This window comes from Haemaphysalis longicornis, unplaced genomic scaffold, assembly GCF_048455015.1.
Source record: "Haemaphysalis longicornis isolate Haplotype H1 unplaced genomic scaffold, Haemaphysalis longicornis Haplotype H1 scaffold_2, whole genome shotgun sequence".
NCBI classification, from domain to species: domain Eukaryota; kingdom Metazoa; phylum Arthropoda; class Arachnida; order Ixodida; family Ixodidae; genus Haemaphysalis; species Haemaphysalis longicornis.
The window spans coordinates 44,936,171-45,008,259 of NW_027526295.1; the positions used below are offsets into that span (position 1 = coordinate 44,936,171).

Consider the following 72,089-nt stretch of genomic DNA (forward strand, 5'->3'; position numbering starts at 1 on the left):
AAGAAAAAAAGAATGAGCAGAACAGTGGTAAGACCTTATTGCGAAAAGAGAGTAAGCAGCATTTGACGGAAAGAATTATTGTCTGATACAGATGCGATGTTATCTGGAAGACCATTCCACAAACGTATGGCGCGAGGAAGGGCAGATGAGTTGAACGCATCAGTTGCCCCGTATAATCGCGTGAAACTGAAGTGATTATGCAACCTACGTGAAGTAATGGAAGGAACATCGAGGTGAAGTGGGAAGGGTCTGTTGGTGTACACATATTTGTGAAAGAGGCAAAGAAGGGAAATGTCGCGACGAGTGCTCAGGGGTTGAAGAGAAAGGTTGATCACCATCTTCCCGTGGGGGGAACCCTGAGGAGGATGCCAAGCTGCGGTGGGGTTGGTTGGTGTGTAAGTAGAGTTGAAGTAAGTAGTGTGGGTAGAGATGGTGTGTGGTGTTACAGTAAGGAGACGCGTGGGTAGTGTGAGAGGGATAGTGGAGGAAAGACGCGCATCGCAGTGGAGTAGCGCGGAGCGCGTGTGCACATCTGGTTTACACGGCTGTGAGGAGGAGAATGTAGGAGAGACGCGCGTGCACAGTGGAGCTGTGAATGGCACAACAACAAGGTAGGGAACAGGCTCAGCCATAAGCATCCTACGGGATGATGGTGTAATTTTATTGGAGGGGGGTGTTAGAGCGGAGGGGCATTAAAGAGAGAGAGAGACATTGTACGTGGTATGAGTTTGTCTTTATTTAGGTATTATCATGATCATGTTCAACGTAGGTGACGTCGATCTGTGGTTGGCGTTCCGCTTTGATTATGATCGCCTTATGGTCTGTGAAATGGATGAACCCTAAAGTTGCTGGAGATGAGGTCGATCATGTTCGCCGGATGGTTGTGGGCTGCTTGTAATCACGGCCCGCCGAGACTCGCCGACGCACGCCGCCGCCGATGACGATGAAACGTCGAAGGCGCGTGAAGCGTGCTCGCCTCGTGCCGGGCCAGGGAGACAGCGCAAAAAACTCTCTCGCTCCAGGCGCCGTTAAAGGGGAAGCGTGCTCATCACGTGCCGGCCCAGGAATACACCGGCAACACTATCGTTCCAGGAGCCATAAAGGGTAAGACACCACCGGGCGTTCAGCAAGCCGAGCATGTACAGCGGGAGTGTGGACGGCGCAACAACAACAAGAGAGGGACATAGCCCTGACCATGAGAAGCTTCGCATCTAATAAATCCGGCCAAATAGGTCATCCCTGTCCCCGGTGGGACTGGTCGTGTTTTGAGGCGGAACAAGAAGCCTGTAAGACTTCCCTAGGGGCAAAACTACAAACCGAGTTACCCATAAAACGTCAGGAGCTCAGTGTTACTGAACGAATGTCAGCAGAAGCTCAACGCTAGCTCGGCAAGCACGTCAGTTTTAGAGATATGACTAATGCCTCCCCCTGCCATAAAGTGGGGACATGTGCCGAAGCTGTAAAAGGTGGGAGAATGCAATCACTCAACGGACGCGTTGACTCCGAAAAGGCACAGCAGGGCGTAAATCAGCTGACACACGAGCACGGTCAGGCGGTATGCGGCGTTTCCATTGGGCGAAATATGACGTGGATACGTGCTTCGTAGGTGTGTTTGAATTGATTGAGTGTGACAGCCACATATTGCAAGTTCCATTGCGGTGTAGTTCATACACGTGGCGATGTCGCAAGCGACAGGGCGGCTATCGAAGTTGACCCAGGTCTAAATATTGTATACATCATAGACGGATAAACCGTCGTACTGGAAGGAAACAGAAGTTACCTCGGACACCCGCGCGATACATTCGGGGGCAATAGGGCTGGAGTCAAACTTTCTGTATATTTTTCGTTTCGCTCCCTGCCGCAAGTGATAAGCCAGAGTACACCCACCGAATTGCCTGTTTTCTTTACTTGATTCGACATTGAACGGCAGCGCAGATAACTTTGGTTTGAGATACCCTATTTTCGCGATTCTATGCACCCCCTTATTCGAGCCTTTCCTGCTTTACAAAAAACTAGAAACAAGTTTTTATGCAATCTAAGCACTCAATTTTCTGCCAGGAAACGTGCCTTGTAAGGCATTTAAACGTCCTTACTCTCCCTGCTGAGCCGGAGGTGTTGGAGCGTAGAAATATTCAGTTTAGAGCACTGCACGGGGCTGATTTTAAGCCCGAGCCCCGCCCGAGCCCGCTTTGCGAAGTTCGAGCCCGACCCGGGCCCGTAACACCTAGCCCGGGCCCGGCCCGGCCCGGGCCCGGTCATTTATTTTTAAGTGCAATGCACTTCTTAAGCGACCCTGAACCTGCGTCCACCGGTGATGTCCGCGTACGTGGAGATGGGCGCGCGCAGCCTGGCCGCTGACATGGCACATATCCACGTGGGGGATTGGCCAACAATCGGGCGTTAGAAGGGCTAATGCACCTGCTTAAAGGAGTATTGACACGAAATTTCAAAGCTGGACAACACAAATAGGTGTCTGTGAATAAATGCATCTTTCTTTCTTTGTAGTTGTGTGTGTGTGTGTGATCTCTCTTTCGCGAACTGTACCAAACCGCGCAAATTCAACTCGTGCATTCGCACTTCCACATTCTTCCCCTCGGGGAAATGCGGGGTATTTTTTTGCAAAGGGTGGGCCCACGCGCGTGTGACCAGGCCCGGTCTTTGACGCTGAAGAAAACTTGTTTATTATATTTGGTTCGGTGTCTTCGTAGCGGGTGATAAGACGGAGCATCTAGTCTGTACAAGCACATCATGAACTGAAACGCAAAGAATAACGGTTTAAAAGTGCGCGTAATCTAGCTTTCCCCGTCTGCAGTACATGCCACATCGGCGTAATAATAGCTCGTATTCTTGCATGAGAGGCGCCATCACCATTGATGGCCAGACTCTTTGCAACTTCACGTGGTTGTCTAGGCCACAAGTCGGTATTGCTGAATTTTTTTGATCCTCATTTGAGTCCACGAGTATGTACATGCGTTGAAATATTTCACCTGCAGTGCTTGTTAAGCGGTGGTGTTTCTCTAGCACGCGCGCTTGATTCCCAGCCACGGCAGCCGCATTTTGATTGGTGGCGAATTTCAGACACATGTGTACATTGGCACAGGCGCACAGCTCCAGGTTGTCTGAATTGTTCCTTCCTAGCTAGGGCATTCCTGGTAATCGTATCTCTAGTATGTTATACACCAAACTATAAAATCTTCATGCAGCACAGGAAATGTCTTTAAAATTGCAGTATAGTGACCATCGGATCTGGCAAAACACGTTTTTAAAACAATGCGTACAACTAACATCAAGAAGCGCGCAAAAATAAACTAAGAATGTTCATTTTAATGCTCTTCCCTACACTTCCGCCGGACCTATTAACGGCTGTTCCTATCAACTCAAGCACGAGCCCGTCCCGGGCCCACGGCGTCGAGGCTGAGCCCGGCCCGGGCCCGCAATATTGAGCCCGGGCCCGGCCCGGGTCCGCCCATAATCGACTTCGGGCGGCCCAGCCCAGCCCAGCCCACGGGCCGCGTCGGGCCCGGGCTTTTCGGCCTGCCCGGGCCCGTGCAGTGCTCTAATCCAGTTTCTCGTGCAGGGCCAAGCTGGAAGCGGGTCGAAGTTGACGTGGCGACCAAGTAATTTTGGGAGTGTTCAATTCGAAACCACTTGGACCGATTAGAATACGGCCTGCTGCTGTATACTCAGTCGCTCGAACGGTGTGACGGAATCGAGTGAAGTGAGTGGTAGAGTATCAGATGTAATAGCTGGGTTCACAGACTGAACATGTTTTTGTTAATGTTTGCAGAATAAAACAGTTACACCTCGTGCCGTCCTATAGAGATACCGCTGAGATAATACGGGGGGGGGGGCGGAGGGTACGGGGATTATAAACTAAAATGGTATGGAATTGGATTGACACTATTCTATCCACTCGAATTGTATTTCAAATTTTGTTTACAGTTCGTCAGTATAGCTAAGCATGCTTGATCTCTCGAAATACCCGCTGACGTACAACAGGGAAGTATGTTGAGTCCTTTATTATATTTGTTTCTAATAATGCCATTACTACAAATAACAAAAAATAGGTTTCATTACATATGCAGACGACACAAATATATTTTTCAGAGGTACAAACATACAGTTCTTAAAACGATTGTTAAAGACATATTCTAAATTACATATTTCCGGCTTTAAAATCATTTAGTGACACTAAAAATATGATACCGACCGCAATAAAAAGAAAAGTTTTCGTTTTATATACGAAGAGCCGTGCTTTTGAGCACACATTATTTTATGAAGTAGCGTGACGCGAGCAAATACTCAAAAAGTTTGTGTTACAAAAGGAAGCCATTCGCTATAGGCATCGTCGATTACCTAGCCCAAACGGATCCTTTGTACACATGTTTTATTACTATACCGATTACAAAAGGGTATGTCTATTATTTCACAATTCGATACCGGAAATCTATAAAATAATTTTTTTTTTCAAGTAGATGATGTGATATTTTACTACCAGAAGTATCATGATGTCCGCAACGTGTATAATCTTGATAAGATAACCTGCTGATGTATAAAGCTCTTACGCCATTACTGGATTAGCACCTAATGTTTTACCTGTGTAGTTTTGATTTGAATATATATTTTTGTGTTCATGCTACTCAGCTATTGCATTTTGTTTGTACAGTAGAATCTCGATAAACGTAAATCACTAAAACGGAATTGCCGCTTAAACGGAACAGTTGCCTGGAATTTGGTTGGTTTTGTATTCAGATAACGTGAAAAAACTCTCGGTAATCGGAACTAAAATTTCCGCATCACCGTGTAAACGTAACCATAAATGGAACTTCTTGTGAAATCCACTGGCATGAGAATCAGCTTTTTACGGTTCCGGTTGTTTCATTCTTGTTTTTTTTTTTTTCTCTTTCCATCCTTTTTTAGCCTTGTTGGCATCGTAAGCCTCGTCTCGTAAGTGCTTAGCCGTCTTAGCGCAACGAATGCAACATCGCAGTTCTTGTTCCAGTCGTTCGGTCTCGATTCTAGACGCCGAGGCTACAGGGCTCACCTCCGGTCGCCTCGTTCGTGCCATCGTTGTGCTATTCTTCCTTCATTACCACGTTGCCGTCTTCTAAATTCGGTGGCTCATAAGTTGAGGCCTCTGGCCTCCGTGAAGATGCAGTTGCAAGGACTCAAACAAATATGTTTGACGCATTTTGTAGTGCACAGCGACTCATTTTTGCCAAATGAACTTTGTGAATGCTGTGCCTACGCCTCTTGTAGTTTTCTTGCTTTCTAAAAACTATCAGCTACAGTCACATTCTAGTGGTTAGAGTTCCCTGAAATGCCCTTAGAAGTGTGTACGCACATAAATTTGCAACTTAGAACATCTCTCTCAGTAAACGAAACTCCTGTTAAACGGAACTAATTTTTCCGGTCCCTTGAAGTTCCCGTTATCGAGAGTCTACTGTGGTATTTTTGTTGCTGATTTATTTCTCTTGTGTTGTGCGGTGATTCGAGCACAAGATGATATACAATTTCATTTACTTGTTCTAATTTAGGATCAGAAACTATAGCCACGAAAGAGCGGATGTATTTGATTTTTTCATACACAACGAATGTACGGAAACGGGTATGCTTTTCATACTTTTAGATTTTATTTGCTTTCTATTTATCAGTACACTTTTGCCAGGTTTTCGTCAAGTGAGGCTGTTAATTATTTTTCCCTGTCCTACCTTATAGTTAGAGCGGAAAGAAATCCATTGAGCTGAATTGAATTGAATTAGACGTTTTGAATTTGAACATGGCTGTGTAGAAGCGAGTAAATGCGGTAGTAAACCCATATAGATCAGTGCGAAGCATACGCTACGAAAATTGATAGAATTCACTTGAGCCCCAGGCTATGAAACAATGGGAATGATGGATGGTGACTCGGATTAAGCGCAAAATCGTCTTTTCTAGATACTAAAAAAACTCAGGAACGCAACGAGGCAGAAAATGTAGATGCGTAAGGTTCTTGTGGCTCCAGCGATAGGGGCCGAATTGGTAATCTTTTAGTTATGAGCCGACAGTTGGAGTTTAGAACAACAAAAACCATAGAAAAACGAAATAATGGGAAACTGCAATCAGAAACATCAATATTTAAGAAAAAAACATACCCGAAGTGGTGAAAGCCAAAGGAGCAAAGACAGCAATAGCTGTGCAATTATTAAAAAAAAATTAGCCCCAATCCACGCTGTTAAGGTGGCTGGAAAGCAAAGCTGTAAGTGACAACTACGACGATTGTCCATAATATGTCACTTGAATTCACCCACGTGGCTCTAGAAAGAGTGAAACCAGAGATTTTGCCTGCCGTTACCTACACTTCGCAGGGGCGGCGTCCCAAACGCAGAAGCGTCGGCCACGGCCGGACTAGAGCGGCGGACGCCGTCACTGAAGCCCTACCGTGGGTCGGCAAAAAGAAAACGGCGAGTGTCGTCATACGAAGAGTGATACGGCTGAATTTGGCCATCTTTATGTGCTAGCTCGGGGCTACATCACCGCGCGACAGAAGCACGGACACCGAAACAATTCGACATGTAAGCGTAGTGATTCCCATTTATACCGATTGACACTGGTTAGTTTAGTAAGTGTGAGAATTGCGAGAAAGCTCAGGGAACTCTTATAATCGCTATTTATCAGAACCACCTACTCCTTTCGCTTTTTGTAATACTTGTGAAAAGAAACCCCAATTGGTATGCACCAATTTATAAAACAGAGTCCCATTCGTGGCAAGCAGTGCGCCTGCAGAAAGATTGCCTTTCTCTAGTGGCCAGATGTCTGTATGGGGTCTCAAAATTTTGTTGCCCCGCCTTTCAAACCAATCCGTGATGTGTCTTTGCAATACGACCACTTAATTCTGTCATGTCGGGGTTACCGAGGAGGTGTTGTGGAACCAGTTAATCACGCCATGCAAAGGAAGCGCGGAATGGACGCGAAGCTGTGCCTAAAGAGGTCCAAAACAACCATCGCTAAAGCACGCGACAAAACCGGGTCGTGCCCGTGCGCACGCCTGCGTGAGCGAGCGGGGAACACTGCGTAAATCTGCCGCGCCATCTACCCTGTGCTCCGTGGCTGAAAACCGCCCTTCCCTTCGCAGCCTAGCTGGGAGTTTCTTGTCGCACACGCTACAAATGAACCGTTGGCTGGTACAGGTAGAAAGCTTTGGTTGAAAAGTTTCAGATGACATCCACGCCGAGGACTTAGGACTAACGACCCGATAACGCTACTTTGACGTCGAGGGAGCATTTTCGGGAGGACTTGCTACATACATGCACATTTTGTGGTTTCCAAGCACTGAATTTTCATGAAGGGAGAAAAGGCAGCGGCACCGGTTATTATTCGCCGTGGCACAGGAAAGGCACGGCTATGTGGTGAAAGCTTGCGGCTGTGCTGTTTAATCACTTTAGACGAGAAGGCGGCAGTGTCAGTGTTTCAAAGTTTTAATGGCACTGTATTACCTCTATTCAGTTGAACAAACAAATGTCTATTGTGTCATAAACTAACTTTTATTTTTCTGAAGAAATAGGTACACGCATGGAAAGTGTGGGAAAAATTATGGGCACCGACACCAAGATTCCGTGAGATTTGAGTGCGAAGAGATGAAAAGCTCAGACAGCAGACTTAAAATTCTTGTGGGTAAGGTCATTTCTGCAATTTTTACGCCACCGGTATGAGATCAATCTGGGACTCCAGATATGAAGTCTAGACTTTTAACTGATGCCACACGTGAAGTCTGCAAGAAAGCAACATACGTTCTATCATTTCTAAGCACAAACCAAGCAGCCAAATGAATGAAAAACAATACGCAAAAACCTGTCGTCACACCTCTGCGAACATATGCAAGGAAGTGGCAACGGTTGAAATAAAGAGACGAAAACAACGGCATCACTAGCGCTATGGTTTATGTGTCACTTGACCTTTGGTTTGTTCTAGAGTCTGCAGATATTTACTGCGAGAAAATGTAGCGTACCCCTTGTTTGTCTACCCTGATTTTCAGACAATCTCGTCTGTACATGCGTACACTGAATCAAAACTACAGAATCCTATAATATCACTCCTCGGTTCATCGCGATTTACGGGCTCGACCGATATATTTGCCCCGGGGGATGATCAATGAATGTTAATCTAAAATTGGTTTCTATGCAGAGTTGGATCTACAGTGAATGTGGGAAACCATAGTTGCCGAAGTAGACATTAGTAGAAAACTTTATTTTTAATATTTCAAGACTCGGAAGGTAAATAAATAAAAGGAAGGTGTTCGCTGAAAGGGACACTGAAGAGAATTCGTGAAGCTCTTGTTTTTTATTGCACTGCGTATAATGGCTAACATAAACACACCTTTCATTGTTTATTCTGGCAATGAGGCGATATTTATTTTATAAAACCTTCAAGAATAAAAACTACCATGCGTGGTTGGCAGCGGCCGTATCGACTGACAGCAGTGACGTCAAAACAAAGCGCTACGTGATTAACCGATGTCCAAGGCTAGGATTAAAACCAGCTGCGGTTACGGTTCTGTGGAACAACATGCTTGGCATCCCGCGTTATCCTTGATTGAGGATTCTCGGTACATCAGTAATCGGCATGCCGCGCTTTAGAGACTTGTGGAATGTAAAATGCGTCGGATAAGCCTACTAGCGCGGCTTGGAATAGCAACAAGCTCTAGCCGCCACGCACGCAGTGAATGAACGCCCTCCACGTATCCGCAGACGCTCAATTGCGGGGTGGTTTTCCCTATCTTCGGAGCTTGCCTGGCTCGTGCCTGTATTGTAAGAGGCGTGTTCGCCCGAGGCCAGGGGTCTGCATTCGGAACTGTGCCCGCACGCAGTCGGTGTTTATGGCAACAACACCGCGACGAGAACTTGTCAGTGCGTCTTGGTAAGTCTGCACGCGTTCTGTGAGCTCACTCGTGGAGCAATGAACCTTACGACGCAAAAAATGGTGAATTCAGCGTAGAAAACATTGCCAAGAACAAATACATCAACTTGAAAAAACATGCACTATTGGGAATTCGAACTTGCGACTTGCAAAACAACATACCTAGTGCCTCAAGCCACTCGGCCACAAGATTTTTTTCCTTCATTGCTGATCTTCGAGAGTAACAAACGACACCAGGTACAATGGAAAAGAAACATCAACAGTAATGCCGAAATGCCCCCAAGGCCCGATGTTGTCTTTTAAAATTCCCTAAGCGCAGTAAGGGCTTCAATTTTTGACAACCGGTCTGGTGGAGAGTTTCTCGCTCTCTGAACTTCAACGAACTGGGAGACACCTTTCCGAAAATGGTGTCTCGTTGGTCGCGCGTGCAAATCACTATGAAGCCAAGCCATGCGGCGTCGCCAAATACTGCTCAGGCCCAACAGCATCACACTGTCAAATGGCACACCGTTCCCACTATCCATGCCCAAAAACGTATTCCGTGTGGGATGAGTGGCAAATTTTTCCGGAGTGTCCTTTGGAGGACATCCCAAAAGAACACCGCGGCCAAACAATGAAGAAAGATATGCTGCTCAGTTTTGGGTTGTTTACAAATGGGCCAGTTGGTACCCTATGGCGCTGAGAGCCCCCTTTCCTTCCTCCAGGTTGCGACTAAAAGTATACCACTTGGCAATTTAAAGATGACTTTTCCCCAGGTGACACTTCCAGCGATGTCAGGGGTGGAAATAAAATATATAATGTATAGCCAGTTTATATTTTTATTTATTCTTAGCATTTCATGCCGCTTAGATGAGTATTTATTGTATAGCGCTAGTCCAGTAAGCGCTCCCCAAATTCCCACAATATCTCATGCTGAGCGACTGTATTCGCTGTGCTAGTTAACCCAACGCAAGTGCTTCCCGCACCCTTTTTTCACGTTGCGCGGAAAAAGTTTCTGCTGATTTTAATTTATTAGTACCCATATTCGCTTACTATATTCGCGTACCCATATTCGCTTCGCTTATTCGCTTACAATTGGCCTTAGATTTTTCTGCTAGCGTAGATTAACTACTAGCTCGACGAAGCCTCGCATTTGCGCTTGTGTGGATCCACTTAGACTTCGAGCTTGAGAGGAAGGAAGGAAGGAAGGAATACGTTTTTTCGTCCATCGGGATCAGGTATTGGGGGTGGAGGAGGCCCACAGGGCTGCGGCGACCGCCAGGGCTCGGGAGATGCCCAGGACTTGGCCTGACTCCCCCGGGTCACGCAACATCTGCTCCCAGTGGTGGGGGGAGTGAACGGGTGGGTACTAGTCTGCGGGGCATTCGCAGAGGGAATGATAGTGAGTGTTGAGAGGGTACAAATTAACAAACTAAAGGCAGTTTGTTCTGGCATGAACGTGTCGTGGCTTAGATTAAACTGAGCGAACGAATTGCGGCGACCGGGCGGCCCCCTGCCGACTAAACGCTGGACCGACTGATTGTTTCGGAGGGTCAGGGAGCCGTTCTGCGGCGCAGTCAAGGCAAGCCATCTTGTGTTAACGTCATACGAAGCGCCATAGGAAATCGGCAAGGTACACACAGAAGACCACATCATTTTCTAATTGATTTTTCTTGTGAATAAAAATGCGTAAACGCAGCGAAAATGGCGAAACGACGCCTAGAGATTCCAGACTACAATTTCCGCTTGTAATCCCGGAATGTTGACAGATCACTTCAGTGTCCCTTAAGGCCATAGCATATATCCGGCAAAGCTGGTGACATGAATATTAAAATGTATCTAGTACGATAATTACAATGGTAATTATTGCAGTTTAAACTCAATGCATCAAATGGTACGATGTGAACTTGTGTCTTCCTGTAAAATAACATTCAGGAAAGGAGCTTTTTTCGGTGTCGCTCGAGCCTGTTCTCTGCTGTTGAAGCATTGCCCCACCCGTCGCGGTGGCTCAGTGGCTAAGGCGTTGTGCTCCCGACCCCAAGGACCGGGTTCAATCCCTGCCGCGGTGGCTGGTTTAATGAGGGAGACGAAAAGTGAAAACGCCCATGTGTCGAGACTTCGGCGGACGTTAAAGGTCTCCAGGTGGTAGAAATTAATCCGGATCCCTGCGCTACGGCGCGCCTCATAACCTAGGCGCAGCCACGGCGGCTTGAACACCACAATCATCGAAGCATTGCCGTAGGTTGACGTTTATTGAACATCTCGCCGACGTGCTCTGCCCGTTTAGGAATACATTCCATCTATTAAAGCAACTTAGAAAGCTCACATTACTTGAGCGACACATCTGAATGTATTCGCATACGGTATTAAGTGCTGCTTTTACGTTGCCCAATATGCTGCTGTCAAATGCGTCCAGTTCCATATTTTGTAAGAAACAGGGGGCGCCACTCGTGTACCCGATAGTTGCGGAGCTATACACTGGAACACAATCCGTGTCGTGACTATGCTTCAGCTCCTGAGTACGTCCCCAACGCCATATCTGCACTCTGAACGCGGCTCTTCTGAGGAGGTACTGACGAAGTAGTGCTGGCCTCTTCATTGCAGTCCAACTTCGATGGCCAGGACGTCCTTGCACAGCAGGCCTTCGCGGAGCATTCGCTGTTCCGACACGAGGACTGCGAAGGTGACCATCCCGAGGGCGGGTCTTGAGAACCAGTAGCGAGGCACTGCCAGCTCGGAGGACGAGAAGCTCTTCACCAGGTGCCTCTCGTTACCGGAACGGTCGAGCAGACGCAGGAAAAAGTCGAACTTCTTTGCGCACTTGGCCGAGTGAAGAAGCTCGAGGCCGAACTGCACCGCGTCGCCTCCTTCCTGGCCAGCCGGGACGCCCAGGCAGGCCACCAGGCGAAGCACACAGCGAACGCTGCCTTCGCGCTCGATGCCAAATGGCCGGCTGTATAGGCGAGGCTGGCTGTTCCGGCGGCTCTCCTCCTGCACCGGGATGCAGCACAAATAGATTAAGGAAACGGGCTATGCACTATCCTTGCTATAAGTAAGGAATGAATACAAAACGAAATGGTAAATGGTTGCCTTGGAGCACAACACGTACTCGCAGGTGTTTCAGGGCAAGTGAGAACTGGGGAGCGCAGTGGCGCTACTCGGTCGGAAGAAGGGAAAGCATCGAGAGTGCAGGAAACGTAGTGACCAGTGTTCTCACGTCATCAAAACAAAAAGTCGCCCGGAAATTGCCAAAAGTGCCCGGAAAGTCGCCACCTTTTACTCAACGTTGGAAAAGAAGCCAGAAAAGTCGCCATTGTGAACAAAACGATGCTAGCACTTTTGGTTCGATTCGGCTGCCTGCGCAGAAAAAAAGGCATCAAGTACGAGAGGTTGCGAAACTTCAGAACAAATATTATTCATTTGCTACGGGTCGGAAAAATAGCAGTAGTTTTTGTTTTCACGTAAGAAATGTTTCTTAATGTAAAGTATTCAAAGAGCATGAATGATCACACAATCACACAACTTGAGTTCGCTGCACAGTTTTTCAGCACTTTTAATGCCACCTTACTTTCCCGTGCCTCTTATAAATCGTCAAACATGATCACCCCACCTCCAACATCGAATTTCAAGCGCTCGTGAAATGCCAAAATATCCCACTTTGAACTGACGGCGGTACTTGAAGTCTTCGGCGTGATTCTTAAGGCAGGTGATCGGTATCTTAAAAAAAAACACAACGTGTTTCGCGTTGCGTCGGTAAGTAGCAGTGTACGTTGTTGCGTTCTGGGTCACACTAATGCCTTGGGCCCTATTCCCCAATTTGCCACATCGTTCCCATATCCATGTCCTGACGGGCTTCTAGTTTCACGTTGACTACTGAAAAACACTGCACGACCAAATAAAGCCGCTTTTCTCGAATGAAAGTTGTCAGAAGAGTCCGGAAATATATCAATAACCATCACCGCTCAAACGAGCCAGAAACTAGCCAAGTCGCCACACGAATATTTCAGTCTCCACGAGCCTATAAAAGTCGCCAGTTTGTAGGTGCCAAACTTGACAACCCTGGTAGTGACGGTGGAAAGAAGAAGAAGCACAAAAGCACAAAAAATACGACACAGCAAATACGAAAATCAACGCAATCCGCCAGGGGTGTGAGCCGCGAAGATCAAAGTTGGCCGTTTGGGTACACTGATAGCAACAAGCGATGCACGATGCGCCTCCTTCCTGTCCCCACGGAAAGAGTTAGTGTCAAATACCGAAATTCCCCAGCTGAAGGCATAGAGATTTTCACACTATCGGCCAGAGACACGCTGCAGACATGTAGAAAATAAAGAAGATTGTGCACTAGGAATTTCCTCCTGCCTCCAAGAGGGCCGTGCGCGGACACGTGTGTGGTTCTCTATATGGATATATTAGGGGCAAGTACGGAATCTAGCGGGTGATTCGGCTTCACCTCTGCTGAGCAAACACACAATGTCATGTTTCTAAGCAACTCGCAAGTCAGCCTACAGCAAGCCAATGACCATAGGGCCCTTCACGAATCATCCAAAGCAACGCGCCGACGTCTGTAAACATGAAGACGTCAGACCACCATCATGCCCTTGGTTGGGTAATTCTCAACAATTTTGGCAAGCGAGCTTTAGAGTTATTGTGGACACTTAAGCACTGTTTGCCTCTGCAATTTTACCTATTGCAGAGTGACTTCAGGTGAAATTCATACAGGTGGAAATAGTGTTACTAATATTTGCATTCTGAAAGTCGTGGGTCGTTCCGCGCACCACGTGCTCTCACCAAAGCGGCCCCCACCGGCTACGCAATCCCTGACGAACATTGTCACAGGGACCCACCGATCACGAGCCGCCCAATCTGTTGAAGCCCGGAAGTGGCAGATACTGTATTTGCATGATTCTAACGCGCAAGCACGCTTACGAAGGAACATTTGAAAAAAAAAATGGCTTGACACGGACTGTACCGCGCAGATTTTAATTCGATTTTTGGAGGAGTTCGTGTCAATGACAATGCTGCTAGCCGCTTCGAAGACGATGTCGGCCTTGAGGCAGGTTGTAACGTGCACAGAATATCGAAGGCTAATTTGATCAAAAAAGGTACGGGGTACAATCGTGCGAACACAGTACCTATGGTACATTAAAGCCTTCGCGAGATAGAAGCTATAACAGATAAATCTCCCAGAAGATCAAGTAATCGGGAGAAATAAAAAGTGCAACTGAACCTAAAGTTGATTACGTTGTTTAAACGCGGAAGCATTATAGCTTCCTTTTGTGATACTTGTCAAAATATCTTCAATTCTACATCATCTTTGTGCCTTAGTGTTCGCTTTCCTTTCATAGTTTTTGTTGTTACTACACCGCAGGCCAGGCCACTCGCCACTCCATACTAAGGCGCTATCAATTTCCGTTACGGAATCTCCCCGGAACCGCCACGACACACACTCCGTGTAGCAGTAACGCAATTTCAAAAAGTACTGAAAAGCAGTCCATACCGCCTCTGCATTCAGATTACGTCATCATTTTGTTAATTACGCACAGCACATTTGGTGAGACGGTAGAATAATCAATCATAAAAAATTAGACACCTTGGTAATGATACAAAGTACAACAGTTCCCCAACAGAGTCTCCGCATATGCGACCTGAATCGTTTACCTGTGAAAGAGCTTTCTTTATATTTCGTTTCAGATGCTGACATCTTGCTTGCTGAAATAAACAGGATTGCATTTTTGACTACTTACGGTACGGTGGGAATTCTAAAAAGGTCGTCAATACTAGCACCGCTCATATTTCGGCGGATAGATCCTCTCACCTTACGTCGGTTCCACGATCACCGCCCTTGCTGTCAACTTACCCCCATGAACAATTATTCCAACTAAAGGAAGATCTGCGTCGCGCCACACGCGCTCTCAGCCCATCGTGTGGAACAGATCTTCCCAGTGGGCTCCCTCACTGGGAGCAGGTCTTGCTCTGTAGACTTCCAGTTGGGGTGGCCCTCTCTCCTGCGGTAACCCGGGCATGGCCCTGGCGATACCATGACCCGTTTACCACGAACTGCCCCTTCTGTACGGTTCCTGCCGAAGACGCCGACACCAACCACCTGCTATGGACGTGCCCTTCCCTGAGTGCAGCAAGAGCCCGACACCTTCACGACACAGGCCTGCATCCTGGGAGACCCCCCCATCTCCAACGATGGCTGTGGGGGCCCCACCACCGCTGTCTTCTGGACTTCCTCCGGGAAATGGGTGTCAACTTCTACCTGTAGGACTTTATGCCAAAGGGCATCCTATCGCGATTAAAAAAAAGAAAAAACAGATTTTAGATTTCGCATTATTGGGGTTGATTGAGTAACCTGGGCTATAAGGCGCGCCGTAGTGGAGGGGTCCGGGAAAAATTTTGGGGGGATCTCCAACGTGCACTGAAATCTTGACACACGGGCGTTTGTGCTCATCTCCTCCCACGCCCCCCCCTGAAAAGCAGCGAACGCGGTCGCGATCAAGCAGGCGTCGTAGGGCTTCGCAGCACAACGGCTTAGCCACTAAGCCACCGCGGCGGGTCTTTACAATAACCCCTAGGAAAAATTTATGTGTTACACGTATGCCCTCTTGCGCTTGTGTTGTGCAGCGTACCTTAAGTCTCTGGTAGCCAGTGAGAGCCCATCGGTAGGGTGCGTCCCTGGAGCTGCGGATGAGCGGGAGTTCCTGGAAGGCGCACTGGTGCAGCGGAGTCCAAGGCTCGGCCTCGTCCAGCAGCCTCTGCCGTGACTCGGCGGCCCGCTGAGCTTCGTGCAGGGGCGCCAGGCGGTCGCCGAGCGCGGCGTCCAGTCGTGCGTCAAGAGACGCGTCCTGCGGTGGAGTTGTGGCAATGCAAAAATGGTTCCATAAACTTTGGAATGCAGCAAAGTAAAAATGAGGTCAGGCAAGGTTCCGAAACTGTGCGTTTATGATTAACAGTTTTAGGCGGGAACGTTTCTATTCATCAGGGGGGAAAGGTTTGATTGTATTGGTAATGCTTGGTAATGATTGAACGTTTTCGCATTGAATAAAAGCACAGACAGGAGGAAGGCCTCAGCTGTTCCCGTCTTTGCTTTGTCCTTCGTCCTGTATTGCGATTGTATTGATACTAAAATATTTCCACATCAAATGCTAGTCAAACATGAATGTGCACTGTCCGGAACCGAGGGTTCTAGAGCTGCGATATCCAATAAACGTGGCTTTTGGCAACGGCCCCGAATTGTCGCTTTCTCGTTTTTTGTCTCCACAAATTTGTTATTTTTGATGCGACGTAACCTTGTTATGTTTTCTGAGTTTCGAGTAAGTCGGGGGCTGTTTCACAGAGCGTGTACAATCCAGCGCATCAAGGGAAATTGAAACGTTGCTTCTTGAAAAAATAAAATAAATCCGAAACTTATTACTTGCATAATTTCTGAGAAGACGGTTTTTTTAGAGTTCATGCAATCTTGCGAATATATTCTCCACGCTTTGAATAAACGGTTTTTAGAGTGACTTCCCCAACTTCAGCCTTCTTAAGGTTTTACTATACCCAATGCTACGGCGGCGTGAGCTCTTTATCGCAAGAAATCTCGGCACGCAGGAGGGTTGATGCACCAGTAATGATATTCGGTTACAAACGCCACGATGTGGGTGGGCTAGAATTTCTGGCATTAGGAAGGCGGATTTCCCACAATGCTAGGCATTTATGGCACAGACGTATAAAGGAACTGAGTGTGCGAATACAGTTGAAACGTCCTCTTGAGTAGCGTATTGCATTCTCCATTTGCGAGAATTTCACTTGTTTTGATGAGTATGGGGTGAACACGACATCACAAGATCCAATGTCTGCTTCTTCATGCAATCTACTGCGTTGAAATCATTGTATAATATTTTGTGGTTTGTCCACTTGGAAAGTTACTGCCTTCCATAAATAAGTGGGACACATGGAGACCTCAAAGCAGAAAGAGCATGACAGAAGAGCCATTATGCACGAACAATTCATTCGCACGATGCACAACGGGGCCTATCAGATGGCAATTATGGGTTGGTTTGGGGTGTCCTCACGTGCATAACATAAATAGGCAATGTCGTTTCCAAGAGCTACTGTTAGCAGCCAAGGATGCAGCCGATGGAGTGACTTTTGCCACTATTACGTTACTCTAGCGCAAAAAGTGGACATTTTTAGATTATTTCCTGCGTTGTATTCAAGTAAAAACGCCTTTCTCGGCTGGCAGCTTTGAAGCTTATTGAGTAACAAGAGAACAGTTTATCAAATTGAACTCTTATTTTGCTTCAATGGCCCCTTTTCAGGCATTCGTGTACGGGCTCGTAAAGCGTGCACCCACCTGTTGCTCAGTGAGCGCCTGCAACGCGTCGTGGATGCGGGCCTCGAGGCTCTCGCGTTGCTGGTGCAACGAGTTGGCCAGTTCACTGGACAAGCGCTCGAACTGTGACCGCACGCGTGATTGCTCCAGGGCCAGCTGCTGCCTCGATTCGGCCGCCTTGCGGGACTCGGCGTCGGCACGCTCCAGGCGAGTCCGCAGATCTTCCTGCTCCTGCTCCAACTGCAAGTAGCAAAGTCGTACCGATTAAGGCAATGGAAACATTGTCACGTGGTTAATCCACGCCAGACCACAGATAATGATTATGCGGAATTGCCTCATCGCTGCACCAATCACCCAGAACGGGCGTGCGGCCCAAGCCACTGTCATCCTCATTAACGTCCCCTCCGGAAGAAGACGAGGACAGAACCTGTTCCTGTCACGTGCTCCTCGGGGAGATTATCTGTGAGACCGCAGTTTAAAGAATGAAACCCCTGTTCAGTTCTACTTTAGAGCTGTAGCATGGTGGCAATGTGATGGGTTCCGATCCTTTAACAAGGACACAGTTATACCTGGGGTTGAAGATGACCTTCGCTACTGTGTTCCCGACATATGCCTCCAGTCACCGAGAGTGGCTTCTTGGGTTAGCGTTGTTCCCGAAGCCACTATAATAACAGAGGAGCTGTTGTTACTGGCCGTAAGTTCGCCGTTGCAGAAGAAGATACAAAGAAAATTGCAAGCGTCACGGGGACCACCGAGCATCCCCGCATGCGCAGTGGCGTTAGTAAAATAAAATGGCAAAAATCTCTACGAGCGAGAAAATGATGAGCGCTAGTGAGCGCATGCCTGTTGGCGGCCGCCTAAACCCTGGCTCTCGCAGTGGCTCTAACAAAAAAAAACCCTTCAGCGCTGTCATCAAGCGCTACCGTGCATTTAAAAAGAACTCCAGCGCTAAAGCTAAAGATGAGCACACCTGCTTGGGAGAGGTCAAAGCGGCACCCCACTCTCTAGAAGTCTTTATGAAAAATTTTACACATGGCTAGGAGTGTGCCAGTCCTTCCTGAGACGACTTCAGATACCGCCACGGCTGCCCCTAGTCCATGACGAAAAGCTGGTGGAAGTCTACAATGCTGAGGATGACGGCATCCACCATTCGCCGCCAAAAAGACGACGATCTCATCGGTGCTGTGACGATGATTACTAGCACCGCAACTGTGCAACTAAAATATGGCACCGAAACTAAACTATGTATCCGGGAATGACCACCTATAACAGCTTCGCCATTCTAGTCTTGCGCGTGAGTGCAAGCTCCCCTGAATGTATTACAATGAAACTCAATATTAATTCCGCATGACAATAATATAACCAGTGCCTGCACAGCACGAGCCTAGTCTTTACATGTGGCGGAGAGATTTAGCGAGAGTGTTTTTTGTAAACATCCCACACAGTGCCTAATCACCTGCGTTGAGAATCGTTTTACTCTTTTGTTTATGTTTCGGATCGAGTTCCTGACCACACATCACGCTCTTATAAGGCCCTGAAAGTGGAGCATCCGCATGTTTCTACCACTGTTGAACCGTGCCTGGCTTTCCTGTTTGGTGGCTTAAGGTGTAACGGGTTCGTTATTGACACAGCCTGTTCTTCCACTTGCACACTTCGAAAACCGCGCAGAGGCAAGGACGCAAGAAACTACAAACTGGAGCGCTGACGCACAACCGAGAGACGATTTATTACACGGCATTATTTACATGTAAAACACACACACACAAGTACCCACAAGGGGGAACGTACATATTTCAGCTTAATACAAGACCTTGACGAAGTACGGCGTACATGACATGGAAAAATTAAATAAAAGACGCCGTTAGGACGCAGTTTTGAAGTAGTCGCGCGAAAAGTGCGTATGAACTAATACCGAATAAAACAGCTACATTGATTCCTAGACCATCTGAGCGGCCCTATTATTTTAAATATACTCAAACAAGGCAGTTTGAGTCCTCTGGCGTGACGGAGCTTACAACAAAACAAAATGGCCTCTATATTGATATGACAATTGTTGAGGCTTTGTATTATCGGCGGCAGGCGGCTTCGTGCTTTATTGTGTTCCCGATACTCATGCGAAATGTGCTCAGCGAGTTCAGGCGGCGCAAAGTTGTCACAGGATGGTTTCGTGTTTGGCTAATAAATTACCGGCATGAATTCGTGAAAATGCCCTTGGTACGCACCTGATGGTACTCTCTCTGCCGGGTGTGCGATTCCTTCCCGCAGTCTCTACCTTAGGTGAAAATATACATGCTTTGGGAAGGGATTCTGATTTTCAGCGACAGACCAGAGGCAGTTCAGCTCGTTAGAAAAGCTTCTTCCCTGGAGATGAGTTTTTTGGAAAAGAAGTTTCTTTATTAATTCAAACATGTTATCCTCTTGGAGCAGCCCTGACCGCTTTCTCGTTGCCTCAAATGCTAGAATGTACAAGAAGCCGATGAAATGTCACGCGATGTCCGGTTAAGTAGGCCACAGGAGGCAAGGTACAACCTAAAGAAAGCTGATCGCGATAGCGGTCGTGCAGCTCGCCTCAAGGCCCTCAACATTTCCAAACCGGCCCAAGGGGCAGGCGGATGACGAATATTGTTTAGATCGCCTTTTCAATCAATCAATCAATCAATCAATCAATCAATCAATCAATCAATCAATCAATCAATCAATCAATCAATCAATCAATCAATCAATCAATCAATCAATCAATCAATCAATCAATCAATCAATCAATCAATCAATCAATCTTGTTGGTTTCTGAAATTTACCCGCTGGGTTATATACAGAAACAGGTCCCCAATGTCAGATACTGTACTGGACCTCTGCATACACTTTTTTAAACAACATAAAAAATTTAAGAATTTCTCAGCGGACACAAATGACATTGCCCATTCGAAGCGGCACGATGACCCTTGTCGAGATGATGAAATAAAAATTCCCCAAAACAGTCGCAAAGCGTAGATGATTCGTCAGTAAATATTTCAGCCACCTAAGAGTAGGACGTACTGATATGGACAATAACAATCTGAAGGAAGAAGATCTTAGGCACACTCTTGGAAGCAATTCCAAATATAACGATTTTGATGCAGGGATTGAGAGTCCAGACTGGGGATTAAGACAGCATAGCTTCCAGCGGTTGGGAGGCATAGTAATTTTAGTAGACCTTATTGATTAAATTGAAAGCTTCGTTCCCAATTTCCCACAGTGAATCTCTTTGCGTAGTTCACTGCAATTGAAAGCGTTCAAGTTAGTGAAACTGTGTATAGCCTTCCCGATGGCATTAAATCAAGCACTACTCCGGAAAACTCTTTTACTGCTCAAATAATTTTGCATTTACATTTAATTAATGTAAAGCAGAGCAATGTCACTCTATCGGGCCAATCTTCAAAGTTAGGTACCATATGTTGTTTTTGCCTTTATATTGATAATTTCCATAAGTTACACGGGTTGTTTAGCAGTACATATTCACATATAAAAATGGGCGTAGCATCAATAAAGACGATGCATTAGTCTTATGTGTGTGGGCTTACATCTTATATTGTAGCACGTCACGTTCGCAGCTGGCTGTATTCTTCAAGACAATCGACCTGAAGCTCCTATTGATTCACTGGACAGGTGTCAGCCTTCAAGAGCCGTATCGTTAGGCAACTACTCGAAAGATGCTTGCTTACCACTCCAAGGAATTATCATGCTATCCTGTGTCTTAAGGCTGGTGCTAACAATAGCCTTGAGTCTTTGGGAGCTGTCTAGAGACTTGTGATAACGGTGTGCTTCCGCGAACTTCAACTTGAGCGATATCGCTTCCTAAGACCCGTGCTGACAAAAACAGACCTCACGGCAAAATTAGGGGTGAAGGAACAACTGGGATGGCCACCAGAGGTTTAAGAGCGCGCTTGAAACCTCCATTCGCATTGAGGAATCTACAGCACTTTAATGTCTCTCCGCATGTTGTTGCTCTCTGCAATGTTCGCGGACAGCCATTTTATACCCTAAGTAACAAAATATGAGTATTCTTTATTCCTTGATAACTTCGCCGGCGGCCTTAAATGTGTAAATGATTCTTGCAAATGGAGAAGCCCGATAGCGAGAAGGTACAAAAAAATACGCTCTGTCAGCTCGTGCCCAGCCATTACTACTTATTTTTTGGCGCAAAGCCAGCAAGTGCCATGCGCGCATGGGTGGCGTCGCGAGAACGACCACACCCCATATCTTTCTTGCGAGGTATTCACTAGGGTGACTACCTTCCAACTGGAAAATACGTGACACGATGATGGAGGAAAAGAGGGGTGAAACACTGACGTAGCACAAAAAGAAACTAGCAGCAATAATTTATATTATAACTTTCGGGGCAATTTTTTGCATTATGGACGGTCTCCGATACCGGATACACCCGCGCAAGTAAAAGTCTCCCCTTCCTCTCGTAATGCCAAAAGCGATAAACAGCGGCTGTGACTTCCCGTTCAATTCTTTGAATAAGCTGGCTTCTGACGTGCTCCTCTGCAGCCATCAGCCCCTATTTTGAGCACGCCCCCGCATGTTCATATAACCCTTGTCACGACACGGGCCATAATTATGGGGCCATTCGCTCACTGAGCTTCTTCCAGGACTTAAATTCAACACGCCACTCCCCGGTTATGGCAATGCACGCTCCGCTACATAAAGTTGGCACTTCCCTTTATCGCCCACAAAACTTAGTATTGTATTTGCTAACACCGTGAGTGACGTTGGTATTATGCAGAACATTTTGGAAGATTTTTGTATCTCTTTGGGGACGCGGAAAAATATCGCCCATTGCGGGACAATCTTGCTAGAACGTGACGGGTGTTAACCCTAGTTTTTCGCCCTTCTATTGCATGAACATTAGATGGGGAACGTCGGCAAAATTTTATCCTGCTCTGTTCATTTTCCCATCGCTCAGTCAGCAAAGTGAGTGATAGAAGTGAAAATACTGGCAGGTGGAGGGGGCGCGCGTAGAGGGCTACCTCCGAGAGCCCAACCTTCGCAACCCTGGAGACGCTGCCAAGGAGACGACAAGTTGAAGCTCGGTGCTCCAGCTGCCCCTGCTTCGACGGATGCTTGGACTCCCAACACCGCTGCACACGTTGTAGGGTATACTCTGCAGTCAGGGCAGGAGGCAAACTCACAAGGAATGGGAATGCCGGCAATAAAATGCCGGTACCGGTGGGCGACAAAAAAGTGATGGGCACCCAAAGGCGCTGCTAGAGAAAAAAATCCCTGCCCATCTCAACTAACGTAAAACCTGGGGTTGGGCGAAGCACGCAGTGTATAAATATATTCTTGGCGCTTTGCCTTTTTCGCCAACACAGATGAAACTGTTGGAGGGGGGGGGGGTGTAGAAGTATACAGCTTTGTAGTAAAACTCTCTTGTCTTTGAAGCACGAAGCTCTCTAGAGCGATGCGTAGGCGAGTGTACCGGGGTTTTTTAGTACGCGTTACGAAAGCGCTCCAGCGCGAGGAGTAAACGAGTGTCCCGGTGTTTTTTAGTACGCTTTACTTTATTGCGCGAGGCGTAAACGAGTGTCCCGGTGCTTTAGTATCGTGATTACATGAAACGACGACTACGACGACGACAGGAGACGCCAACAACCCCAGCCCCTAAGGGGCTTCGCCCCTAACGCACCACGCTGAAACTTTCTGTGTCACTGAGCACTTTCAAAGCAATCCAAGGTCAGGTCAACTATCCAGTTGAAAAGAAGTTGCCAGAGATAACACTAAGAGATCCTAAAACAGCAGCGTGGTTGAGAGAACGTAGTTGGATGGCATATGTGCCGTTTCATACAACGCGAAAGGAGTGGGCCAGAGCATATCATCTAATGCTGTTAGTTGCGACAGGTGGACCATCTGTTTAAGAAAATGATGTACCAAGGGATTGTAAACTGGCAAGGGAAAGATGAAAAATTTTATGGAGAGAGAGAGAGAGAGAGAGAGAGAGAGAGAGAGAAAGAGAAAGAGAGAGACCAACTAAGAACGTTTAGGGGCAAAGAATGGATTCAAGACGCAGAATGGAATCGACTGGAAATTTTTGGAGGGGGGCCTTCGTCCCGCCGCAGTGGGAAAAAATACGAAGACGGTGAAGGTGTGGTGGTGATCAATGATCATTAGCAGGGCATTTCTGTTTCGCCCGTCACATGCATGCAACTACAGACATCTAACTACCCACATGTTTATCAGAAATTTTACGCCAATGAACTACACAAATGTTCAACATGAAACTACGAATTATTTTATTTCTGAAAGGAAGCGACGATCTTTAGGTTCCTGGCGGTATTTCGCCAAGTTGCCCCCGGGCAACACCACACAGCCATCATCATCATCGTTGTTGTCATCATCATCATCATTCTGCGGAGGATATGCGCTACGAGGCAGGCATCGGTTTTTATCTCAAATCAGGGCATGAAAAACAGAGGCCACTATTGCGCGCACCGCTGTTAGTCATCGCCTGGGGTCCCATATTAACAACCGGCGGTGCTCGCATAAGAGTGAAGCCTGATAAAACCGACCAAGAACATAAATACTACGGATAGATGGTTTGGTTTCTCTACCCATAAAATAACTCGGTAATGTGTGATATGCCTTGTCCCTTAACACATGGCACGACTGTTGCTGATTTCACAGCGGTTGCGTGTCGCAAACGGGTGCATTTTGCGAACGGTGGCACCAGTATATTGGCAATTTCCGATTGATGAGGTTTCGAGCAAGACGCTTTTGTTCACTATATTTGTGGGCTCACTTTCTCATAATATCCGAGGGCGGATGTGCGCTTCACCTTTACCCTACCTCTCGTGGTTTTCTGGGAGAAAAACAGCTTCCTGAGAACGACCGCATTCCCTACCACCGCAGAGTGAAGCGATTGCTGCAAAGAGTATCGCATCGACGGATTCTCGAAAGTGAACGCGCGCATGCAAATTCCAGCACACAGATAAGGGCGGCCAATACACACAATAGTAGTAACAGGAGATGTGCGTGTGTCGTTTTTAGATTTTTTATAACGATAAGATTTTGGTGGCGCAGCATGGTCTCCTAAGGCGGAAAATGCAGATTTCATGAACGCGGCATGCAGTAGCAAATGCCTAGGAAATGTCGCCTCACAGCTGCACCTGTGCATGAGGCCTACGCTCTGTGGTGTGATGAACGCTCTGATGGCAAACACCACGCTAGGTTCCCCTAGTAGCCTGCCGCATGGAGGAGAATTCCGACCGAATAGCCGCACCGCCGACATATCTGCCACCAAAATTGGTTGCGCAGGGGGAGTCGGAACGGGGCTTAAACCTGCCAGCTTGTCGCTGCTCCCGTCACAATCCGTTTGTGATAAACGTGAAAATGGCTCCATTTTAAGGCGTGTTTCCGCACCTTTATTCTGTGCATTACCAGAACCACGGCGGGGCTGGAGCGGCGGCGTGCGCGCGTTTTTACGGCCTTCGCAAGGGGCCTAGTTCCTGCCTGCGGCCACAGCGAGGAGCCTGCGCTGCGAGCCCACTCTGCTGATGCGCGCGTCTCCCATTCCCGGGCAAGCTATGCGCCGCTGCTGCTGTTGTTTTCTTTTTCTTTTTCACTACAAGTCTGGCTACGCGCCTACACAAAAGAGGGGGAGCGGGGCGAGGTAGGGAGAAACCGGGGAAGACAACAACCCCATGCTCATTTCCGAATAATGACTTCCGATAATTATTTTAAGTGCGATGCACTTCTTAAGCGACCCTGAACCTGCGTCCACCGACGATGTCCGCTCAGCATACCCACGTGGGGGATTGGTCAGGAATCGGGCGTGAGAAGAGCTAATGCACCCGCTTAAAGGAGTACTGACACGAAATTTCACAGCTGAGATCCGCACTAGCAATCAAGTACAACGACAACACAAATAGGTGTCTGTGAATAAATGCATCTTTCTTTCTTTGTAGTTGTGTGTGTGTGTGTGTGTGATGATCTCTCTTTCGCGAACATTACCGAACCGCGCAAATTCAACTCGTGCATTCGCACTTTCCCATTCTTCCCCTCGGGGAAATGCGGGGAAATTTTGTGTCGCGCGCTACTTGCCAGCCATACGCGGCTTCGATGTATCTATACAATTTCTCTAAAGAAATTAATAAAATAATTGGAAAATAAGACAGGGCACGCAAGCGTCCCTATATATAACTAGCTTTGGTTTTTCTTGTTTTCTCGTTTTTTTTTGGACAGATTTAGGGGAAGACCCCAAGGCGGAGTAAGTTTATGGGAAGGAAAATTTGACATCCACCTCAATGCCGCAATCAAATTTTCCTTCCTTTATTTTCTTTTATTTACTTTTGTGGTCCTTCAGGTACCACCTCCCCCCGAAATAAAACACCGAATACTCAGCTGTTTTGGGCACCCGCCATTGAGTGTAACAAAATAATCGCAGCAAAATTTGCTAATCTGGCTCTATACTCGTAACTAAATCGTCTTTGCTAGTTTCAATGTTTCGGGTTGGTATGCAGATTTGGAGTGCATTGCTCATAAAAATACTGTAATTGCCATAGGTTACTTATTGAAACTAGCAGAGCGCCTGTTAAGATACCATGCCGGAGAAAAAGCATCGGTTGATTACAACATGTGAACTAGAGGGCACGAGGCAGACTGGAAATGAGTTTATTCAGGCAGTTTATTTATCAGCAAGGCTTGGGAGTGGGCTAGTTGGTGTTTTAGCATCTTGAAGTGCAGAGGTGCGCTGCCTGACACGAAAGGTAGGACAGGGTTAATACCACAAAAACAGACAAGGTGAGGCGCAAACTATCAACTGTTTATTATCTTGTGAAGGGGGGCGGTTATATATGACGGAAATGCAGAACATGCACGAAAAAATAACAATAAAACGCTACACGTGACATGATATCTATTCCCCATTTAGGAAACTTATTTCACGCGCCGAAAGACGGATTCAAGGGGCGCTAACACAATCTCCCTCCACTCCTGACAACATTGCATATGCTTCGTATATCTCGCGGGTAATCTTGTCTCTGGAGCGGAACAAAATGGTTGTCCCCTCAAAATCGGGCGAACATTTCTTCTCGCACTTCTTAACATGCGCGGCCAAATTTCCATATGCCGCCAGTTGCGCGCATGCATTCTTATGTTCCCGTAATCTGTCGTTGAGACAGCGGCCTGATTGCCCCGCGTACGACCTACCACAGGAGAGGGGGATCTTGTATACAATACCCTCTTCGAATGTTTCACAGGAAAGGTTTAGAATTTGGCACACGGCACAGGTGCCAGTTCGTTAACTGCGCAGAGGGTATTGTATACAAGATCCCCCTCTCCTGTGGTAGGTCGTACGCGGGGCAATCAGGCCGCTGTCTCAACGACAGATTACGGGAACATAAGAATGCATGCGCGCAACTGGCGGCATATGGAAATTTGGCCGCGCATGTTAAGAAGTGCGAGAAGAAATGTTCGCCCGATTTTGAGGGGACAACCATTTTGTTCCGCTCCAGAGACAAGATTACCCGCGAGATATACGAAGCATATGCAATGTTGTCAGGAGTGGAGGGAGATTGTGTTAGCGCCCCTTGAATCCGTCTTTCGGCGCGTGAAATAAGTTTCCTAAATGGGGAATAGATATCATGTCACGTGTAGCGTTTTATTGTTATTTTTTCGTGCATGTTCTGCATTTCCGTCATATATAACCGCCCCCCTTCACAAGATAATAAACAGTTGATAGTTTGCGCCTCACCTTGTCTGTTTTTGTGGTATTAACCCTGTCCTACGTTTCGTGTCAGGCAGCGCACCTCTGCACTTCAAGATGTTATTTATCAGATTCGAGATTTAACCCTGAACGCAAGGCAAGTTTGAGCAGCCCTGTAGCCGGAGAACATTCTTTCGTCTTGTCTAAATGTACCTGATTAGGGGAGCACTCTCCCTAGAAGACTTGTCAATTTCCCTCGCTCTGTGAAGTGAGAAAATGTCCTTGCGTGCTCAGGAACCCTAACGAAAGCGACAAAACACAGAGAGTTTTGTCATCGGAACTATGTAAAAGCCGTAGGAATTGGGGGGTGCACAAAGAGGCGGGTGCATCGTCATCCTCTGGCGCAGAGGCATTTCTGGTACAACGCAGCGCCAACTGCTTGAAGCTATGCTCCGTCAACTGTGTTAATTCTGAGCACCAATTCAGGTTAGTGACTGGAAGCAATACATGAAAATTACATGAATTTGATAGGTTGTCTCAAACTATGATCATTTGGTATGAGAGCGGTTTGATTATTCATGTGTATAATTTGTTGTATACGTGCTAAAGCGAATTGCCCTGCTTTGCCCTGCTCGTTCGACGAACAGAAGCAGTCGCTACGTGCGTTCACTCTTAGTTTTCGAATTCGAGTCCCCGAATGTTGCTACTGCATACTTTTGTACATTATAGGTCGTAATAAGGCCTTCTCTATTAAAAGAGGGTGACATTGGGTCGATGAACCTTCAGGTTAATCGATTAATTTTCTACGCTATCAGTTTTTTATATCAGTTAATTGGTTGAAGTCAATGCGAGCCAAGCGCCAACGACCATCTGGATCCCTTGGAAGGGTGCCATGTGCAGAAATCCCTTCTTTCTGGATCTAGCACTCATTGTAAAAAAGGCTGATGCGCGTCCCTCTGACCTCCATATAATTTTAATACGATTTACTTGCTGTCCTCATCGCGAACATGTGTTGGACAAACATTCGCGTGCTGTGCTGCTCAGCACAGCCGGGATTTCTCTCAACAATAAAAGAAACTCCCTGCTGGCGGATCGAATTGTCAACAAATTTCTTGGACTCCGCAACTGCATGGACGAGCTAGCATTGACCGCCTAATACGACCTGTATAAGGTAGCATCGACAATCCAATAGAAACAACCATGAAATGGTCCCTTTCTAAGCCATTCTTAAATGAACACGCCCGACTAATTGGTCAATTGATGTTGCTCGAACAATCGAATTAAAATTTTTAATCGACGCCCAGCCCTATTTATTACATTATAAAAATACAAGAATCCGCCTAATAGTGAGAATATTAGTAAGTAGAAACCAATTTTCGGTGGCGGCCAGGAAGACCTATCGGCAATCCCAGGGAGGGTCTGAAGACCCGATCGAATACTAAAATATCGTGGTTAATATTAATAGTAGTGTTATTGCCCAGTGGAATATAATCGTAATGCCTGCAAAAGACACTCACCTTTCTAGGGCGCACCCATAAATCTGCCCCTGACGGCGAATAACTGGTGAATACCATTGCCTGGCGTTGTCTGACCCTGACAAACATTTTGTCGAAGTCCGGAGTCCAGCATGCAAGTTTCACCGCAATTATATACCACAGCTACGAAATTCTGCTCCTATAAGGTCGCTTATAAATCACATAAGCACAAACGCTGCGAAAAAAGCCCGCGCGCGTGTAAAACAGCCTTCAAATGCAAGCGCGCAAGGACCAGGCAAGGGTAGGCTCCCGCCGCCCCCACAAGGAGAGCGTCGCAACTTCAAGTCGGGACTGGTCTGCATTGCTCTCGGCGCCGCTGAGAAGGCCGTATCAACAAAGCGCGCGCCGCCGCTCTAGCCCGGCCGTGTCAGAACGTAGCCCTTTAAACTGAAGTTCGCGTTTCGCACACAACTGGTCAGTGCGGCTATGAGACAAAACAAGATATAATCACTCGGTCTATTCTAACTCCATAAATTGTAACCAGTGGCTATTAAGGCTAGGCCTATTGGCTAGGCCTATTAAGTTTGTTTTCAGAGCGGCTTCGTCAAGTGCTAACTACGAGGAGCCTTGTTTTTCAATAATCTTTATGCGTTCACGTAACGGCTGTAACCGACCAGCATCGGGCACTGGGTTGTGTATTGCTACAAAAGCGTATTAACGTGTTCGAAATCAAAATTATAAGAATGGTATTTGTGGCAGCATCTGCTGTGTTGTATCCCGATGTATGCGCTAAATGTGGCTGGTGTGGCGAGTTAGAACGAATGCGGATGTAGAGGCGGGCAGATGTCTCCCTAAATAATTACGCCTTAATTCTCTATAATTACTGTGTATCAGGCCGTTTAATTTCGCCGTGGCACCGAATCCCGGAGAAGGAGCGGGACGATGAGCCGCTCCTCATTACTTTTGTTACGACAGTGAGCGTGAGGACGAAGCTAGTCGTACCACACAGTGATCACCACACTGGCTATAAATCTGCTGCCATAGTTAAACAGCAGATGGCTGAAGCACCCTTGTCTGTCCTGAAGAATAAAATCATAATCATGCTCTTCACCCTGCGACTCACAAGCACAGAATAAATTTCAAGTGCATCCTGCCACTAGAAAAAACATTCTTGCTTTTTGAAAGGCTCCAAAACTTCAGAAGCAACCCATAAACTTCGTTCGAAATACGAGGCAATGGCCTCGAGTTTGCGCTTCTGTTAAAACTTTTTAAGAAATTTTTCCTGCATACAGTTGCTATGATGTTGCTCTATATTCAAACCTGATCTAGACTACCAATTTTTAATTTAAATCAACGTTGGAAAACATTCCTTTCTTGCGATCAGTAAAAGCCATGGTCAGTACTGAAAATATTAGCACAAATATCACCCAAAAGTCATGCAATTTGCCAACCATGTAAACTGCGCCATGGGGGCTACATGGCTTCTGCAATAACCGTGTTAGATAGTTCGCCACAGCACGGGAGTGTAAGTGCCAAAGGCAGGCTTCAAGTGCCATCATTGCCTGGAGTTCGATAAGAACACAAAGGGAGATATCTTCGCATTCTCTGATTGTCTCAAAACGGAAGCACCTGACGTTAGATGCATACTCAAGCTTCAGACTGCTGCGCAGAAAACTTGGGCCCCACGCGATTCTTCATGTATTCGCTTTTTTTCTGTCACCTGCGTTAGTGCGCAAAATGAACACGACACTGTAAAACCGTTGGGAATGCCAAGCAAGGAATTATTGCTCAAAGCATCTGCGCGTGTTTTCATGTGGATTTATCTGTACATAGAGGTATCTATTCTGTGCTGTCCAGGGCAATTGCGGTAATTAATTGCGGCATAACATATTTTTCCTTCTACACTTCACGGTAGCAAGAGCAGTGGTGGTGTTAGGGAAGCATATCGGCATTGTCCGCATTTACGAACAGCTTCACTTGTATAATGCAGACAGCAAAGAGGCAAACTGTGCCCACAACAGTGCAGACGCTTCTACAATAACTAAAAGCCTCGTGCAGATAAACAGGGTAAGTGAACTTTTTTGATCTCCAAGAACGCTCTCGTTTCCTTACGTTGTTGCGTGCGGGACTCTGAAGGGGGGAGCCCTGCCCAAGGCCGAACAGAAGCGAGTGTTTAGACCGTCGGCTGAGTGGCCGGTCGTGAAACAGGAACACGTGTGCGCTCCCGCGGAATCGGGGGGGACAGCGGGTCGCAGCTTCAGAGGAGAGCGAAGGCCTGCGTCTCGGAACCGCGAGGCCAGGGCTGTGCCAGCGACTCGGGACCTCCGGAGGAGAGAGCAACGCTCGTCCAAACGCTCGTCCAAACGACGAAAGGCCTGGGGCCTCCTTCGTTAGGATGTAGGGCAAAATAAACGTCCTTTTCATCGTCACCGGTCCGCAGTATGGCCTACCTCGCAACAACGTGTCGTCTATATAAGGTAGACTTAATTTCTTTCTCAATAAGCGACCTACATTCGGATATATAGCAGTTTTCCAATTTTCGAAGAATACGGCCACTTGTTTTCTTACGTTAATGAAGAAAATGGGCGTTTCAAGCTACATTAATGTGCACGCGCATTTAAATTGAGCACCGGGAAAGTTCTGAGGCGACAATTAGAATAGCTAATGTCTTCAATGTTACCGAGAAGGATTTTTGCAATCAAATGTCAAGAGGCAGACCAAAGAGAGATAGGCCGGCTATCACTCGTGATCGCAAATTATCCCCCTAAGTGACGTCAGAATAACGAATCAGCATGGTCAGTTAAGATAAGAATCCCACTTGCTTCCTGTATTTATCACACTAGAACAGCTGTGACACACCGAATGCACGCTTGAGTGGTTCGCAATTACTTGTTTTCCAAATGGTTGAATATCAAAACTAACACAATCCTTCCTTATGGATTTGTATTTTCTCTTTTTGCACATTGAACGTCTTCACAAAATTTGAAATAAACTTTTTATATTTATGAAACTATTTCGATGTCCACCCTGATATTAACTTGTTGCCTTGGAGTAAACAAGAAATATTTCCTCAGTATTGCTTAAAATGATCATAACAACACTTTAAACAGGGATAGAGGCCACAACCAGCGAGACTTTGTGTATAATATGCAGCGTTAGATTGGAGCCCGAATCTTAAGAATCTGAATGTACAAAACGTGCAGATGAATTTGGGCTAGCCTTCAACGGATTTGAGTAACCTGCTCATAGACATTTCTGTTCACGGTATATTGTTACAAAATTTAATATCGATGAAAAATAAACAAGCCTGTATTGCCAAATTTTCATGAAAAAGGTGACGACCCAAGCACTTGCATCGTCAAGTTATTGTGTTTTCCTCTATGTTTTTTTTTAAGTTCAACCAATACTCTGCTCTAGGTCGCTCCCCTTTCTCTTCTACTCTAATCTTGCTGATAACTGTTGGTAGCGTAGAATAAAAAGCGCGCATCTACAATTAAATACCAAGAAGTGTCGGCGTAGCTACGTGTTTGGCGGAGCCATATCAGTAATAACACGAGAGAAAAAGCAAAAAGTGAAGAGATCGAAGTATGCTTTCACTCTTCGATCTCTTTCACTCAGTGAAAGAGATCGAAGTATGCTAGGCATACACCCAAACGCCTCGTTCCCGTTTTTGTGATCAGCTGGTAAGCCAAAGATTTTCATTATCACGAGTTTTAAACCTGTGGACATTCCTGAAGTAATAAAACATTATTTCTCATAATTGATGTATTACTAATGTGCGGGACGACGAGTGGATACTTTTGCAAAACAGATTTTATGGCCCCGATTATTCTGCATCGTGAATTTATTGAAAAAGAATCGCATTCTCGTAAATGAGGCCATCTTCATGATAATTACTTAGGTGACGCAGAGATTATCATAGTCATTGTATTCCACAGTGCATTTCGCTCTAACGCAAAAACAGGGCCTGTCTCGAAGATTTAAAACCACTCAGCTGGGGGATTGCTGAGTCCATTCCATGCCCCAAAGTTTTTTATTTCTTCTTTCTGTAGGATGTTTAATCTTCCGCTATTTCTTTTGGCCTCCCTTGCTCTCTATTGTGTTCAACGAATAGTCCACGAGGTGTCCGTCATTCCCATGGGATAAGATACCAAATTCCTATTCTAACCCTTAACTTGGACCAAAAGTCTTTGAACATAGTTTTTCTAATATATGGCGCAGTTTTCCTTTGCATAAGTGTTAACCAAAGAAATATTCTTGACGCGGCTCGGTGCGCATGTGTAAGATATCTTTAAAGGTACTCAGTCGACAACCAATGTTTGTGTACCATATATGAACCTTATTCATATGACTGGTTTTGTTTCTTTCATTAGTTTATATGAAATTCCTGCCTCATTCAATTATAACCCGTAACACTAAGAACATGTGTGTGAACTCCAAAACGGGGGTGTTGTGAACTTTCACGAGTGCGAATGTGTATCCTTTAATAGGTATGTGTACATCGCGTTTTCTTTTTTGTTTTGTATTTGGCAAAAGATTTGCCTCTTGCATTGGTACTCCTGAGTGAGCATCCAGTCTCCCATGACCCGCCAAAAAATGAGTTGCTTTTCTTCCAGCACAAAATGTAGTGAAATTTGCCGTGACATAAAGTTGAATTATGCATGTATGTATGTGTGTATGTCTGTATATATGTATGTATGTATGTATGTATGTATGTATGTATGTATGTATGTATGTATGTATGTATGTATGTATGTATGTATGTATGTATGTATGTATGTATGTATGTATGTATGTAGACAGAAATAAGGTTGGCAGTCAAGAAAACCTCGGAAAGCAAAGGGGAGGATGATGTAGGTCATGGAAACAGATAAAGAATTTGGAAAGAAAGAAAGTGGAGAAAAAATGCCCGCCAGGTGGGATCCGAACCCACGACATCAAGAATACCGGACTGGTGCGATAACCACTACGCTACCGGCGGGGCGATTTTCCCCTCCACTTTTTGGGGTATTTATGTCAATGTAATTTTTTCCTGTGCTTGGGGGTGCTAGCCAGCGCCACTCCGACTTCTCGGGGTGAGGCGTACCTTCTTTTTAACCCCGATCCGTGACTCGAGTGTCTACGACATGTCGAGAGTGGTCTACCAGCGTTCAACCCTCTTAAGCTCCCTATGACACCAAGACTGCCATAACAGAGGCCCTCGCTGTGCATGTAGCAAATCAGAATAGGAAATGAGGGGCTCGTTGTAATAAGCCCCTCATTAATAAGAAGGGGAAAATCGCCCCGCCGGTAGTGTAGTGGTTATCGCACCAGACCGGTATTCTGGACGTCGTGGGTTCGGACACCACCTCGCGGGCATTTTTTCTCCACTTTCCTTCTTTCCAAATTCTTTATCTGTTTCAATGACCTACCACATCTTCGCCTTTGCTTTCCGAGGTTTTCTTGACTGCCAACGCTTATTTCTGTCTTATTACAACGAGCCCCTTATTTCCTATTCTGATTCGCTACATGCATAGCGAGGGCCTCAGTTATGGAAGTCTTGGTGCCATAGGGAGCTTAAGAGGGTTCAACGCTGGTCGACCACTCTCGACACGTTGTAGACACTCGAGTCGCGGCCCGGGGGTTAAAAAGAAGGTCCCCTTCACCCCGAGAAGTCGGAGTGGCGCAGGCTATCACCCGAACCACAGGAAAAAAATTATTGACATAAATTCCCCAGAAAGTGGAGGGGAAAATTGCCCTGTCGGTAGCGTAGTGGTTATCGCACCAGACCGGTATACTGGAGGTCGTGCGTTCGGATCCCACCTGGCAGGCATTTTTTCTCCACTTTCTTTCTCTCCAAATTCTTTATCTGTTTCAATGACCTACCACCTCCCCCCTTTGCTTTCCGAGATTTTCTTGACTGCCAACCCTTATTTCTGTCTTATAACAACGAGCCCGTCATTTCCTATTTTGATTCGCTGTAGGTATGTATGTATGTGGGTACGTACGTACCGGATGCACGCATGCATGCTTGTATGTATGTATGTATGTATGTATGTATGTATGTATGTATGTATGTATGTATGTATGTATGTATGTATGTATGTATGTATGTATGTATGTATGTATGTATGTATGTATGTATGTATGTATGTATGTACGTGTGTGTATGTACGTATGTATGTATGTATGTATGTATCACCGAAAGCACACGTTGGTCGTATACCGGTCGTTTCAGTGAGAGAGGTAGCTTAGTTCTCATAATTTTCTTAGTGCTCTTAGCGCTAATAGTGCTCAACTTAGTGCTCATAATAAAGTATCGCAGTGGGAGTGCTGTCATTAAATGATTTGGACGCAGGCACTCGACGAACACGTCGCAAGCGCATTTTCGGAGTAGGAATGCCACAGGTGCCGTTTCTTTCATGCTAGCTGCAGGTACTGACGACGCACAACACCACGCCACTCTCTCGACTTATCTGACAGCATCTCAGCGCTGACACACCAGTCTAAGCTCCTGCGTCTTCAGCACTTCCCCCAAGGCATACCGAGTTAGCAAGAGTTGCTCAGATCTTGGGCTAATAGTACGGCGACGTATCTATTGAACTGAGCCCCTAATTTGCAAGCACCTTCGTGGAAGCTGTTCAAACTTCACGTGAAAGCAGCGAAAAAAATACCTCCCTGTTAACGCCGAAATTTTATATCACGACGATCCACACCATCTGTGATTTATTCGCTCTGAGAGGTAACAGGTTAATGGGACAAGATGGCCGCCCACTGGAAGGTCCCCACACCTAAACGCATCCGGGAAAGTGCAATATTTTATGACCAATCGGTCGCTAAAACAAGCATGAATCAGCAAAACATAAGACCTGATACTCAAGCACTATTACCGATTTTACTGGACAGGCTTAGAACATTCAGGGAAGTCGTCAGCTTGGGACTAAGTATTTACCTCTCTTTAAATCACGGTTTAACTATGCGCTTCAAAATTACGGTATGTGGATGCTGTTTGTTATGTGTCAATACAGTACATTTGGCTATAGCAATAAAAGTACATGTGGAAATAGCAGGTAGGAAGCACGTCTTATATATGGTATGTATATATTTCCAACCGAAGATAAATTTTTATAGCATTCTTCCAGCAAGGCAGTGTGCTGTTCCGCACTTCTTAACATGCAAACGGCGGATTAGGCTTTTTTTGATTGCAAGGTCGCGTGAAGCTTACACCTTAGCGCCTTCAGAAGGAGAAGAGCGAATTTCAGAATGTTTTGTTCTGTGGCTACATTACAAGGTACACCTCATGAAACAGCTTTCTATAGTGTTTACGGTAGTCAAGAACCTTTTTTTAACCTGAGAAGAAGACGAACACAATTAGCATTTCCATACTGACTCACGGTGTGCCTGCAGGCACGTCAATCTACTCTTCGGCGTGATTTAGTGTAGCATACGAAGACATTTTCAAGACGACTATCTTGCTTAGGCAACTTAGATGCCAAACTTTTGGTCTGTCTGTCTCTCCTTCCACACGCAAGTTCAAATTCAATCGCGAAGGAGAAGCTCATACAGGCGAAACTTTTCCAAATCGCCAAATCAGGAAACATGCTTCGTATTGTGAACATTGTTCCGCAAAAACAATAACAATAGGCCTATTTGTGCAAACCACATCCATACACAAATGTTATTTGCAGTATTCTTGTAATTACCAATACACCCACAGGTAGGATACTTTCCCCACTGCACAGAAATACGCCTTGAAACAATATTGTGGCACAAAAATACAAGGAGAGGATGTGAAGAGTTTCGACCTCGTGGCGGTGTTCCATGTTCTGTAGTAACGAAATGTTTCATCAGATGACGCGTGCTGTAGAAGGCATGAAAATTCAATTGACTTGAGCAGTCCTCCTCCGTGTTTATGCTTGGACGAGCAAGATGGTAAGGGGAAGAGCGCGAGACGTGGGCAAGTGAGAAAAGCAAGGCCTTCACATGCAAGGGCGTCTCTCGACAACATTTGAAGCAGTTAGTAGATCCGGGGCCTTTTTTGTCGTTTCCATTGATTTTGTGTTCGTTGAAAATCAATTTTCACTCAGGTGACTCAGGAACGCGCTCAGGTAACTTAGCCTATAAATGTTGTACTGCTGTGCATTAAAGCAGGTAATGTCTTGCCAAGTCTTCGACTATTTTGCATATTGTTGCATATAACGAATCGTGAAGAAACAGAGGAATCTATGTGAATGATTGTTACATATGGTAAATTGTTTTGGCAATGAAGTAAGCAATGTCCCAACTTTTAGGTCACGATGTTTCTCGGCAATATTACAGAAGTAGGGTAAACTTTCCAGAAACACGAAAACCTGCATTCAGTCATGCTGGAGTTATAACAGACAAGGACTGACATCCATAATCCCACATTTGTAGAAAACTTGTGCTTTCGTAATCTGTAATAAATACGAATGTGTACCTTATGTGTGCCCTATTTTCAGAGCGCAGACAAATATTTCAGTAAATATTTTGTTTTACGTAGGGTACCAACCTAAGTATTGCTTTATTTCATGAATTTTGTTGCTTGCTTGTTTGTCGCATTCCTGTTGCCTGTGTTGCAAAAGTTCATTTTATAGAAGTTCGGTCATGTACGGGAGCTGTGAAACGTCTATGCCACTGCGGAGTGCTGCCGCTCCGGCGCATTGTTTAGCGATTTCGTTTACTGTGGTATCCATAAAGCCAGTAAACTACTACTGTAATTGTTTGAGATCGTGATGATTGTTGTTTAATGGCACAGTGACGTTTTTCGAATCAGAATATTAGGATAATATTCCTTTTAGCTTTCCCTGGCTGGAGCGCTTTGATGACGCTGCAATTTCATGTAAAAATAAGCAAGTGTTGTATTTGTGTACGCAGCATTTTCAATGCGGCTAAAGCTTCGCGTGCTTCTAATGCAAAAAAAAGAAATTAGGGCTGTTATAACCGAGTTTCTAGTGGTCATATATTTATATCGAATTCCTAAAAAAAGCCTGTGACAACGAAGTTTCTTCAGCTATGGCATGTCAGGCTATGGCTACTTGCATGAAACTGCACTGTTGGTTCCTCGAAGGATCTAGGGCATTATGATGCGGCGCAGTGTAATGTTTCTTGTGCGGCGATGTTTCAGCTACACATTACTGAACCTAATGTGACTTATCAAGATCAGAGGAAGTCTACAGTGATGTGCTTCTCCAAAACCGACTCCGTTCTTAAAGAAAACATGCCGGATTTACACTCTATTACTCAAACGACAACTTAACCAATTTAGCACGTGTCTCGAATGATTTATTGATTTTCAAGCAGCAAGCTGCAAACTTTATACTTGAATCTTTGACTGGATTAAAGAATTTTTTTCAACCGTTCTCGCTTAGTTAGAGCTCGTGACGACCCATTCGATGTGTCCCCGGTAGATTAAGGTGTGCCACATGGATCGGTACTAGTACCACTTCTTTTTTCTTGTTTATATCAATGACCTTCTAGACGGTGTTCGATTCTTAAAAATTGAGCTACTTTCAGGCAACTGTGTAATTTACTATAAAATTAATAAACCCTCTGATATGGAAAATTTGCAAAACAACCTCAATAGTGGAACTAACTGGTGTAATAAATGGCTCATGTAACTTACCATTACAACGAACAATAGTAGGAGAACATGGCGGCAGCCTAATAACACATATGTGCATGCATACCTTCTTCACGATATCCCTTTCGTACGCTTTTACTCATTTAAATAACGTTGTCTACACAGGTAGGATAAACTTTCATGGAATACTCACATTGAATAAATAATCAAAAACGCTACACGCATGCTAGGTCATTTGCACAGCAATTTTTCTTCCGTACCTTCATCCTTATAATGAACACTGTACAAAACCCTCCTCCATTCCAAATTGCAATGCGCATGCTGTAATGGGATCCCAACCAAATCCCGTTCACCCGCTCTCTTGAATCAGCCTAAAACCGGGCCGCTCGTTACTTATTACCATCGTATTCGCGCCTTGCCAGTGTATCACACACGAAAAACACGCATAATCTTGCCGACCTTCCTACCACCGGAAATACTTTAGTATTGCTTGTTCACAATAAGCCTTCCTGAAAGGACACAGGTATCATTACTATTCGTTACGTTTCACAATTGACCATTGCTGCAACGTTGGCGTGCCGTATTGTCGCGCTGGCATGCATAATGAGTATTTTAGCCCCAAAAGCAGCGTAGAACGGAACCATTTCATTTCCACCACCGCTGCAATCATTGACGCCACTCAATTTAAAGCTGCCATACATAACTTTTTTGAACCACCCTTTTGTAATTTGTTGTCCTTGTCTGTTTGAATGCTGCTTTTTCAAAATAAATGCACGCTATGTATTTCACCACTCCTTCCCTGTTATGGTCTACGGGTCTTCAAATTATTTGGACAATAAATAAAGAGGTAAATAACTAACTAAATAAATAATTTATAAAATAAGAGCAACATCATGCGTTCATACGCCTTTATATGGTGTAGAACAGGTATCCGCGATGAAACTTTGTGTAAACAACTCAAGCGAAATTGCTACTCCTGAAAGTGAATATTCGGACTAAGTTCCTTAGGAGTGATTTTTTTACTCCCCCACAACAGCACTGGTGATTCGTGTGAACAATAACTGCATTGCTTTCTTTCTTATGCATCTTCATTAGGCGCTGGTTGCTTATTGCGACGTGAATATCGTTATATAGGGTTGAGAGCTTCGTTATAGTCGCTGCACCCTTTTATCTTTGAAAAAACTTTCCTCAAAGGAGATGCTTTCTCCCGACGCGATAAGCATGAAGGATAAACTGATTGAGCAGGTGAAGTACGTTTAGATTATTTTAATTACCGCGGCACCATTGATCTGATGTACACAACCTTGCGAGCGGTGTTGTAAAGAAGCCAGTGATTGCAGGCAAAATAAAGTATGTGACGTTATCACGTAAACATTGTTTACCTGATCGGGTGTAGGCACTTTTAGAGGGGTCCAAGTTGCCCTTGCAACACAAAATTTCTCGGCAAGAATTTGCACTCTAAGTACAGTTTATGTTAAGCTCACAAAACCAAGTACCCAGTGAAAGTACATTAGGTAGAACATCATGGACTCACTTAACTGAAGACACACAACGATTTGAAGATGATTTAAAAAGAGGCGATATAAAAGTACCACCAAACCAAAAAGTAGGGGCTCGAGCTTGTTTAATGATTTTAGCCCTGATTTTTTTATTTCAAGCAAAACAGTGTTTTTTGTTTGTTTTCCTAAATTTTAGGGTCACATAAGCACAGAAACAAAAAATAGAGCTAGAAGTAAAAGTATTAACCGATTTATTGATGAGGTGATTAATTAAAAGAACTGGCAATTAAAAAATTATTGTAAGCAAATACATCACTTTTTTACAATTTCCTAAGCGTTATGACTCCATGAACCTACATACAAAAAGTAAGCTTCCTAGTGCACGTATTTATAGATTCACAAGCTTGCGAATGAAACTAAGACCGCCATTTTTTTCAGCCTCGGTGTGATAATTTCGACTTTACCGGAGCTTTTTCTTTTTTTTGTAGCGTGTAGCGTCATCAAAAAGAAAGAACAGCAATATCTCTCGCCATATGCACTATTGAAGGGCAATTCCCCCCAAACTACCACTTTTTGTTTTGTTCTCTATGCGCTAGACGAACCTTTAAGTGACGGCTTCAATTGGCACCCCCAGGGCCGAAACGGTTAAGAGCATCAGAACTAAAGTATTGCGCACTAGAAGGGCAAACGCGGGAAAATTGAATTGAATTTAGCAAACCTTCATTTCACCCGTTAGGGGACAAGCGGAAGACGAGGAAACGACCATGAATGCCGAGAAGAGGAGAGAGACGCGGAGAAGGTATCTACGTCGCAGGGTTGGCACAAAACGTGTGCCTTTAGGGAAGATATGCAGCATAGAGAAAGTCGATACGTGGTCGAATTTTTGTTTTCCTAATTTTCGCAAGTGCTGTTTCGATAACAGGTTTAAAATTATGAATGGAGTCTCCGTGAAGCCAAAGAGAAAAGTCCAAATACCGATGTGTTTGGAGACGTCACTGTAGTAGTAAACTTCGTTTGGTAATGCAACTGAACAGAATTTCTCTGTGGACTGATTACAATCTGATCAGAGGGTTTTATCTGATGCATTGACACTTGCCATGGTATGGTAAAAATACCAGGCCATTTCGAAGTCCTGCAGGTAATTTCGAAGCTGTCTTACAAGAGCTATTGAGAATATTGGTTGAAGGAGAAGAAAAAATTGTTAAGAAGACAAGTGGTTGTCGCTAATGTGCACCATAAAACTACTAGAAACGGAGATGACAGAAGAAGTTTAGAGTAGATACCACAGCCGGCAGGTGCGAAACACAATGATTGCACACGCAGAAAAAAATTGGTATGAAGAAGAGTGATGTTCTGTAAAGCCAAATGCCGTCCTTATTGCCACAAGCCGTTATAGGAGCGCTGCAAATGTTCCCACACTTTACTAGGCTCAAATTGTCGCAACGCTAACTTATGCTTCTTCATTTGTTACGCGAAGCAGCGCACAAAATGACCGAAGTGCAGAACTATACCGTACCCGGCGCATTGCGTCTACTTTTTTTCGTCTGTTGTAGTAATGCGCGGTGTCGAAGGTTTTAGAAGGTTTATCCTTCCATACCTGCTGCATACCGGGTGTAGACCACGAAAGGGAAGGTTTAGAGGGGAAAAAACCCTCGGGTATGCGGAAGCATTCGCAGCATCTCTGTGATATCTAGGCTATACAAATTCTTTCGAAGCCCTCCAATACACCTTCCCTCCTGGCCCAAGCTTAACGCACAAATTTCAATTTGCATGTCTGTAACGCTAAACATAAAACCATAAACAGTAAATCTCTTCAAGAGTAAAGACATGGGTCAAATGTATGGAAACGCGCATGCGGAACGATCACTTTCGCACTTGTGTCCGAGAAAAGACAAGCAACAAGACGATAAGTAGCACCATGGATGTCTAGGAAAAACGACTTTAACGGCGGGGTGGAGGCCAGTGAAGGGCAGGAGAGAGTCTGACCTGAGCGACGCGATCGGTGCTCTTACGTAGCTGCAGCTTGAGCCCCTGCAATTCACCCCTGGCGGCCTCCAGCTGGGAGTGCATCTGCCGGGCCGCCTGCACGCTGTCCCTGCAGCATCCCGCCAGGAGGCGGATGTAGGAGCTGGGGGCGGCCATCTCGTCCAGCTGCTTCAGCTTGTTCTCCAGCGTCGTCCACACGGCCGACTCGCCCGGGCTGCGCAGCACCGGGATCCGCGACGGCTCGGGAGAAGAACGGCCGCGCTCCATGTCACAGCCTCCAGGTGCGATGCTGAGAAGACGGAGGAGTCAGCGGTTGGTGAATAGACCTTGATTAGAGGGAGTGCTTACTCACAACCAAATTGCCAGTGAACAAAATGGGCACTGTTTCTGATATATCTGACGCGTTTGCCCGAGCGAATATTTGCAATCGGAGCTTTAGTCATATAAATGTTTGATTGAATAATTGACTGAATATAAGGTTTAACGCCCCGCGCTACACAGCCGATGAGGCGCAACGTAGTGGAGGACTCCGGATATTTTTGACCATCTCGGGACCTTTAACATGCGCCCAGTCGCATAAATGTATTACTCTTGAGGGAGCGCTGGTGGTAGTAATTGGCTATGAGAAAAGAAGCGCCGTAAAGAATTGGCAGCCCAGCAAAAATCATACGAAAATCCTTGATGTAGAAACCAGTTGAGAGGTTTCGGGATCTATTTATGGGAGCATATTTATATGGTTTATTGCAAAACGCTCTTTATTTCCGAGGTCTGAATTGCACGTCCTAATAAAATGTACCGAGCTGACTTCTAAAGCGTCACGGTTGATATCAAGCTCGGGCAAAATATTGGAACTATGCAACTGTCACAGTATTTGTTTTAGGTGTCGCAGAAAATAGGTATTATAACGAACCGCATTGGTTGTACCTTTTATCCGTTTGCTGAAAGGAACAAATGTGCTTCTAGGACACAATGTTATCACAGCCAATAAAGACTTCCCTTGACGTACACGTGAAGAAATTACCAAGTTTCATTGCAGAAACATGTGAATTGCCGCCAGATACTCAGCGGTTGCGATTCTATTGTTCCTGCCTAAATGATTTCAATATTTTGTTTTCTTTGTATAATCGACATAAACTTTCCACCCTTGTCGTTATTAATAGCTATTGTCCGTATTAAGAATTTTGACGCAAAAAAACATACCTGGTGGTTTTTCTGGCAACGCTCCAACCACGGCACTCGTGTCCTCTCTTCCGAAGAAACTGTTCGCTCAGAAGACCTGGTATATTTCTCGAAACGTGTAACGATCACACCTTCTCAACGTCCAGGGTTCGAGTGATCAAGGACTGCCGGCTACAGCCTTTCGCGTAGAGCCATCGACTCCGACGCCTGTCTGCGACCCATCTCCGCACTCTCGTGCCGATAGATAGATAGTATAGTGTGCGCACACAAGCGCACGATAAGGAAGCTGAGTGAGCACGCTCTCAAACGTACGCTATCGCGACTCTTCTCTTCACCCTCCGTTCCGTGTCGAATGCCTGCGTGCTCCCTTCCCCGGCTGTTGTTCTCGGGAAAACGTGCCGCAGATTGTGCGCGCCACTGGGCTAAGGATTCAGGGTCGTCGAGGAGGCCTCTTGCGAGGGGAGTTTATGATACTCACAGCTTGCATGCGGCCGCAGCCTATGCGAGGTGTGTCTGCAGTGACACGGCGAGCTCCCTTACAGCTGCGCTTTCTACGACAGTCCTTTTCGCTTTTATTAAAGGCACACAGTGCCGAGAAATGCTTCAAAGCAATGCAAACGGATGGTATCAACATGTTTTTCCCAAAGCTATTTAAGCAGAGTGTCCCTTTAAAAGAGCGCCCGTGATATCCGTTGCACTTCTACGCCGGCAAAAAAGTCCCGTGATCTGTTTTAAAAAGTAACCGTTGTGACAAGCCCTCAAAAAATCTGCGCAGGAAAACAATGCGTCATGTATTTATTAGAAACTGTTTATTTATTGATCGCAAAAGATCTTTTCAATCAAAACTCGACATGAAGGCAAGATTTAAAAATGGACAATAGCGACACGGCTCACTAAAGGTAGGGTTTCCTCGAGAAAACTTAAAGGGATAGGCAGCTGAACAAGGTGGATAATGTAAAAATTATTATTTTCATTACGGTTTTGACACGAATGAGAACAGCTGCAAAGACGAGACGAAAGTGTCTCCGCTAGTTTTTTAATTTATTTACGGGCCGGTAGCACAGAAACATTTATCTTTAGGCGCCACTTAGTGGGCGTTCTTGTTAAAATAAAGCTGTTCCGACGGTGGGAAACCGTCAAGCTGCATGGGGAAGCACTCTTCGGGTGCCTCCATCACCACCCGTATTGCTTGAGCAACAAGAGGAGCCCAACAGCGCTGCTCCTACATGGATGGCTGGGTGTACGCCCGGCTTCACATTCGCCTCCTCGTCAAAGGAATCACATAATTCACGCGGTGCACTCGGTGCTCGTACTGAACTCACGGCGGAGCAAGCAGCTAATTCTTCGATGTTTGAATACACAGTGCTCGCACCCGCCTGTCCGAGGCCCAAGGAGCTAGACCAGCGCCACGTGTCCGCACAGGAGTGTCTGTAGCACTGCTTAACATTCGCATACAGCTCATTAAACTATTACTGAAAAGTGATTTTGTCGCAGCGTGTTGCAGCCACTTTGAAGAATGTAATTGCGCCCGCAGAATTAATTGACTTCATTCTGAAGAACAAGCCCTGCCACATGAAACGGTGTCCCATAAACGACTCCCGAAGAACGCAGGGTGAGTTTTGCGCCGCTATGTGCATGAAGCACCATATACCAACAAAATCCCTATTTTGCTAAGGACGGGATGCAACACCAATCTGGAAGTGCATCTGTGTGAGTGTGTGTGTGTGCGTGCGTGCGTGCGTGCGTGCGTGTGCGTGTGCGTGTACGTACGTGCGTGCGTGCGTGCGTGCGTATGTGTGCAGGGGGGTGCGCTTTTCACCCACCAAATAAAAAAAATACGAGAAAGGGAACACTGCTCTAAACAGCGATTACTTGATACCAGCCTAATCTTTAATATATGGTACTGTAGCGCTAAGCGTACGCCAAGCGCTCATGGCGGGAAATTTCTAAGCAGTGCGTCCACTATGGCTGCATAGCGTAGGCATTGCTTGCGAACCTCCGGCTTTGAACAATGTTAGCACTTTCGATTGGCCCTAGTGATTCACATAGAGGCGCCACAAGCATGCTTTTGTTCTTCAAGTACGTTCCCTGAGTGCGCCAGAAAGTTAAGCCACTTAATTTGCATTCCGAAGTGCTTTTCTCGTGTGTTAAGTTTTTTTTTTCAAGCAGAATTGTTATTGCGAGTCTTTTGCGACTTTCTGTGAGAAGTCTTATCATTCTAGCGAGTTGTTGCGATTGTCTCCGCACCCTGTACTATCGTTGCACCTACTTTGGCGTTACTTGGAATGACCATTTATAACATGTGTATCTGGCTCTTTTTTATTATCGTGTCTGCTCTAATCAAAAGGCTGACTAATGCAGCAAAGTAGCCTTTGTGCTGTCGTAGTGTATCCAAATTAGTTCGTGTTTTTTGGTAGTCATCGACGTTAAGTTCGGTGCTAACGTGAACATTTAACGGGTGGCATTTTCGACGTTCTGCGATTTCGCTCTGAGTTTTCAAAGATCATTATTTCATCAGCGCAGGTTAGACTTCCCATCGCCGGTATTCTAGTCCTCGCGTACGGGCCAAGGCATCCAACAACGTCTCGTTAACCCCACCCCCCCTCCACTGAATCATGGGAAGCATCCCAAGCCACCAGCTCCCTACAGTCAACCTAACTTGAGAGATAAGGCCAAGACTGGAGCAATCGCGACTGGAGCCCTCGACTTGAGGTTCCACTGTGGTTCTGCTCAACTTTACGTCCCTCGTAAGCCCTCTGTTTGCTTCAATAAATTTTGTTTGTTTGTTTTTGTTTGACTTTTTGATCGTAGGAAAGACCAAAGAAAAAAAAATATAGTGATAATGGAACCGACAGGTTCGGGAATCGCATACTAATGCTTTGCATACACTCAAGCGCTATTTTAGTACCGCTACTGCTGCTGCAACTACCATTACTACTACTACTACAACTACTATCATACTGCTACTACTACTATTACTGCTACTACCACTACCACTACTACAGTGGAACCCCGCTGATAAGTCCGCCAGACTTACGACGACCCGCTTCTTACGACGGATCACCGCGGTCCCGGTAAACATGCCATAGAAAAAATGCATTAAAAAACCAGATAATATGACGCTCGGGTGCACGCGGTCCGCTTCATGCGACGGATCCTGGAGCGGAAAAACGGCGCTTTTCCCATATTTTACACCGCTTCATCGCCTCGTCCCGGCGTTCCTAATTCTGAACCGCCGTTGGACACTGCTTGATGTGCAAAGACCCGCAGGCGGGTCGGGCCACTTACTGAGCAGACGCAAGCAAGAAGGCGGGTACTCGTGAGCGGGAGTTAAACTCTGACGGCCACCCACAGCAGAAGTACGCCACCTCGCGTACCGCGAGAAGACGAATTTCAAGGGGCTTGCGGACCGCGAATTTGAAGCTCCCGTCGAGCCGCCCGCGAAGGGGAAAACACAGACAACGCAACCCCACGGGGATGCCCGGATAGCCGCTTTCCTTTCCCGCTGGATCCAAGTTTCTTCCATTCACGACGCTGTTTCTCCCTATATCGCTGCTCTAGGTTTATCGGCGTTTATCAAAGCCGCGTTGTCACGCCGATTTTTTTCTTAGCTAGAGCGCCTCAATTCGCGCGCGTCCGCCACAAAGGTAGAGACACGTAACCGTGAGCACCACCATTTTGGGTCCGTCGCTGGCAGCGGAAGCAAGTCACTAGGCGTCCTCGATTTATTAGTATTTATTAGTCCTGGACAGTCCGCGGGCAGCACAAGGACTGCCTTCGGAACATAAGAAAATTGAATGCCGGTCCGTGTCCTGCGCAGTATGCGGACGATCAGGGAATGATAATCGAGGAAGCCCATTTAGCAAGACAGCGCTATAATTTTCGTCGCAATACGGTTTTATCACTGGTCGGTGGCTTTGGGTAGTTTCGGTTTCGAAAATTGGGGTGATCCTAGGGGCAGGGTACTACGGCGTCGCCCTTTCCTTCCCCTCAGCGTTTCTTTATTTCCAGACCGTCCACGCTTCCGCGCCTCCTCACGCATGCGCAAAAGCTCACCGGCGCCAATATTTTTTAAATGCAGAGCATTTCAGTAACTCACGATGTCACGATGTCCGTAGTCCGCACCGCACCCCTCCCTACTATATATAAAAAAAATACTATCCGGCGCCCGGTTTCGACCCCTCGACCCTGCGGGCGGAACGCAATGTACATGGTGCTCTACTCACTGCGCCACAAAGCCGACACAGAATGGGACGCTACGAACGCGTCTTATATCGTTGACTCATTCAAATTACTGCTGACGAGCGCTCTCTCGTCAGCAGTTGCCACAAGTGCAACATTATTAACGTAACGCAAACTACTTAACGTCGTGCGCCCCCGGAAATGCTCTGCATTTGATCGTTCCCCTCGCGAGGGGGATGTTTCACTGCATCTTCTCTCGGTCGCGAGACCCGTGGCGCCATCTGGCGGAGGCGCGGCACAACTCGTAGCACTTTCTTTGAAAAAGCGCCTCGAAAGCGCGGCAAATATAAAATAGGGATGACGCGCTTTCGAGGCAATCCGCCGACGCGGCTGCTTTGTGTACAGACTCGGCGGCGAGCGTCCCGGGATTCTGGTGCCGACCGAACCCCATTGTTTTGATATTTTCCTTTCTCTCGGCAGGCACGGCGGACCAGTTCGGTGCTTGCGTGAGCGAGCCGACGTATGAAGAGCTTCGCGGGTTGCCTAAACGCCTCCACGGTCTGAAAGTTTCCCTGCATTGTGAAATATATTTGAATGAATTCTAAGCACGGGGCCGCGGAAGAAAGAGCGTCACCAGTCCTGCACAGCTCTGTGATGAAGCAAAACAGGGCGAAACAGTTCCGCAAAGTTTCTCGTCTTCTCCAAATAGGACAGGTAAGCAAATTAGCTTTGTAAAAGTTATAGGAAATTCCAAGATGCCGGCCCATGGCACTCTTCTGTTTTCAAAATACTTCGTGCATGTAACGTGAAGTTAAGGAGAGATGTCAGTCGTGTTGGAGTTGAAACTAATGTGGAAATATATCTCAGCTCTGCAGGTGCGCGAAGTTTTAATAGAAGTTAACGCACCTTCGGCGTGCACACTGTTGCTCGTAAGGTGAATTTGTGGCGGTATTGCCGTTTTATGATTGCCTTAGTACTTGCTAGAATGTCAATTCAGGAATCTTATCAATGCATTTTTTATCTTGTTTCGTGCAGCAGGTTTGAGGCTTGGTTAGGGGCCCGAGTCGAAGACTGTTTCCAACTTTGTTCGACGTTTCCACTGGTGACTCTCCTCAACCCCACCATAGTCATTACTCCGCACCGGCTCACAAAGAAGGCAAGATCAACTACGCGCTTCTTGTTCACTGCGTACCTACTACCATGGCGATTGGTGGCGTAGGGTGCTGCGCCCTAACCAAATTTTCATCCGCCATCTTGCTACAAAACGGATATTTGCGGTGAAACTGCTACCAAGCGTTGCTTCAGGGCTCCAAAAATCTCACCTGTACTCGGTTACAACTGAAGAACGGCACCACCTCATGTAGTGTATCACTCCGCCAAAGCGCCGGACCCGTGACGTCAGTGCGCGCGCGTTTTGAAAGGGGTTTGCTATGAATGCGTGATATCGCCTGCCTTGTCTCACGCAGTTTGTTTGTCGTCACTGGAGTCGTTTATAAGCATATTAAGTCCGAAAAATCACGGGAACGGCTCACGCCATGTTCAAAATACTCCCAGCAACGCCCTACATGCGCCGCGCGGAGAAACATCGCGGGCTGACAGATCCGCGGCCTTTACGGATGATGCGAGCTAATCAACAGAGTGCAGTCCTGGTCTGGCAACCATGGTAGCCCCGCAAAAAAATGGCGGGAAAACTTGCGGGTACGCCGGCCGAAATGCTACCGAAACATCCGGCTACGGTGATAAGGCACAGCGGCAACTTTGGGTACAGGACTGAGAAATTGAACCTCAGAAAGGAAAATTTCCACGATAATTCCCAAGGCAGTGCTTTGCTTTTTGAGGCCAGAGCAGGTTGCCTGCAAACTAAGAGTTTTGTGGGGAAATATTCACAAAATGATGGGGTTGGCGTGGTCTGCGGAAAAGAAACAGAAACTATGCGGCACATAGTGTTAGAAAGTGAGGGTAGCTATCCAAATCTACATGAAGGGAATATTGGGCTTCCAGAAGCCCTAGGATTTAAGGGTATCAGTGAGGAAGTTAACTTCAAAGCTGTTGAGGGGACGAAAAGATGATTAGTTTGCTGGTGGACGAAAAGCGGTGAGGGGAGTATTGCCTAGGACAGTTACCACCTGTAACAGGGAAAAAGTATTTCGGGCCTAATAAGCTTTAGTGCCTGCCCTAAGCAGCGCTAGTATTAAACCAAAAGTGTAAAACATGGTTATATAGTCCTTTTTGGTAAGATGACATGTCATCACCCCGCTTCAAAGGGGAAACCAATAGAAATAATAATCATCATCATCATCATCGGTGCCGTTCTTAAGTTGTCACCGAGTATAATACCGCGGTGTTCAATGCCATTCGATTTTCACAGGGAGCGGTGGAAGGCCAACCCGAAATGCATGCGCTGTTTGCAGCCGCCATTGCATGCGTTTAGATCATTAAAAAAAAACAAAGTAGCATTGCCGGCTTTGCTGTACAATCTAACCTGCGGGCCCGCGCCTTGTCATCTTATCGCGAGTGGGTTTGCGGATCCATAGTTTTGATGTTAGCATCGTCATGCGGTATCGGACAGGATGAGATAAGAGGCGCTCCTCAGACACGAGCTAGAGGGTAGGTTGGGGCAACCTAGCCTATATCTGCAAGTAATGAGCTTGGTACTTCCGGCTTACAATACAGGAACGCTATTTTGCGCTTCTTCTGGCCCCCCTTTCCCACCCCCACCTTCTCTCCCCCCGGTAAGTGGTTGCGCATTTTTTATTGAAACTAGATAAAATCCAGAAATGAGAGGTCAATGATGCGGGTATTGTCTAACACTTTTTTCTCCCTGCGTTTTGTTGTTGTGAACATGATTTCGCGGTAGTTTATTCAGGTTAATGGTCGAATGAACTCTTTCTTTCAGGGTTTCTGTTAACTGGCCCCAGAAGGCAGGCCTTCAAGCATACCTGCGTATGCTTATTTTTTAAAATACAGGTTCCCACTTATTGTCTCTCAACTGAAACGATTTTTTTGAACGTATAAGGAATATTCCTGTTTCGAGGCGAGCCGAAGAAATAAGTCTACATTGAGCGCAACTTTCAAGTTGTTTTCTTCTCCCACCGAGGAGTGCGCGAAACAAATCTGTGTAGTGACTAGAACTTTCGAAATTCTTCTTTCGTAATCAATTACTGTGTACCTAGATGTGTATGTAGCACGTTTTTTCGGATTGTGCAATATTGTATGCCTAACTTCGCATATGTCATATTTTCGCTTAGAGTCCAATAGTGTATACATGAAATGTATGCGCATTATATGACTGTAGAACATGTGTTCTGGTGACGTCGGATCAAAGACGTCCTCATATTAACTTTGAATAAAAGAAAAGCAAACAGAATTTTTCGTTTCATCATCATCATCATCACCAGCCTATCTACGCCCACTGCAGGGCAAAGGCCTCTCCCATTATTCTCCAATTACCTCGGTCCTGTGCCAACTGTGACCAATTTCTCCCCGTAAACTTCTTGATCTCATCTGCCCATCTAACTTTCTGCCGCCCCCTGCAACGCTTGCCTTCTCTAAGGATCCACTCTGTTACCCTTACTGACCAGCGGTTATTTTGCCTTCGCATTACATGCCCTGTTCACGTCCATTTCTTCTTCTTAATTTCTACTAATATGTCTTTAACACCAGTTTGCTCCCTGACCCACTCCGCTCTCTTCTTTTCCCTTAATGTTACACCTATCATTTTCCGCTCCATTGCCCGCTGAGTCGTTCTCAATTTAAGTTGAACCCTTTAGTGAGCCTCCAAGTTTATGCCCCGTAGGTGAGTACCGGTAAGATGCAGCTGTCATAAACTTTCTTCTTCATCGACAATGGTAGGCTGCTATTCATTATCTGAGAACGTCTGCCATATGCACCCCACCCCATTCTGATCCTTCTAATTATCTCTGCCTCATGGTTGGGATCTCGGGTCACAACTTGGACTAAGTAGATATACTCGCCTACCACTTCCACTGCCTCGCCACCTATCTCAAACTGGTGTGCTATCCCGAGGTTATTGATCATTACTTTAGTTTTCTGCATATTAATTTTCAGGCCCACGGTTCTACTCTGTTCGCCCAGTGCAGAAAGCATGCTTTGCAAGTCGTGCCCCGAGTTACTTAGCAAGGCAACGTCATCAGCAAATCTGAGGTTACTGAGGTATTCTTCATTAATCCTTACTCCCACCTGTTCCCAATCCAACCTTCTGAATACTTCTTGTAAGCATGCTGTGAATAACATTGGAGAGATTGTGTTTCCTTGTCTGACACCCTTGTCGTGTAGCGCTCCAATTATTACCGCGACAAAGACAACAATTCGACACCAGAAAGCACACTATTACCTGCATGCTTTCTTCGTTCAATTATTCAACACGTTACTGCGCACGCATACCAAACAACGGGCGGCGTATATTCCGAGGCATCGGCTGCCGCTCTTCCATCTTTCGCGCCTGGTGACATTCCCGAGCGGCCTATGAGGCAGCCACTGGCGGAAGGCGCGAAAATTGGGCGATGTGAGCGGCCCGGCTACGGCGGGAAAATGACGTCAGCAGCGCCCCCGACGTCACCAACCTCCTGTCTCCCGTCGCCACTCGTTGCCATAACGATAAATGCAACGTCTTTCAGATGCCACGTACCACTAAGGGAGGATTTGGCGTGAATTGCGCGGGAACACGGTTGATGCTACAGAGGCCGCCCCGTGGTTTTATCGCCAAGTTTGAATCATCTTACGTACGCGTTGCCGGGTCTTGTGGGAAACGAGAACCGTTATGTGTTCAACACAATAACCCAATAACGACGGCACGGGACCGTTCAAAGGGTGCCTTCATCATGTACCGCAATTCCGTTTTTTGTTGATTTTCCTCTTTTACTCTCGCTAGTTTCGCTTGGCCTTGGCAGTTTCACACTCGCCTTTTCCCCTGCGAATTTACTCGACCACGTCGGCCTTATCTCCCGCCCGCAAGGCGCGGGGCTGGAGGGCTATAATAGCGCCGGAAGGCATGGCAGCAGTGTAGGGCGCTACGCTTGGCTGCTCTGCTAGCTGGACGTTGGATGGGGAGGGGGGCACAACATAGGCGTTGTTTTAAATGCAGAGCATTTCTTTAACTCACGATGTCACCCGTTCTAGGCGTCCGTAGTAGTCCGCATCGCTCGCCTCGACATGACCGGCTCAGACGTTTCGCTATCGGCGCGATCAATATTCGATAGCGCGCCCAGGCACGTTTCAAGGACACTCTCTCCCCTCTCTCGGACTCAACGTGTGCCCAGGCTGCCAACTGTACTGCTGACGAGCGCTCTCTCGCCAGCAGTTGCCACAAGTGCAACAACATTAACGTAACGCAAACTACTTAACGTCGTGCGCCCTCGGAAATGCTCTGCATTTGATCGTGCCCCTCGCGAGGGGGATGTTTGATTGATTGATTGTAGGGTTTAACGCGCCGACGCAACGCAGGCGTTGAGGCGCGCCGTAGGGGAGGGCTCCGGATTAATTTTGACCACCTGGGGATCTTTAACGTGCGCCGAAATCTCGCACACACGAGCGTTTTTGCTTTTCGGCTTTATCAGAAAAGCGGCCGCCGCGGCCGGGAATCGAACCCGCGACCTTGTGCTCAGCAGCGCAACGCCTTAGCCACTGAGCCACCGCGGCGGGTGAGGGGGATGTTTCACTGCGTCGCCATGCGAACAGTTTGCCACGCTTTAGTTTCGAGTTCGCCGCATCTTTCGCCGCCGCTCGGTTCTTCGTTCGTGCACCGGCTGCGGTTGTCAGAGAAGGCGTTTTTTTTTACTTGGAATTTCAGCAAATGGTTCGAAAATCACACGAGAACGCGCTAAATATACAGTCAAACCCGGCTATAACGAACCCGGATAGAGCGAATTATGCTATATATCGAACAAAAATAATTAGGTTACGGAAATACATGGGAAACATATTCCTTATAACGAAGTTCATATCCGATATATCGAACTCTGGGCGCCTAGAATGGCCGCCGAAATGCATGATCTCAGAGCGGCGATTGAGATGTGGATTGGCCGCGACCACGGAGCAAGAGCGGCGACTGAGACATTGCGCCTCGCATGGAGCGACGTGACGCCTAATACTTTCCGTAACTGTTTCCGATGCGCAGGACTCGCGACGGAACCCGCCCAGTTAGCGACTCTGGACCAAGACAGCAGCTTCGGTGAACGGTGGGAAGAGCTCGCCAACGTTCCCGATGATGTCGCGAGTGAAATCCGTCCGACGCGTATAATGAAGCGCTTTCGGCAGTCGATGTTCTCCGCCAATGCTTCTTAGATTTTTGAGGACGCGGACTTGAACTGGTGCAAACAATGTTTAGTGTAGAGAATGCTACGCTAGTTGAAGCCGCCAAAACGAAAGTGAAAACAAAAATCACCGGCTTTTTTTTTTTGCAACGTGGGCAGTTATGGTGGAATGTAGCTTTGGTACTTGCAATAGATGGATTATACTGTGTTCGTTTCTGCCTATGAGGATGGCGGAGTTGGGGAGGCGGCGGGGGGCGCCAGCGGATTGCGAACTCGTAACAATAAGCTCGTATTAGGCGGGTTCGGCTATATCGAACTATTGGATATATCGAACTAATCGCGGTGCATATTGAAGTTCGCTATAAACGGGTTTGACTGTAGTACTTTAAACAAGTTATTAGCCAACCTCTCGCGTGAGACCTTCTACTAGGCCGGCTTGTACCCACACCCCGGTCGTACGACACTCCGGTCATACGGCACTTTCTTGCCGTCCCTTTAAAGTCGTATTATCGGGGTTCCACTGTACTACCATTACCACCCCTACTACTACTACTACTACTGCTACTGCTACTACAACTACTAGTGCTACTATTACTACCACTACTACTACTACCACTACCGCTAATACTGCTTGTACTGCTACTACTAGTGCTGCTGCTACTTCTACTACTACTACTACTACTACTACTACTACTACTACTACTACAACTACTACTACTACTACGGCTGCAGCTGCTGCTGCTTCTGCCACTTGTGCAAGATTTCCAGTTCGTGAAATGAAGTCTGGAGTCTTCTTCTACAGCGCGCCTCGTAGTCCTAGTGTAGGTCCTTTCGGTGACACTAAAATTTGAATTAGAATGTTAACAGGTCGACTTAACATACGATGTGCACAACCCAGTATCTTTTATCAAATGATAAAAGAAAATCTGCGTGGCAGCAGATAGGCGCCAAAGAGGGTAAAGGCGTGGCCGTAGAGTGGAGCGCGTTTCCACGATTGTTCCCTGTTTAACGCAAGAACTGCAGTACCACGCGCTACTGTGTGACTGCAAGAAAGTGGGATAAACCTGGCGTTGTGTAAAGTAAACTCATGGAAGCACCCATATTCACTGCCAAAAACATGTTCTACGCATTTTTCAGCCTTTTAAAGGGTGTATAGATACCGTCCATACCGGGTCTTCCACACCGCTAATTGGCTGTACATAAAGAAAAACCGTAACGATGTGTTTTTTCGTTTCCCCGAAGTCCGGTGGGGATGAGGAACGTAATTGCCGGGGTTCAGTTTGATTTGACGGACGGCTCAGTGTATTAACGACTCGTGCGTTGCGCGAGGGAAGTGTGGGCACGAGGAAATAGCATCGTTTTGGCCACGTTCTACACCATCAGGCAGCACTGCAAAACGCCAATTAAAGACTTCTCCGCCAGGCGCTTCGTTCAGCGCACTACAAGGGTTGTAGTAATTTCTGTTTAGAGAACACACAGGAACACCACGCCATTGGTATTGATTAGACTCTTTAACGCGTAACCTTGGAAACCGGCAAAGCGGTGGTTACCGGCCTTCGCGTAATAGGCCTACGGAGATGTGCCCGGACGATTGGCCCTGGACCGATGGGTCCTTGAAGGCGTCCTGTTACGTTTCGTATTTCTCGGCTCACTTGGCACTGCTTCCCTTGGTGCCAGTTTTCTGGTGTTCTTGATTGCGCCGATATTTTCTGCTTACCTGAATCCTTCCCACTGTCCTTGTTCGTCCCACATGGAGTCTCCCGACGCTTGATAGGCTCCTGTAAGAAAAAAAACCCTGATTTTTGAAGACGACTTCTGTGCTCGGACATCTAGAGTAAGGAAAGAAGTTCAGTCATAGCGCTGAAAACACGTTTTGCACAAGCGCTGTTTTCTCCTCATCACAGTATCCACGAATCTACTTTCCTTTATTTTTTCCAAATTCTTTATCTGTGTCAATTACCTACCACATCCACCCCTTTTCTTTCCGAGGTTTTCTTGACTGCCAACCCTTATTTCTGCCTTTCAACGAGCCCCTCATTTCCTATTCTGATTCGCTATATATATATATATATATATATATATATATATATATATATATATATATATATATATATATATATATATATATATATATATACACGGTCGAGGAGCGAAAGTCTTCAATGGTCCAGAATAAATATCAAAAATAGAGCCCGACGCAAGCCAAAAAACGGACACAAAAAAGGTAGGACTGGTCGAAACGTAAAACCAGTCGCCCGGGTAAAAGAAATTATGCATCATCAATTAGAGAAACAAGAGTAAATGGAAGATATACACATTAGGGGGCATGCACTGGCCTCCCTCTTTTTTGGGAGAAAAGGTGGCCCACAATGAGCCCTGCTTAGGAGTAATTATTGACACGTTGTGCAACAAAATGAGAAGAAGTGAAAAGGGACACCTAAGAAGGAGATACATTGCAACCCTTTTTTTGACAATTAACAAAAGAATGCGGAGAACGAAGCGATATATGAAAAAGAAATAGAGGTGACGGAAAGAAATTAAGAACGGGTGAACGGACGTCAGCAGTGCGTGTGCTTGTGTGTGTGTACGTGCGCGTGCGTGCGTGTGCGTGTGCGTGTGCGTGTTCGTGTGCGTGTGCGCGTGTGTGTGTGCGTGCGCTAAAAGGGCTAAAACCTTGCTGAATTTACTTACTTACCATTGTTCACTTACGTATCTGACATGGTACTCTGTATCGGAGTATGGTAAGAACTGCAAAATCATTTTTTCGGATGTCCGAGATAGCTAGGGAGCATGAAATACTGGCATAAAGTTTTTGTGCACACATTGTGGTGGCAGAAAAAGTATCTATACATCCGTGCAGCTGCAGAGGAAGAATTAAAGGGCGAAAGGCCCGTCTATACAAGCATGGATGCAACGACGAGGAGAAAAAAAAGGAAAAGATTCTTCTGAATGCACTGTAGTAGCATATACGTTTACATATGCGAGGCTGACGTCGCGCTTTTCATCACGAAATACACAAACAAATTTGCCCGCCACCACCCGCTTTCCTCGTTACAAAACATCACGCTGTTTGTGCTAGTATTACCACTCAGTGTCGTGGGGTTGCGTGCTGATGATGTTCTCGCAAATAATATTGTGTGTGCAAATAGTATCAGAAATATTTACTCACGGGTTTAAGGAACTATGCTAGTAGCCGATTTCGCAAGAAGTGTTTCCGTCCTGCGTGCACCGTCACGGCTTGTAGCTGTTCGCACGCGGTAGATGAGCACACAGTGATGCCACGCTTTTGTTGTGGCTGAAAATTTTATCACATTGATAAGATTTGAAAACATTTAAAACGCCTCAAAACAATTGTTTTGTATATTCTCCCCCATAAAGCAGGCTTGAACGACGTCGCACGATGGAACGACCGCGGTGTATACGCCAGTAGGAAAAGCCCGTTGCATTTGCGTCAATTCACTTGCGCGTTTGCCATCTGTTTGCTCAGGAAGTACCGTGTGCACAGGTGTACGTTCTGCTAGAAAAACAGCTAGCACTACATACACGGGCAAATGAGGCACCGAGAGTAAGGTTTTTTTACCCCATGATTTGCTCTCGGCTCACTTCAGCTGTGTGCAGCCGTCCATCTATAAACAAATAACGGAAAATATGGTTGTACAGCTGAGAGGAGTGTGGCGAAGGGCATGTCCCTAACGAGATTGAAGGAGCCGTCTTCACCAACAAAAAGTTGAATATTCAAAATAGTGGCATAGGTTCACCCCGCATTGTTATTTGAACGACGAAACATCTTTCTGCAGTACCTTCCCGTAAAATGTTTTTTGCATCTGTACAGAGTGTCCCAACTATGATGCACTAATATTTAAAAAAAAAAGAGAAATGGCATTACTTGGAGAAAAACTAGTGCGTAGTATTCCCAGCCAAGAGAGCAAGCGGCCAATAAATTTCGCTAATTAAGTCTCATTAGACCATTGTAATCGCGCATCCAACTTGAGAAGTACTGCCCCAACCATTAAAGTGTCAATGAGGCACTTGTAGGAACCGACGAGGACATCTAACTCCGGTGTTTTAAGCGCCATACTAAATGTGTACTCATTTTTCCGCTCTGATGAAGAAACCCCGCAAAATATGAAAAAACCACGTGACGGCGCTCCCACCAACTACCATACAGCAGCATCCTAAAATAAGCTGATTGAAAAAAACTTCTGTGCCTGTCACATTCCCGAAGAAGCAGTGCATCACCTTGATAAGAGCCTGGAAGGAGCAGTAACGGGAGGTTTCGCGGGGCGCACGTAGCAGGTAAAGCATAAATTCTGTGGTGATTTCCACTGTCTTTCCATTATTTCATTGTGGCTGTTCGAGGGTTCGGCTTTATGATGCATGGCGCTGTCACGTGGTGGTTTCATATTTCGCGGGGTTTCTTTATTAATTTCAAAGAAATAAGTGCGCAGTTAGCCTGTCGCTGAAAATACCGCAGTCACATGTTCCTCGTGGGCACCTACAAGTGCCTCATTGGCACCTTAACGTTTGGTATAGTATTCCTCTGGCTGGATAAATCAATACAATTACCTAATTAAATCTCATTAACGCAAAATTACTGTCCGCTACTCCACTGTATTCGAAACATTACGCACTAGGTTTTCTTGAAGTTTGGGGCATGATAATCGCGACACACTTATGTATGCTACATCTACTATACGTAGCTCACATGCTGTATGAAATTATCTCTCTATACATAAAGAACATATTTGAAGAGCGGGCCAGCCGAAACGGAAAGCGTGCTATCACGTGGGAGTTATTGAAGACCGTCACAAGTGAACTCATCTTCTCACTAGTGTAATGTCAAAACAAGTGCAGGTTATTGCATCCCTTTCATCTGTAGAATGCCCTAATTTGCAGCAATGTATTGTACTTATTACTAAAGACAAGAACCTTGGTCCGAGAAATAGGCCGAGGGTTGCTCAAGTGAACCTAGCTCTTTACTTACACGGGAAAAGTAAGTCAGTTGAATGAGTTGCCGCTTCACTGAAGCGAGCTTAGCTGACTGCCAAGAGTTGCTTCGCAATGGTCTCCGCCACGAGTCCCGATGCCTGGCTGCTTCTTCTGCTTCCCGCTTGTTGCAAATCTTCCCGGCGAAGTGCCCATGCCACAACCCGACTGCTTTCCTGTCGGGCATTGTAGGCCACCTGTTGCTATGTGCCCGGAATATCAGCTGCACAGCACAGCTGCAATAGCTGACAGCTGCCGTCGGTCCTGACGTGTTTTGCTCTGAAGTGCATCCACGTGCTGAATTGGGGCTATGGACCGTTCGTCGAATGTCAATTTGTAATAGGTCATTTCGTAATGGGAAGGTTTGCAGCAACACAATTGGTCGCGTTGGGAAGTTCGTCACAAGGCTATTCATCGCTTGTATATCCAGTAGTTCAGTAAACATCTTTTATTTACGCTTTAGAACTTTGCTGAAAGCTGTACCGAGTATTAAAAAGGGAAAACCCAACTTGTATGTGTAAAATATGAAGTTCAGACGCCGCCTAAAAAAAATTCAATCCACCCTGAACAGTGCACAGAAGCCGGCAGGTTCGCCGGGCCAACTGCATCACTCAAGACTGAAAGTTATTCATTCAGCCTACACCTCCCAGAATGAACTTTCAAGAATTACAAGACCAACTTGACCAGCGTAATGCTCTAAATAACTCTTCTAAGCGTTTTACCTTCCAGAACAAACCAAACGACTGAGCAAAGCACCTATTCGATATGTCGAAGAAGGGATGCCTGCAAAGCAAAGATCGTGGACTCAAAGTTTAGAGTTGTTAAAGTCATAAATAACCACAGCCGTGCTCGGGACCCAGCCAAGGTTAATAGTCTGAAAAATCTTGTTCGTGTGTTTTCCCATAAGGGAAATCTGCATTATATACTCATCGCCTACCGCCGTTTTGTTCACATTTTAAAGCAAAGCTTTTCACCTGTACCCCCCAAGGGTTCTTTCGCGATCGTTGTTGTCAACAAAGAAAAAATCTTACCGGCACCGCCAGGAATGGAACCTGGGACTCAAAGATTAACAAATCCAGAGCCCGTTGTCTTACCGATTTAGCTACGAGCGCAAGCGATGACAGGGCAGACAAGTGGTGCACTCACCAAGCACATCTAGGGGTTTTAACCATGCATTCTCGCTCAATACCACGAGATAGCGATTAAAGGAAGCTCACGCAAACCCATGGCATCTCACTTCTAGTACGGCAGTGTGCTTTAAGCCTGTGGTTTCCAGTGTTCCCGTAAAAAAATCTCAGCTCCCTGTCGTCCGCCTTCATGCCAAACGACAACCCAAGGAACACATTCAAATACTCCTTGATGGCCAGGCCACCACTGCAAGCCCCAGCATCAAGATCCTGGGCCAACACCTTCAGGTCACCACCAAGAGCGCCTCAAACACAGCATCAATAAAATCATACACATGATCAGGCGACTTGCCACAAAGGAGCGAAGCCTCAAGAAATACGATACGTTTCGATTACTTCAAGCTTTTGTCCTCTATAGAATCACTTACGTCAACCCCCTGTCTTCTTGTCGGCAAGGACGACATAAAAATGCGTTATATAATGATTAGAAAGATAGTTGAAAGCAAGCCATTGGTCCTCCCATGAGTGCGTCCACAAACAGGCTGCTTAGCGCGGGGCTCTACAACACGGTGGAAGAGCTGATAGAGGGCTATCTTTCTGTCCAGAAGCTCCGAATGAGCAGAACTGAAGCGGGTCGCCGCATCCTTGACGCGATTGGGTGGGCAGCACAAAATGTCACACCTTCCTGCACTTTTGGCGGCAAGAACTAAAGATGCTTCCTTTGCTTAGAAATATGAACCCCTCACAAAACGAGGGTCGCCGACAAGCAGAGGCTCAAGCGCTCAACACCACCCTCGGTAGGGATCATGCAGTTGTCTATACAGACGCCTCGCAACATTGAGGGCAGCAGTACACCATAATCGTGTCTACCTCCCGAACCAACCTTCTTGCTTGTGCCTCACTCAAAACCAAAGACATGACGGCAGCAGAAGAGGAAGCCATCGCCTTGGCGCTCACTCGACCAGGGGTTCGTAACGTAGTCACCGATTCCCAAGAAGCCTACCGAAAGTACCAGTCTGGCTTGGTGTCCCGACCTGCGCTGCGGGTGCTAAAAAAACACTCCCGAAATGGTTCTATTAAGCTCTTCTGGACACCCGCTCACGCTTCCATGGAGGGCAACGAATACGCCCACCAACAAGCCTGGACGTTTTACACCCCCGTGCTATGGAGCTGCACGAGGACAGTCACCCACTCGTCTCGTTCTAGGACCTAACCCAACATTATCTCCTTCTGAGACAGACCCTACCTTCGCCTTACCCTGGTCTTTCCATACGACAACAAACTACCCTACGGCAAATACAATCCGGCTGCTTCCCACACCCGACACGTCTTCAGTTAATGCACCCGAATCAGTATGACGCTTAATGTAAATTTTGCTCAGAAGTTGGAACACTCTGCCACATAATTGGGGTGTGCGACTTTAGCCCTGAGCACCATCCTCGCTTTCCGTCAACTACCGAACAAGAGCAATGAGCGATGACGCTGTCCAGCCGTTCTCTGCTTATCCAGCTTCAGCTGGTGGGCAGAGCACAGTCGGTGCTGACTTGAATATGCGCTACAGGGAAGAAGGAACCACTCCCTGGGCCGCACTCTGGGCCGTTCAGAAATATGAATAAAAGTATTTCCTCTTCCTCCTCCTGGCTCCCTGCTCCGCCTCCGTCTCTGCCGCCGACCACGTCGCCTCCGTCCGCGACGGCAGAGATGGAGAAGTGAGATCGTCTAACACCTGGTTTGAGTTTTAATTTTATAAAAAAATGTTTCCTCTCATGTGCTACTCCAATACAACTCAACCAACCACCGTTCATGCATCATGCATTATTTAACCTTACCAAGAATATCTCTATGAAGTAATAGACGGTGTGATTAAGTGCATTTCACTTCTCGCTGATTTAGTAGTCGCAGAGCCAAGGGAGTGAATTTAAGTGACGTCGCATGGGTAATCGTTGTGGGTGCCGTTTATAGCTTTGATTTCCAACCACATTCGCAGAGAGGATTGGCGATAATTTTTTTTCGCTTGCAGTTCACATCTTAAAAAGGTAAATTGCATATTTTTCACAATTAAGCCTGAAGAATTTGCCTTTTATCACAGGTTGCTTGTTTCCTCAATGAAAGAAACAGGTACCCTTCTACCTAACGACGACGATTGTTGAACGCGAAGCGTTCTCGTGACGGATCATCTTCGTATTTGCACGGTGGGGTGCAGCGTTTTTTTTTTTCTAATTTTTCACGACCGTGCAACCCTCTCCAAATGTAAACCGCTTCGACCATGTCGAAATGGAGCAAATGAATAGCAGCGGCTTCGTCACGCGGGAGACGCAGGTTCGATTCCTGCCCCGGGAAGTGTCTTTTTTCCCTCCACCCATTTTCGCGTTGCGGTTATAAGAACACAAAAGCTGAACTTTAATTGCGAGGCTAGTCGGCATGGGTGCCTGTGTTATGTTTTTGCCGTAGTTTGTGGTTTCGCGCCGTAGTACAAGGAAAGAAATAGGGCAGTTCGGTTTTTTTAACACATTCCTTGATGCCATAATTCGTTATCTCCACAAATTTTCCTACTCCGAGTTACCCTAGTACAAGTTCCCTTTCGGCGAGCAGTCCTGCAGCCGCCGAATCGCGACTGAAGTGAAGTTTATAGGTACGAATATCTCACTTTACATTTTTCAGCTATCGCTGAGGGGATTCTATCAGCGGGATACTCCATATAAGAGGACCTGAGCCACGAAACATACTTCACCGCAACTCAGGTAGCAGCTCGAAGTGTGGAGTGCTTGTATACAAGTGGTGAACCTCCTTCGCAGTGGGTGCTGTGTTCGGCTACCCGGTTACTCTTACAAGCGCTCAGTATGCTTTCAAACTGCCGTAGTCAACCCGTGTGTGCGGTGAATTGAAAACACACATGTGTAGGGGGAAAATGACATGCAACCAAATTATTACAATAAAGCGGTTGTCAACGTCACCGATGCGGCGGTGCACCAACAATCAACTGTCGGAATGCTACCTTCTAAAGACGAGAAAAAGAAAGCCATTGTGATGTAGGTTGTTGTGTGGATGAGGAGGTCAAGTATAACTGACGGTGAAGAAGCGAGGCGCGTGACGTCAGACAAGGACAGACTCTATTAACGAGACGGAATTAGAAAAATACAAAATTTAACTAGGAGCTAATCTAGTCAAATGACTAGATGTCCGACAAGGAATCCTTAACTCAAAAGAGTTCCCGCTCACGTCTGGCAGTACTTGGAGGAGAGGAGCGTAGCTGTACATTTGATTGGTGTGACGGCTGCAGGCGCCGTCTCCTTGACGCTGGCGCTGGCCGCCGCAAAGTCGGGTCCCCTGCGCTAGGCTCGGGGAGCTGCCGCGGTGCCCTTGTCGGTGCCGGTTCTGCGACTGATAAGCGATTCGGCCCGGGTGCTCCGTATCCAGTCTGGGCTCAGCTGCCTCGATGTCCGCGGGGAAGATGCGGCTCGTAACGGAGGTTCCCCGAACGCTCTCGTCCAGCAGTTCGCTCCTCGAACCTCGTTCCTCCAGCCCTCGTGCCACAATCCCCCGGCTTTCTTCTCCTCTTTCTCTCCCGCGCCCTTCTTGGGCCTCCGCACACACCTCGTCTTCTTCGCTTTGATCTGCCGACCCCTGTCCGGTGAGCAGGGCCTCCTCACAGCCGTATTTTTCATGGGGTGAAAAGTCCACGTGACTGTTTCTTCGGGCTCTCGAAGGAAGTGAGACAACGACGAAATGAACTGGTGCTCCGCCCGCTCTGCGATTTCTGGAATATTTTGTGCTTTTTTAAGACTTTACACCAATAGCGTGGTTATAACAGTATTCCCCAACATTCGCGATGCTGCCCGCGGGCCCCGCGGACACTCCGGGACTGCCCCGTCCGCCCACTACACATCTTGGCTGGATGGCTACAGCTGCTCCTGGGGCGCTAGTATACCGTTCAGTTCTGATGCTCCGCAGAATGTGCCTCTCCAACCACACGGGAATTTTGTCTCCAGAGGATGCGATTGCAGCCACACGCGCCGACATCACCACTGAAGGTATGGATCACGACAGCAGCTCAATCTCTTCAGAGTCTTCGACCCCCATGACCTCTGAGTACGCTAATGATGGCCCACACCTCTCCAACGAGGAGAACTTACAACTTGTTGTGCCTCCCAAATGACGTGGAGGATCTAAAAGATATCTATATGCCGCGGCAAGCAACGCAACTCCAAGTGCCCCAAAGCATGACCTTAGTGTCATCATAAAGCCGCTGGATTTAAAAAGGTTATTACTCGCTCCGATCCACTGTCGCTGAAAGAAAGCCTGGAAGACAAGATAATGGACGGGGTGTGCTGCACCAGCGACCAAATTGCACGATCAACCTCATGGCTGTAGACTGTAGAATGCCGATGCTACTGAACGTCTTGTCTTCTGCAAACAACAGCGATCGGGTACATTCCCGTACGTTCCTATATACCTCGCCCATCAATCTGTTCTGTTGCAGTTATCAGGAGAGTACCTCAGGGCCTCTCTGACATTGAAATACTTGAGAGCGTGCGCCAGAGAACACCAGCACGATCGGCGCGACGCATGGGAACGTCAGAGGTTATACAGATTATTTTGACCACTGACACGAGACCTGAATATGTCACCCTGGAATACACTCGACACCTGATGAACGACTACGTAGGAAAGTCGGTGCAGTGTACGCGAAGTCAGCGTTTCGGTGACATCGCTTGAACGTGCAAACGCAAGTTGCGCTGCCCAAGCTGGCGAGACGACTACCAGCTCAAGGACTGTACTTCAACTGAGAAACGCTGCCCAATCGGTGCAGGACTGGTGAGGCTGATTTCAACTATTATTCTACGTTTCGACAAAATAGAAGCATCTACAAGTACAAGAGCCAAAAACAAAGTAGATTACAAGGCAGCCATGGTGGCGTTCTTATTCAAGAAACGCTCCACGCGTATCGGCACCAAAAGAAAAATAGAAGAGAGGCAAAGTCACAACACCGATTTTGACGTCTCTGAGTTCCGGCGCTAGCACTGTAGACGACTGATCAAGTTTGTCACGCTCCAACCCCTCCCACCACTCCTGTTGCTCCACGGCAGCACGCCTGGACACTTGCTAGCCAAGACAGCATTAGCCGGCACAGCGTGCAGCCATCTACGAACTCTGGCTTATGAATACTTTTCCTCATTGGCGCCGTACGGTCAGTTCTAGCAACTTTCACGCCTCCAATGACTCGTGCACGTCGTACTTTACTTGGCACCATTACCCCCTTCGTTCGAAACAGGGTGTAACTTCTACTGAGTACAAAGACGGTGCCAATGCAAACTCTTCGGAATGAGACAGCAGTGTTTGAGTGGAATTACTGCGGACTATCATCTCGTTTGTCTGATATTAGGCAACTCATCAATAACCACAGATTCCCAGTCATCGGCATTTCAGAATCCAGACTGCGACGGAATGTCCATCTTTCTGGATACTCTTTGTACCGGTCTTTGACGAGAGCAGAAACAGCAAAGCGCTGCTTGCAATTCGTAATGACTTAACTTTTCTAGTGCATAATATGGAGCCCGATGACTCGAATGAGTATGTCCCGGCAACGGTGAAGCACGACCAGGGGACTTTCACTATAATCACTGGATACGTTGCATCTAAGGCAAAGTTCAAAGTTAAGTGCCTGCAAGCCCTATTGGACACTACACCGCCGCCACACTCTTTGGGGGATTTCGACGCGCACCATACAGCTAGGGCAGTGTTAAGACGACACCAAGGAGAAACCGTGTGCTCAGTGTGGCCAGCCACGCAGGACAAGCAGTTTTCTACAGTGGTTGTCCCTCGTTTTCTCGGGGCAGGGCTTCAAGCATATTGGATGACACTATGGTGTCCACTTCTCTTCTGCCGGTCGCATTTTGTTGTCCAGACACTGAGAGCTTCGGCAGTGACCACATCCCAACGTACAACATGATTGATGGAGTCCGCGGTGGTACCACCAATCGGCGACTGTCATTAAGCGGCCACTGTCAGCGACGACCTTCCGAGACATGCTGGAGGATAATGTTGATGCATTGTCTACGAAGGAAGAGCTCGCCGTAGCTATTGCCAGGGCCTAGTCACAGTCAACACGGCGGAGCTTGGAGCCAAAGATTGGGTCCTGGTGGACGGAGAGTTTGAACGCCTTCGCGCGATTCGCAGGAGAGCAGAGCGCCGTGCGAGAAAAACGCTATCACCAGATGACATTTGAGTTTCAAGGCTTGACCTGATAACATTCGAGCTTCAAGGCGCGCCTAGCAGCGCATTCAGAAGTACTTCAATAAGCTCGCAAGAGAGCGTTGGAGAGAATTTTGTTCCGGCGTTGCCCGTCCCATTTGCACAATACGACCCCGACCCCGACCAAAGGCGGCTGCACGGCACGCGTTCAAACAGTCGTTGCGGAATTTGGTTCCACCAGAACCCGCCCCCCTGCCCATTCGATTGCCCCGTGGCGCACAAGTACTTTTGCACAAGGCACGGGCTGGTGCCGCGCTAACCGATGATGTGTTGGCCAAGTGGCGTGCGTATGTTCCAAAACGTCACCAGGATGCTGTCGAGGTTGCGAAATCTGTGGCCACAGTTGCCTGCACTTCTTGCTCTACAGGAGCCACGCCCACTGTACACCACATGTTGTGGGACTGTCCCGGCCTTTAAATGCTCCGTTTAGAGTATCTTCCGCCCGGCATCCAGCGGCTTGTGGAACGGACAACCCCGCTGCAACCCGCCACTGCAAGGCAGACGCTGCTTTCTCTGTGGGAGTTTGCGCGCTCCTCATGCGTCGACCGCCGATTGTAACATTTAAACTCTCCCCCCCCCCACTTTCCTTTCTTCCCCATGCTTACCGACGCGTCCACCTTCTCAAATAAAGTTTTGTTATGTTATGTTCCAAGCTTGCTCCCCGCAAACCGCTGACTCGCATTTGGTAAGTTTTTCGCAGCGTGGGAACGACACCAGGTCAATCTCATCTGTTCTTGACAATAGCTCTCCACAGTGGCGTCAGTGTAATGGACGCAGCTGACGAATTTTGCGTCAAGGTTACAGCTCCCCAGAGCTCTGCAGTTATTTGAGGTCCTGACTGATTGGCTCTCCACTACGAATACTATGCTCATGCAGGAATTATGCAATGTTCACGAGCTAATCACAGCATTAGCTTCCATTAACCCGCCTCCTTCGCCACGCGCCGATGGCCTTACATACTTAGCTTCGCGGCATCTCGACGGTAACGCCCGCCGGGAAATGCTTACCTTCTATAACAAGTGGCAGACAGGCCGCGTCGAAGCAAGCAGGACAGTTGGTCGCCTAGTAGCGGTCCTCAAACCAGGAAAACCAGGGAAAGTAATGGGGAAAATGGTGATGCAGCGACTCCCCTGGGATGCTGAGGGCCAAGACGTGCATCCCCCAGAGATGTCAGGGTTCAGAGAAAGAAGAATTGGCATCGACAACGTCATTGCTTTGGTGACGGACATTCATTGGGAAACGGCTGCAAAAAGTATCACAGTAGCTGTATTCCCAGATATCAAGGCGGCTTTTCACAGCGGTTCTCATGAAGGTATTCGAAGGAAAATGACGTTTGTAGGGTTGTGAGGGGGATGCTTAGCTGGCACTGTGACTACTTGCAGAATCGGTATGTCTATATGACCACCAATGAAGGTGACACCAGGTGGCATTACATTATACAAGGCGGCCCTCAAAGCGGCATTCTGTCCGGTCCTGTTTAGCATCTGCCTCACCCGAATCACGAAAGTACTACCCCAAGGTGTCAACATATCTCTCTATGATGATGACATTTGTGTGTGGTCTTCTAAAAAAAACTGGATAAGTATATGGTCCAAACTACAGGAAGCTCTTCTTCCAATTCAAAAGTGCCTTTGTACCTTGGTATTGCTAATTTCACCCGAAAAGTGTGCGTACTTGCGTTTACGAGGCGGGATTTATCCCGGTATCTTCTGGTCATAAAGAACACAGAAAGACCGTACGTTCAGCACCGCTAATTACTTGTAGTAGAGTCAACGGTGGTGGTGGCACCATGGCTGCCGCCTTGGCTACTTTTCATTAAACAGGCTCATAAACTGAAACCCTTCCCGTTCCACCGAGGTATAACGGGTAACATAAATACATTGAAAATGAATTTTTGGATTTAAAATTAAAAAAAAGGTTAAACGGTAATTGAACAAGATAATTACGCAGAAAATGACTCACTAGAGAGCACAGATAAGTACAAAAGATGCAAAAGTTATTACCGCGTTATTTGCCGCTTACTACGTTTCTGCGTTTGTGGGAAATTGTGGCAAAATATTTGAGGGTTTAGTATTGCTGAATATTAGCGTTAATTAGTATTGTCATATCTCTTAAAATTTCAATGTTTCTGTATGTGTTATTAGCTCTGGCTTCCTTAATACGAGATAATTTCTATGGATATTAATAAGTTGTTCTCTGTGTTGAATTATTGGGCAGTCCTGTAAATAGTGGTCGAAACTTTCTCCTGGTAGGTTACATTTACATATGTTATTAGTTGTAATGGCGAAACCATGAAAATAAATCGGAAATCTACCGTGTACAGTGATCAACTGTGACATGTAACAGTGGGTTGGAAAGTTTTCCGGAATATTGTGAACATTCTTTATTCATTGGAAAGTGTAGCTTTTATTTCCTTCTTGTTGCCATTCAACAATCCAATGTTTTCTCAGGTTAATATTGAGCTGTTTTTTTCATACATCGTACTGAAATAGGCCATTGAGTTTTTTCGCCATATTTTGCTGCTTTTTTAGGCATTTCGTCCGCTATTTCGTAACCGCTATTTCGTAACCGACGTAACCACAGTGACATTTAATGTAAGTTAACGTTTTTGTGACCTCTTTTGCGATTTTTTATCATTTCTTTATTTCTAAATATATTTGGGTTCCGAATATCTGGATTGCTAATTGCTTTTATTGTTGATAGGCTATCAGTATGCAACTGTACGTTGCCTTCTTTGAAGCTAGTTTGGAGGTATTCAATTGCTTTTATAATCGCAATTCCTTCTGCCTCAAGGTTATTGCTGTAGTCCGGAAGTTTGTATTGTTTGGTTCCTAGTATTTTGCTGCATTTATCTAGAATTATAAAAGCTGCTCCTATGTCGGTTTTATTTTGCGAGCCGTCTGTAAATACTACAAAGTCTGCGAAATTGCTTGAGTAAGACAGGTAAAATATATGTTATCTGCTGGATGCAGCTGCCATATATCTACTTTGTTACTTGATTGGTCTCCACTAAAAGCGCGGTTTTTCCAGGTGAACATTTTCCCGGCGAAAAGTACGGTAAGTGTTTCGCTTTTCTATCGATCGTTTGATGAATTGGTGGGACGTTAGCTATTTGGATACTATTTGAAATGCTTTGGTAACTTTAATGAGGCTTGTTCTTTGAATACTTAGTTTTTTTCTGATTAGGACCTAATTCTTATACCAAATTGCAGCGGCATAAACTATGATTCTTTCTATAGCTCTGATGTAAATTTGTTGTAGGTGTTTGCTGGTACGCCCCCAGTTGTATGCTGTAAATGTTCCCTGGCTGTTTATTCTTTGGTTTACTTTTTCCTTTACATAGGTAATATAAGGGATAAAATTGAGCTTGTTGTCTATATAGACGCCTAATATTTTATTTCTTTACAGAATTTTAGATTTTTGTTTCCTAGTTTGATAATGGGAGGTCTTTAAATGTACTTGTCACCTATAACAGTGATTTTTGATTTTGTTGCGTTAAATGTAAGTTGTGTATATTCCCCAATTGTCTACTATTTTGTGCGCTTCGGTTGCATTTTGTTAAATATTATCTTTTGATTTGCCTCTTAGTACTAAGGCTATGTCGTTGGCAAAAGGCTGGATATATACATCGCTAGGAACTTTGTTGTTTAGAACATCTAAAATTGTCATGTTCCGGAGTAATGGACTTAAAGGTGCCCGCCCCCTGCGGAGAGCCTTACTTAAGATAAAATTGAATTCTTTATTTCTTCATGTTAGAGATAATTTTTCTATTTTTTTTAATTATGAGTCGGAATAATCAGATTTCTCGACCGCCTGATTTTTTGAGAAAGTTTACAATGACGGAGGATTTGATACAGCTAAATGCTTTCTTTTTGTCTAAAGAGATGTCAACACATACCGGTTTATCTAAACTTGCTATTTTCTTTTTTAACTCGTTTAAGGCGACGGTTGTCGACGTGTTATGGGTAAATTCGAATGGTTTGTGCTATGGAGCTTTTTCTTGGTTAAGAAGTATTATAATATTTTTTCAAGTATTTTTCTTAGCATAGAGTTGACTGCTATGGGTCTATATTTGTTTGCTCCTTGGTTATCTACTGATTTTGGTATTAGGATTACATTTGATTCCTTCCACCGTGATGGCATGTATCCTGCTTTGATACATGCAATGCAAAGACCGAGGAAGCATAATTTTTGGTTATTATATAGACATTGTACAAACGTGACTCGTAGGCCATCTGGTCCAAGAGCTAAATGTCTGCGTAAATCAGAAATAGCTGCGTTAATTTCGTTTTCCGTAATAGCAGCTTCATCGTTATTGTTTTTAACAAGAATTTCTTTGTCACAAACCTTGTCGACCTCTTATAACTCTCTTAATATATGTTCAACTGTTTCTTCGGTTGATTTTGTTTTTCGTGCCCTTTTTTTCAAACATGAAATGATGATTGGTTGCTTTACTGTTCCTCTGGCTAATTTGCACGGTAATGTGAACAAAGTTTTTCCCAGCTTTTTCTTTTTGCTGTTGCTAAGTTATCATTGTAAGCTTTGTGTTTATTTTAATACTCGCGCTTAATATTATAATGTGGAATTCTGCTAACATCCCTGCAAGTGTTGCGGAGCTTCCCACGATTTTGTGGACTGCAAAGAAAAGGTTTCTTGTGCAAAATGCGGTGGGGATCATCCCGCAAGCTATGGTAGATGCCCATTTAGAGTGAGTGCATTACATCGAGGTAAGGCGTTCATCTCTGGGCCGAAATATTGTCCAGAAGCGTTGACGCCATCCGATGAAGAACGAGTTCCAGCGTTGCCACCTTAAGAACCTACCAATGCAAAGGAAAGTGCACGAACTTCAACATGCTAAGCATTAGCGACGCCGCCAGCCAGTCCCAGTGAGACTCCAATCCCTATTGTGGCTTTGTTGGAAGCTGGACTACCGAGCAGAAGATAAATACCTGGCTATGTGGCTCGCAAAAATCCGAGTCTCCAAACATTTGCTCATGGCAGTGCCACACTGTACAGCCGGCGTGAAGTCACTCATGTATGTTTGCCGGTTAGAGATCTTTACTCGGAAGTAGCGGAAGCTGTTGCGGTGAGCGTTCAACTGGGGAAGCACAGCCTTGGCGCATCTACTTATTACTGCAAAGCAGTATATGTCTAACCCCCAGTTTTCATTCCGATGTCATCGATTTACTGGGCGCCGCTCCGGGGCTCCTTCTAGCAATATCTGACACCTCTTCTACAAATATTTTTCCCCTCGCCTGCAGCGATGCACTTTTGTTTTAAGAGTTTCGGAATTGGCAGCTAACAGCGGTAGTGCGGTTATCAGATGAGTGTGAAAAATAAACAGAGCACGAATGGGAGTAAAAAATGCACTGACGATTACTACACTCCTTAATATGAAAGTTGTGCGCAGCGTGAGCTGCACTCTTCTCGGTCATGTCGCGTTTCTGCTGCGTCTCAGGAAGTGTTCGCGGGATCAGCGAACGTACTGCGGCGAGTGCTACTCTGCTGCTACCTCGCAGTGCGCCGCCGTCGCCAGCCAGCATGTTGCAAATCGTTTTGGAAGCTCCCGCGCAAATGTAACGTGTTTCGGATTAGCCCCGCAAAATGTAGCAGCCAGCATGTTGTTGCATATTGCGTTTGAACCTCCCCCGCAAACGTCACGTGGTTTGGATTAGTGGAGAATGAAACAGCGTCTGGGGAAAGTGTCAGGGGGAGGGCGCTCCTTGGTGGCAACACATGAAACATATGTTAGGGAAAGGCAGTGAGAGAGATGACGCCATAGCCGCAGGTGTCGTACTCCACTTCACCATTAACTAGACGCTGCTGTCCGTTTTGTTCTTTCGCCGCTGATGCGTTCGCTTGGTCGGTTACGGGGTCAAGCAGACGCCGCTCCCGTGACGCCTAGGTAACGTCTGCCAAACGGCTGCCCCCTAAAATGACTGAAACCCACCGTCGCCGTTTCCAGTCAAATTAAATTCTTCAAAGAGCTACGAATTCCTCCCGGTAGAAGAGAAACTTCCCCAGTTGGAACGCCGGCGTGAGCCAATATTTCTTTTTCAGCTTGGAAGGCCTTCCACCGACATTTTCGCCTGTGTCTTTCACGCCTAAGTATGCGCCATCACCGTTTGCCGGTTTATGCGTGCACGGTTTGAAGGCAGAAAAAGGGGCGCGTGCACGCACAGCTAGGCTTTATTCGGCTACCGATGAAATACCGGTGGTAATGCTATTTAGATGTCGAAATTACATGGCTCAATGCGGATAGTCGGCTGTCCTCCTCAACCGAGTGGTTCAGGTGTGGAATGTGTTACAGAGACATCTTACACACACAGTAAAATACATACGAGGGGGAAGAAAAACGGGCAGGCACGTGTTTTTGAAGGAGAATAAAGCTAAAGGGATTTCAGGTTTTAAATCTATCGACGTAAAATATTGCAAGTCACGCAGTTGCACTAGCTGAGACGTGAAATGACTTAAATCATTAAAGTTATTTCGATAGTTGCGGCGGCAGTTTGAGCCCCGCTTTACACAAACAGTAAGATGCTTACGATGCGGGAGGGACACAGACAGTTCCATGTTTATCTGCAAAAACAAAGCTTGGATTCGTCAGAGATTTATTCAGCTAACTGGCTAGAAAAAATGCCCCATAGCAAATTACAATAAAGGTCTTTCGTT

General features: G+C 46.3%; 1 protein-coding gene across 1 annotated transcript; it reads right to left on the reverse strand.

The window, feature by feature from the left end:
• Positions 1-11,099: 11,099 nt before the first annotated feature.
• LOC144168868 (uncharacterized) lies at positions 11,100-42,850 on the reverse strand. Its single transcript, XM_077697860.1, has 5 exons — positions 42,620-42,850; positions 41,420-41,708; positions 17,216-17,434; positions 15,507-15,722; positions 11,100-11,865 (listed from the first exon to the last, which is right to left on the reverse strand). The coding sequence occupies exons 2-5, from the start codon at positions 41,684-41,686 to the stop codon at positions 11,470-11,472; spliced, it is 1,098 nt and encodes a 365-aa protein (XP_077553986.1). The 5' UTR covers positions 41,687-41,708; positions 42,620-42,850; the 3' UTR covers positions 11,100-11,469.
• Between the last annotated feature and the right edge of the window lie 29,239 nt (positions 42,851-72,089).

Coding starts and splice junctions, on each gene's coding strand:
- LOC144168868 (XM_077697860.1), bottom strand. CDS start 41,686: ATGGAGCGCGGCCGTTCTTCTCCCGAGCCGTCGCGGATCCCGGTGCTG. Junction 17,435..41,419: donor GCACCGATCGCGTCGCTCAG/GTCAGACTCTCT, acceptor TGCTACTTGCAG/TTGGAGCAGGAGCAGGAAGA. Junction 15,723..17,215: donor AGGCGCTCACTGAGCAACAG/GTGGGTGCACGC, acceptor ACTCCACCGCAG/GACGCGTCTCTTGACGCACG.